Here is a 72,089-nt window from a genome sequence, read left to right as displayed (position 1 = left end):
TTCTTACTTTATGATTTCTGTCATCCTTAAGGCTTCCAGTGTGATCCATTCCACAAGGTAATTTTAGCTTAATATCCCATGGGAAGTGTGATGCTTTCCCCCTTGCACCTTAGTTTTTGCCGGGAAAGCCTAGGGAATACGGAAGTCAAGTAGGCTGCCTCGTGATCCCATCATTGGACCCTGAGTTTAACTTTTCCACTTGACTCATTTGGTATTTTTCACAATAACTATTTTTTTATGAGATGATTCCTTATTTTGTCTTATTTTCCATGCTTAAATGTGCCAATCCTTGTTCAGATGCATACACTGGAAAACAACTTAGGAAACAGCTTAGGAAAACAACATAATTTCTGCGCTGCTTGTTAGTTTCATTGTTTTTTGTAAAACATATGGATCTTGCTTATAAATATATTTGTATGCATCTAGTTCAGAGGGACAATAGAATATTTATAGTGATTTTTATGCCATTTCTTTATTTTCAACATCTAAAACTACATTTTATGATTATTTTTATCTACTTTTCTTTTTCCTCTAGCTCTTTAAGACATTACTAGTTGATTTTGCACAAGCCCTTGGCTTACTTGACTTCTTCAAGCAAGGGAGGGGCTTGTTTTCCCAATTTGGTTGACCCATGTGTAATTTCCTTTAATAGATGAGGGAATTTCAATTTCTTCGACGACATTTAAGTTGTATAGGACACCTTTTTGAATGAAACCTGATGAATTAAATAGAGTTAAATAACATTCAAGAGGAGTTTTTTCTCTGATATCTAATAGTTGTACATACTTTTGCCAATTGGGATTTTGAAGGTGAAACCAGGGGGCATGGATATAGAAAAGATTGGCTAGCTCTTCACCAAATCAGTTTCTTTTCTCTCTTGGGAATGAAGCTGGATACATTTTTCAATGCCCATTGCAGTTAATGTGTCCCTGTGACTGAGTTTTAACCAATGGAGTGTGGGTAGAGTAATGTGCACCACTTCCAGGCCTAGGCGTCAAAAGCACCCCACACTCTATTCATTCCACAAATATTTATTAAGTGTCCACCATGTTCCAGGCCCTTGTAAGTGAGTAAAGTGATGCTGTTGTCAAAAGGATGTCAACAGATAGGATTTAAGAATATAAAGTTTCTTTAATGGCAAAGAATATAAAAACTTATTTGCAAAACTCCCCTAACCCCCAATTCTAGGTGCTTGACAAATTTACAGTATGTCTTTACTTTTAACAGCTTTATAGAGGTATAATTTATGTGCAAAGAAGTACACATGTTTAATATGTTCAATCTGATGAGTTTGGACAGTTCCAAATCCTTGTGATAACCATTACCACAATGAAGTTAATAGATATATCCAACGCCTTCCCTTTTTTTGTGGTAAGGACACTTAACTTGAGAGATATCTTCTTAATAAATTTTGAAGTGTACAATATTTTGTTAACTATAGGCACTGTGTTGTACAGCAGATCTCTAGAACTTATTCAGCTAGTATGACAAATTTTATATCCACTTAACAACAACTCTCTGTTTCCATCTTCACCCCCCACCCCTGGCAACCACTATTGTATTCTTTGTTTTCATGAGTTTGATTATTATGGATACCTCATGTGGAGGAATTATGCAGTATTTGTCCTTCAGTGACTGGCTTTTCCTAAATGAGCAAAGAACTTGAACAGATGTTTCTCCAAAGAAGACATGGTATATCTTAATGAGATTAATTTAGAAAAGCTGGGAAGATGGGCTCAGGAGGAGGTAAGAGTGGTGATCTCAAACGAGGACTTAAAAGGACCCTGAGTTTATTTTCCTTTGCTTTAATGAGGCTAATATCAAAGTGGGAGGGCTCAAACCACAGCAACAAAAAAAGAGGAACCATTGGGTGGCCTTACTGCAGAGTGGGGATGCTGGGACACCCTGCAAACAACATGGTAGGGGAGCTGTGGCTCTACGAGGAGGTTGGTTAAGGTTTGGTGGTGATAAACAACACAGTTTTCTGCACTTAATAAATAAGAGCACAATGTACTGTTATATTTGGCAATTGTTTTAATGAGGTCTTGTTTTTGTTCAAGCAGTTTCACTGGCAGCTTCGTATCTTCCTGGAGTCAGGAAAACTTATTCTTCTCACAGGCTGTAGGCGTCTGTACCTCTTGCTCTGTGTAGCCATCCTTGTCCCATTTGTTTCCTCCATCAGAGGAGTTTCACTGTATCTGTTGGTGTTTTCTGTCAAACCCCATTTCCCTTGTGTCCATTCTCAGCGATGGTAAATGAAACAAACATATAGGACCTATCATTATTTGCCTGCAGTGGATTCAAATAGGTAGTCCAATAAATAAGAAAGCAATCGAATAAAGTTATAAACAAAATAATATGGACAATTCTAAGAAGGAAATAAATTAGGTGATGGACAGTGCAACTGTTGGTCCATGGTATGCCTCTTCAATGAAATTAGAATATGACACTTTCTCTGAGCATATGCCACAGAATTTGGGGAGCAGAGAGCTAGAGGTCAACTCCTACTGACCTCCCTTGGTTGGATGCCTTTGTGAAGGTACAACCTGCACAATGTTCTTTGTGTAAGTATGACCTACATAATGTCCTTTGTATAGGTAAAACTTGTACAATATCCCGTACACCCTGCAGTATGTTTGTGGCAACCATGGTGATAAAATAGAGCACAATTTTAGATAATGTGGTGGGAGAGGATGCCAAGGCTGAAGGATGAAAATGTACCAGCTTTTTAAAATTGGAGGAGAGTTTTAGAAAGAAACATCAACATATGCAAAACCCCTAAAACAGAGAAGTGCTCTGCCTATTGTAAAAATCAATAAACAAAGAAAGACCAGTGAAATGAGAGGTAGTGAGCAGAAACATTGGGTGAAGATAGAGAAGGAAGCAAATTTTCTGGCCAGGCAAGATTTAGATGCCAAGTATAGAATTTGTGTTTTATTCTGAGTGCAGTATACATTGAAGGGTTTTTAGAAGTGAAATTATATAATCTGATGGACATCATGGCTTCTGTGTATAGAATGCAGGCTGGTGGAAGAGTCCAGATGAGAGGTTATTGTGGCTTGAACTGGTTGGAAGTAGAGCTGGAATGATGAAGCAGATGGGATATACATGTACATACAGACAGGATGGACAGAATGTCTTTGCTTGCTCATCAAGACCTCAGATGAGGAAACTAAGACTCAGAAATGTTGAACTTGTCGAAGGTCAAAGAGCTAGTAAATGTCGAGGCGGGTTTCAAACTCAGGTCTGTATGACTCCATTTCCCACACTCTTAACCATCATGCCGTGCTACAGTTCTTGGTGCATAGAAGATCCTCACAGCTCCTCATCAAGTTAAATTGCCAGTATGTTAGTACTTAATAAACAAGGCTTGCCAAATGATAAAATGAATGAAATAGTTGATAAACTATACACAGAGGAATTGTATGTTAATTGTTGCCCCCTGCAGATACTGTCTGAATCGGGAATAATATGGCACAGAGGGGTAGGCTCTAGCCCTTGCACTGCCATTGTATTCTGTGTTTAGAAATCTCATCCAACTTATCCGAGCCACGATTTCCTCACCTGTTTTGTCTGGTAATTGGACTGATTGCTGAGATCCTTTCTAGGTTTAAGATTCTATCCAGTTTGTAATGTTCTCTTGGAGTCACGTGATGGGGACCAGTTGGAAGCTATAGTGATGCCTATGGTCATGCAGGCTCTGTACTTCACTACTCTAGGGGCACTATTCACTGATTGCAATGTCAACATTGTCTCCTGGAGTTGTGCATGTGGTAGGGCCATTCTTTCCTCACTGTCCTCCTGCATATGTTTCTTGGGGTGTGGTTTTGTTGGGTGAGCTGATATGGCTGTGAAACTCATGAAACATGTGGGGCCAGGCTAGAAGGGTTATTTGGAATGAGTGGGTTTTAAGAGCATGGTATCATATTAAAACTGCGTCCTAACTACCCAGGACTATATTCAAAAGGTGAAGAAGGAAGGGAACACAGAATGCTTCACTTCACAGAGCCCTGTGGCTGTTTTATTTTATCTATCTATCTATCTATCTATCTATCTATCTATCTATCTATCTATATCTATCACCTATCTATCTCTATCATCTACCTATTTGATGTGAGCATAGTGTGCTATTCAGGACTGGGTCTCTTATTGTAACAATCTTTAAGATCCTGAGATAGCCCTGGACATTAAGGATAGCTATTTTTATTTGAATGATTTACACTAAGTCACCTGGCAGCCAGCCAACTAGCTGATCATCCAACTGACCCAATAAGCAATGAATAAAATACAATAAATATCTGACTTAAATACTGAATGACAGTGTTTTTCCACCAGATGAACACTGAACACATTCATGCTGGAACATGAGCTACATAGCTCATCACAACTACTGAACAAAAAAAACCAGCTTGATTTTCTTTTCTCCTCTCAACTAATACTTTATTCAAAACTATAAATTATTCTGATTTCAAAATTGCATCTGTTATAATTTCCCCTGCTCTCCTTCTATTCCCTCCTCCAAAATGTCATTCCTGTGTAGATTTTAAAAAATGCTACTGGAGTGTGTAGAATATTGAAAGGATCTGGGTTTAGAAAACATGGGTTTAAATATCTTTCTGCTTTTTTATAACGTGTGTGATCTTGGTTATGAAGCTCAACCTGCCTTGTTTTCTCTTTCTTAAATTTGTTTAATGAGAATAATAGAGTCTGAGCTAATGCATGTGAAAGTAATTGGTGGGTACTTGGCACATAGTAAACACGTAATAAATGTTTGTTGAACCCTAACTCAGTTAAATAAAAAATAAAAGCACTGATTGGGCAAGATTTGGGAACAAACTACGGACAGCTCAAAGGGTTTTCTTCCCTTTTGCTTTGTGTCTGCTCCAAGGTGACAACTTCAGTCATGACTATAGCTCCTTTTGTCTCTTTAAATCCAACAATTTTTACCCTAATCTTCTCTGACATAGTTAGGGAATGGTCATTGGAAAGAAATTTCTCCAAATAGTATCAACACGATCAACCTTATGCTAATTTGAATCATGTTTATTTGAAATGGTGAGATTACAACAGCCCTAGGGAAATCTTGTTTAATATATACAACTAGAAATAATGTGAAACCTTTCAAATTAAAAATTCACTGAGAAGAGGAGAATTCCAAAGTTAAAGGACTCAGTAGATAGTAAAGTGTATTTACTTCCTTGCTCCCACTTAGCTGGTAAACAGAAATACTCAGCGTGCTTTGAGCAATGTGAGCTTTGCATAATATAAGTCCTTAGGTAACACATCCCTTACAAGAATGCATTATACAAGTAGTAAGCCAAGAGAAAGAAAATTATAAGAGAATAATAATGAAAATAAGAATGAGATGTTATGGTTATCTAAATATGTAAGGAGGGGAAGGATACATTACTAAGCAAAAGGTTAAAAAAAAAAGGTGAAAATATAACTCATAAGCTTCTAATCTTGATTGAAGGTCCTTTCTTTGTGTACTAGAAGCCTGGGTTTTTCTGATACTTAGAAGCATGCCAGAGGTGTGAACATACTTTGTAAGTCAGAGAATCCCTGGTAAGGTAATTCTTGTCTAGGCTGGGGAGATAGCTGTGTTTCATTAAACAGGAATGAAACTGTTTGGATGTAGCAAATATTGTGTCTATTAATGAATGCCAACATACTGACATTTATTTATATTTTGTTCTAAAATGTGCACTTCTCAAATATATGTTTTAAGATCAAGATATAAATATTTACATACATTTTTGTCCTTGTAAATAGTACTACTTTTATGTAATACATAGCCCCCTTTAATGGGACAGGAATCTCATTCATATTGCCTGCAGGTCTTTCAAAACTGCTGCAAAGTAGACATCATTATCCCCTTCCTGAAAAGGTTGAAACTGAGGCTGAGAAAAGTTAGGCAACTTGTTCAGAACCACAGAGATGGAAAGTGGCAGAGCAGAGATTTGAATCCAGGTCTGGCTTCCTAGCCATGCACCTTGTTGTCCCAGCCAAGATACCACTTTGGAGATGCTTACTCCCAACTGAAGCTCAAATAGGAGGAAGTTGGTTTTCAGCACTAGCCTCACAAACACAAACCTAAACATGAGAGACACCACAGGCCCCTAGTGCTGTTTTGTAGTGGTCTTTAAATTATTTGGAGTAGTACCTGGAGAGCATCTCTCCTCAATGTGACCCGTTTACCTTTTCCATCTTAAAGAAATAGGAAACCATCCCTTCCAGCACATCACACTCTAAGTGCTGGCCTAAACTCAGTTGGGACACCCAACTGCCAAAAGCCATCTTTCTGCTTTTTGTGTGGCTGAGATAAGCTGAAACTGAAACAGTATTAAGAGCCTTGATTTTTCCCCATGTGAGTTCTTATTTTCAAGATCTACCTTCTCTGGATTTCTTTCACTCCCTCAGTTCTTGTGTCCACCAGAGGTCATCGTACCACTGCAACTCACATGGCCATCGCTGGCCCCGTCCTTGGGTATGGTCTATACAGCATGGTTAATGAGAGAGACATACGCCCAGAAAGGGGAATTTGAAATTCCATTATTTATTTTGTAGGGAGGAGGATGGATGGTGAGGTTGAATAACACTTTAAGATGATTTGAAGGACATCTCAATGTGTAGAAGCCTACTGAAATGCTGCAATGTGTCACTATGTTTTGAGTACCAGGAGGAGTTGAACTGTGTTTGGCACTTTGCCCCATATCCTCTTCAGATAAGCCCTGGAAGCATGTTTGGAGGACCTGGGACAGTGCAGGGACATGTTGCCATGGTCTCATTTGGAGCCAAGATGCACACAGAGCATCTCCAGCAGGAAGAGCTCAATCAGAGCCAGGTGGACCTGGTGAAATTGCTACTTGTTCAAGGGAACAAAAAGAGGAAGCCCAAGTAAAACACAAGACAAAAAGTGTAGTGGACTGATGACAGACAGGTAGGAGCAGAACTTGAAGCACTGCTGTAGTTACAGTGTTAGAGAGACTCTTTATCCCAACCCTGAATAGAAACTTGTGGAAATTCTGAGACTCCTTAAAGGGTCTCCTGAAAATGGGTATCATTTAGATGAGAGATTGGAGAATGTAAGAACATATCATTTTTATATCCAAGTTTTTCACAAGAAAATGTGTCATTTCAATAGAGAGGTCTCTTTTCAGATAAGTTAAGGCTCCAGGATGAATAACAAAGCAAAGATCTGTATATGGTACTGGCTCTCACCTTTCTACCTCCCATCTTTCTTCCTGATGATACAGATGTGTCTTCCATGATAAATTCTTGGGAAGTGTGGGACATCAGGTGGATTATATGCCAAATGAATAGAACTGTAAAATGAAAATTCTGTAACTGTGACTCATAAGAAGAAGATATGTTTTATATATTTTCTGATGCTAGGACTGATAGAAGAGGAGTTTGAGGTTTGTTATAGGAAGGGCAAATGTGTGTTTGGATGTATATGTCTGTCCATTTCTCACAACATTCTAAATCCAAATGTAAATTGCTTAGAGCTACTCCTAGGCTGTCTTAGTAGAAACACAGACCCTGCACACTTTTAGAGTGTAATTTAATGTTTTATGAACCACTTGGCCTAAATCCACCATTTTAAATCAGAATTAGCAAATTAAAGTCCTATGGCCAAAGCCAGCATGCTACCTGTTTTTTAAATAAAGTTTTATTGAAACACAACCGTGCTCATTGTATTAATCTGTTCTCACGCTGCTAATAAAAACATACCTGAGACTGGGTAATTTATAAAGGAAAGAGGTTTAATTGACTTACAGTTCAGCGTGACTAGAAGGCCTCAGGTGTTGTGGGAAGTCAGGGACCCCGAAGGGAGGGAAGGGCTGAAGCCGTGGCAGAATATAAATTGTGAAGATTTCATGGACATTTATTAGTTCCCCAAATTAATACTTTTATAATTTCTTATGTTGTATTTACTGCAATCTCTGAACATAAATTGTGAAGATTTCATGGACACTTACCACTTCCCCAGTCAATATCCTTGTTATTTCCTATGCCTGTCTTTACTTTAATCTCTTAATCCCGTCAACTTTTTCGCAAGCTGAGGAGGATGAATGTCGCCTCACGACCCTGTGATTGTGTCAACTGCACAAATTATTTGTAGAGCATGTGTGTTTGAACAATATGAAATCTGGACATCTTAAAAAACAGCAGGATAACAGCGATGTTCAGGGAACAAGAGAGGTAACTTTGAACTGGCCGCCGGTGAGCTGGATGGAACAGAGCTATATTTCTCCTCTTTCAAAAGCAAATAGGAGAAATATCACTGAATTCTTTTTCTCAGCAAGGAACATCCCTAAGAAAGAGAATGCGCCCTGAGGGTAGGCCTGTGAACGGCCCCCTTAGAAGCCTGCCGTCTTTTATGATCAAAGCCGAAGGGATGAAATAAGCCCCAGCCTCCTATAGCGCTCCCAGGCTTATTAGGACTAGGAAATTCATGCCTAATAAATTTTGGTCAGACAGGTTGACTGCTCTCAAACCCTGTTTCCTGATAAGATGTTATCAATGACAATGCCTGCCCGAAACTTCATTAGCAATTTTAATTTCACCTCATCTGGTGGTCCTGTGATCTCGCCCTGCCTCCACTTGCTTTGTGATATTTTATTACCTTGTAAAGTATGTGATCTCTGTGACCCATACCCTATTCGTGCACTCCCTCCCCTTTTGAAAATTGCTAATAAAAACTTGCTGGTTTTACGGCTCAGAGAACATCACAGATCCTGCAGACATGTGATGTCTCCCCCGGACACCCAGCTTTAAATTTCTTTCCCTTGTGCTCTTTCCCTTTATTTCTCAGACCAGCCAAGACACCTAGGAAATAGAAAAGAACCCATGATAAATACCGGGGGTGGGGCTCCCCCGATACTCAAGAAACTAACAATCATGGCAAAAGTGGAACCAAGACGTCCTTCACATGATGGCAGCAAGGACTTGTGCCAAGCAAAGGGGGAAAAGCCCCTTATAAAACCATTGGATCTCGTGAAAACTCACTATTACAGGAAGAGCAGCATGGAGGTGAACGTCCCCGTGATTCAGTTGCCTCCCACTGGGTCCCTCCCACAACACATGGGGATTATGGGCTATAGAGGATATGTGGAAATATCTCATTCAAGATGAGATTTGCGTGAGGACACAAAGCCAAACCATATGACTCATTCATTTATGTATTATCTGTGGCTGCTTTTGCACTGTAATGCAATGTTGAGCACTTGTAATAGACCACATAGCCCAGAAAGCTGGACCATCACAGAAAAGGTTTGATGAACTCTGATTTAGATGAATAGTTTGGGAGTCAGGCAGGTTATACTGAAGCTGGATGTCTTAATCACTTCCATGACTGCACTTCTGGGATGTCACTTTCACTTGGGTCTAACTCACAGGTCACTACTCAATACTCTTTTTCGAAATAGACTTTATTTTTTACAAACGTTTTAGGTTCACAGCTAAAACGGAGTAGAAAGTACAAGGATTTTCCATAAACCACTTGCCCCACACATACATAGCCTCCCCCATTGTCAACATTCCTCACCAGAGTGATATACTTGTTATCAACGAACTTACACTGATACATCATCACTCGGAGTCCCATAGTCTACATTAGGGTTCATTCTTGGTATTGTACATTATATGGATTTGAACAGAATGCATGTGCCTGTCATTATGGGGTCATGCAGAGTAGTTTCACTGCCCTAAAAATCCTCTGTTGTCTGTTTTCGTTCCTCCTTCCCCTCTACTCCTGGCAATCACTGATGTTTTTATCGTCTCCATAGTTTTGCCTTTTCCTGAATTGTGATAGAGTTGGGATCATACAGTATGTAGCACTTTCAGATTGACTTCCTTCACTTGGTAATTTAAGTTGGATTTAAGTTTCATCCATGTGTCATCCTGGCTTGATAGTTCATTTCTTTTTAGTGCTGAATAATATTCCATTATCTGGCTGTACTACAATTTATTTACTTCTTCACCTATTGAATGACATATTGGTTCTTTCCAATTTTTGGCAATGATGAGTAAATGTGTGATGACTGTCTGTGTGTAGGCCTCTGTGTGGACACAGATATAGGTTTTCACGTCTTGGGTAGATAACAGGGAGTTCTTTGTTGTTGTCTTTGTATCTCCCTAGGAAAATCCTTAGACCTCTTGTCTTATTTACATTCATTTTCTAGCTGACCTTATTTTGGTCTTGACAATTTCAAATACTTAAAAAATACTAACTTCTAAACTTAGTCTTCTGCCTAAACCTCTCTTCTGGATTCCAGACTTCAATACCCAATTGCCTACTTGACTCCTCCATTAGTATGTCTAATAATTACTTCAAAATTGATGTATCAGAAACTCCAGATTTCCTCTCTCCAAACATACAACCGTCTCAGTTTTTCTGTTTTCAGTAAATAACAACTCCATGTCTCCAGTTGCTCAGGATAAAAAGTTTAGAAATTTCTCCCACATCCCACATGATTCTTTAGCAAACTGTTGGCTCTACCTTCACAGTATCTTTATAATCTGCTCCCTTCTCACCACCTCCGTGGTTGCCACCCTGATCCAAGCTACCATTATTGCTCATTGAGATTTAGCCATGCCTTTCTAACTTTATTGCATCTACACTTACCAACCTCCAGTGTATTTTCAACGCAGTAGTCAAAGTGATTCTGTAAAATTAAGAGGTTCTTGTTGACTATAATCATGCCACTGTGCAATAGGACACCAGAACTTATTCTTTCTTTCTAATTGTAACTTTTCATCTGCTGACCAACCTCTTACCATGCCCCTCTTCCCCCTCCCCTTCCCAATTACCAGTAACCACTATTCTATTCACATGTATCAAAATATCACATTTTACTTACTCCATAAATGTGTAGAAATACTATGTGTCAAAAATAAAAATAATAAAAAGAGATTCCTGTTACTAATGACAATAATTACAAGGGGCAAATTAAGACAGCTTTTGCTTCATTGTTCCATGTATATAATTGAGGGAATACATCCAGGTTACCATTTATCTATTTACTGAGTATTTCACAAATGTGTGTCAGTTTCCAATAATGGTAGTAGTAGTAGTCATAGTGATGGAAATAATTCTTTGCTAGAAAATTTCCCAGATTCCAAAAGATTATAAGTAAGAGTCTCAGTGCTAATTGTTTACAACAGTACCTCTGTAGCATTGCGGTGAGCCAGGAGAAATGTCTGCTCAGGGATACTTCAGGTTAAGTATCTCCTAAAGAGGTACTTAAGGGGTAACAGGGAAAGAGGGGATTGATAGCAAAAGTATATCAATATAGTGTCTATACGTCAGGATTGGAAGAATGGGATTAGATTAATTATCAGATACAAGTCAGGTTGTCAAAAGTATATGGAACAATTATAAATTGTAACACCAAGTCACTGTAGCACACCCATGTTCATAGCAGGGTTGTTTACAATAGCCAAAAGGTGGAAGCAACCCAAGAATTTATTGATGGGTAAATGGACAAACAAAATGCAATGTATGTACACAATGGAATATCACTCACCTTAAACAGGAAGGGAATTTTGATACATGCTGCGACATAGATGGACCTTGAAGACGTTATTGTAAGCAAAAAAAACTCACTCACAAAAGTACGAATATTGTATGATTCCATGTCTACGGAGTACCTAGAGTAATCCAACTCATAGAGAAGAGTGGTTGCCAGGGACTGGGAGAGGGAGTAACAGGGAGTTAGTGTTTAATGGGATTGGAATTTCAGTTTAGGAAGATGAAACAGTTCTAGAGATGGACGATGGTGATGGTTGTACCGCAATGTGATTATACTCAATGCAAGAGAACTTTACATTTAAAAATGATAAAAATGCTCAATCTTATGTATATTTATCATAATAAAAAAGGGAAGTCTTGTACTTTTCTGAAGAAAACCTTTTAAAAGTTCCTCATTGCACTCAGAGTAAACACCAGTGTCCATGCCTTGGACTACAAGGCCCTGTGTCATTGGCCTCCCTCCTCTACCTCTCCAGCATCATCCCCACCACTTTCCGCATGCTCCACTCTGCTGTAGGGCACTCCAAATGCATTATTCACTCAGGCCTTGGCTCTCAGCATCCCCTCTTCTGACAACAAATTTTCCCTAGATCTTTCCATGACATGCCTCTTTTCTTTCAGGTCTTTGCTCAAATGCCACCAGATCGATAAGGCCTTCCTTAATAACTTCCTCTTAAATTACAATCCTGGTATTTAGCATTCGTCTACTGCTCTTTCTGTCATAACTCTTATATTCCTGACACATTACTTGCTTAATTTAATTGTTGTCTGCAACCATCATCCCCTGCAATGGAATTTGAGCTTTATGACAGAAGTGATTTTGTCTATTTTTGGATGGCTCAATGCCCAGTGCCTAAAGCATTCAAACTTATGTTGTAAAGAATATCTAAGGCAAAAATGAATAAACGAATGAAATTATTAAATGAAATTAAATAAAAAGTCAGGTGCCTAAATTTAGCAAGGAGCCACCTGTTTTTCTCCCTTGAACTAAGACTTAGCTAATCTTAATACATTGTCAAGTGTCATCCAGATTTATCAACAACCTATGACTTGAATACAGGACTTATTTCTCTCAACCAGGGCTCTTTGCTTTTCATCATGCTGCACATCAAGGAAATAACCCTCATTATGCTCTCATCTTCCATCCCTCTGCTTTGTCATCATGATAAACAACAACTTGATAATATTTAATCCCAGTTCATCATAGGCTTCATGCTTTTGGTCTGCTCCTTAATAGTCTACAACTATTTCAGCATGGTGGCTCCATTTGACGTATCATGCACCAAACACAGGAGGCCATTGTAGATAGAGAAATCAGGGACTTATTAAAACCTGGAGTCTGAAAACCTCATTTCATTCTACCCCCTAGTTTAAAAAAAGACCACATGTAGCTAGTTGAAAGCTGCATTTTCAGGAAGGAGGTCTCTTCTCTAATCACTTCCAGGACTTGGTTGGATGTGACTGCTGTTCTGGGATTCTAGTGAGTAAGTTCCCTGAGCCTGGAGGCCAACTGGAGTTGAAGCTCTAGAGGAGGAAAGCTATTCAATTCAGAGCTGTCAGCACGTCTTTCTTTATGATTTACTCTCCCCAACCTATCAGGCTCTTTTTTTTTCTTTTGGTATAATAGAAGACTTTCTGTAAGAATGGGGCCCATTCAGAGCAGTCACCACAAACATAGATTTCCTTGTTAATACTCATTTGAGCCAAAGTATACTTCTCAGTAAATAGAATTGGGAAGAAATGGAATAGTTGAATCAGACAACATTTGTTATGTGGGAATTTTTAATACATTCATATTAACTCAGCCAAACAAAATCCCTCTTTTCTATTTTGGCACTAAACATGGGTGGCATTTTGACACGATGGCCAGAACACATGAGTTTATCATGGAAATGAGGTGAGAGCATATCTTGGGTGGGGAAGTAGAAAAAGAGTGGATTGATATTAGTCCTGGCCCCCTACATTGAAGGCCCTCCCCAGAGCCCCTGAAAGAACAGGAATAGTACATTAGGTGCAGAGATCCAGCCAGCTCTGTCTTTTGACCTTGGCTGCCACGTCAAAAATGGATTTTGTAAAGAATCAGGCTGACCCCATCATTCATCCATCATTGGCCCTGGAAGCGATGTCTACATAACAGCAAAACAATTGAGTGATTCAGGCTGCAGCTACACCAGGGAGTTCCCAATCTGCTGTTGCTTCCAATAGTTTCAAGGCATGTTACAAAATTTCACCCACTGTGTGTGTGTGTGTGTGTGTGTGTGTGTGTTTTTACAAATTAAGGTAAATGTATTTTATAAAGAACTGAAAAAGAAAAGATTCTGTTTGAAATGAAAACTTCAAAGGGAGTAAGGATAACCCATCTATATAAGGCCCATGTAGACAATGGGGATCGAAAGAATTCATTAATCCACTGGTTATTTGGACGTCAACAGACCAAATAGCCCTTTTGGTGAGCTTTTTAAAAACTGAACTATGTCCACATTTTATATTTCCATGAGAAACATTCTGTTGTATTAAATGAAAAGTGAGAGTGAATTATTATTATGAGAAAGGGATCTTTTAATCAAGCAAACAGAGCTTTTCTTTTTTCCTCCTTTCCTCCATCTCTTCCTTCATTCCTTTCACTGAGGAGAGGGAAGCTATTTACAAGTCATTTGAATACAATAGTGCTTTGTAATCTAGGGAGATAGGTGAATATTTAGGTTTATAAGAAAATTTTTGTCTATACCACTAAGACACTTGGCTAGGCTTTGAGTTTTTAGTAATAAAAAGGGAGTAGGATGAAACTTCATGTATTCAATTGTAATTCATTGTCCTCAATGTGCCTCCAATCATTTTTTGATATCTCCAAAGTCTTTCCCAATCAAGAATAAATGAACAGCATCACTATGGCAAATAATCTCTCCAGTTCTAACATCATGCATTTGGCAAGTCACATACGTCTGTGAGCCTCAAAGTTTTAAAACCTATATCCTGTATTTCCTACTTCTCTGGGAAGCTGTAAGTGTTCATTGAAAATATTTTGAGACGTAAGAGTTAAATAAAAGTGGCTTATCTCAGTGGTGAAATGGAATCCTAGAATTACAGTTTATACATTTGATTTCAGTTGCTTTCATATTAACTTTGCAATTGTAAGTAAGAATTCTTAATCTCTGTGCATGTAAAACTCCAGACAATAGCATTAGGTTATTAATGAAATTATTAATATGATAAGAAAATAAACCAATACGTGCAAACATTTAGCATAGCATCTGGTGCAAAAATAAGTCCTCAATAAAGGCTAATTGCAATTTGTATGTCTAGAGATAATTATAAAAGGATTAAAATACTTAAATAGGAGAAACATTTCTTATTTGCATTATATAATGCAAAAGTAAAGTTCTTTACCACTGATTTCCTAATTATCATGTGTTCTAAATTAATAGAGTTCAAATTAAAAAGGGAATTTGGTTTATTTGGTTTTAAAGCAAAATTCATAGTGAAAGATATGGTTACAAAAACAATTAGGGATAGAGACAATAGAAGCCATATCTGAAAAAAGTGAAAACAAGCTATTAATGTTGTTGGTCATTTAAGCTCAAAGCAGATCTCTCCTCTCTGAACTCGGTCTCCCAAGGAGATTCCATCCATTGCAAGCCTTTGTACATTACATAGGTCTCATTATCAGTCTTCAGCCTGGACCTTTCTTCAGAGCTCCGGCCCTCATGTGTTCTCATTTCCTCTTGAGTGAATAGCAGGCACCTCAAACTTAATTCCTCTGAATTGGCACCTTTGATTTCTCTTTGGAATCTTCTGCTCCTCAGTCTCTATCTCTGGTCAATGGCATCATAGACTCATGGACACAGACAGAAATCTAGATAACATCCTTGAACTTTCCCTCTCTTACACCTGTTATTTGTTCAATCATCAATTCCTTTGATTCTATCTACTTAATCTTTATTTAATCTGTATATTTATTTTTCCCATTTCTACCACAGCCACCCTCACTTCAGTCTACCTTATTCTCTTGCCCAAACTCTTGCAATAGCCTCTTGATAAGTTTCCCCAATTCCACTCTTAGCTCTCTTTAATCTACTTTCCATATAGCTCCCGAATGTTATTTTACAGAAGAAAATTGGACCATGCAACTTCCAAGCTTTGAATCATTTGACACCCAAATCATAGAATAAAATCCCCGTCCCTTAACTTCGCCTACAAGAGTGCATGGGCTGGCTCTAGCTCAGTAGGTTCTAACCACGTATACTTTTTATTAGTTTTCCAACAAGCTGAGGCCAAGTTCCTTCTCGTCTTTGAATATTTTACAAAGTTTTTTGTCTGCCTAGAATTTTCTTGCCTCTCACCTTCATATGCCTACATTCTCCTCATTTTAGGGGGAGTGGGGATAGAGCTCAAGTTGTAATGAGTTTTCCGGACTAGTCTATCTAAATAGATATCTACCTCAGTGTTCTCTGTTTCAGAACTGTGTTATGTACATAGTACTTACACAAATTGAATTATGGGGTTTGTTCTTGATTTACTTCGTATTGTCTGTCTTCTCATTATGCTTTAAGCTCTATGAGGGAATATCCTTTCTGTTCATAAATGATGCTCAATTTCTGTGACAAGCATAGGGCTTGTCCTAGAAATTCAATAAGTATACAAAAAATGACATTTTAAAACTTGGAAAGATGTGCCTGATAAAGGACTGTTATCCAAAGTATATAGAGAACTCTCAAAGCTCAACAATATGGAAATAGGCAAACTGATTAAAAATGAGCCAAAGACTTTAACGGACATCTCACCAAAAATGATACACAGATGGCAAATAAGCATATGAAAAAATACTCCACATCATCTGTCATCAAGGAAAGTGCAAATTAAAACCATAAGATACCACTATACACCTATTTGAATGGCCAAAATCCAGAACACTGATAACACCAAATGCTGATGAGGGTGTGGAGCAACAGGAACTCTCATTGATTGCTGGTGGAAATGCAAAATGGTACAGCCATTTTGGAAGGCTGTGGCAGTTTCTTACAAAACTAAAAATACTGTTAGCAAATGATATAGCAATTGTACTCCTTGGGATTTACTCAGAGGAGTTGAAAACTTATGTCCACATAAAAACCTGCACATGAGTGTTTAGAGCAACTTTATTCATAATTGTCAAAACTTGAAAGCAACAAAAATGTCCTTCAGAGGTGAATGGATGAATAAAATGTAGTCTATCCAGGCAATGAAATATCATTAAGTGCTAAAAAAAAAATGAACTATCAAGCCACGATAACACATGGAAGAAATGTAACTGCATTTTACTAAGTGAAAGAAGCTAATCTGAAAGGGCCATATACTGTATGATCCCAACTATATGACATTCAGGGAAAGGTGAAACTATGGAGACAGTAAAAAGATCAGTGGTTTCCAGGGTTTAGGGGGATGAGACAGTTGTATAGGTGAAGCACAGAGGATTTTTAGGGCAGTGAAACTGCTCTATGATAGTATAATGGTAGATACATGTCATTATATATTTTTCCAAGCCTATGGAATATACAATACTGAGAGTGACCCCACTGTAAGTTGTAGACTTAGTGATGATGATGGTCAGTGGAGGTTCATAAATTGTAACAAATGTACATCTCTGGTGGGGGATGTTGATATGAAGGGGGCTATGCTGATGGAGGGGCAGGGGATAGAGGCAATATCTCTGTACTTGCTGCTCAGTTTTTCTGTGAACTTTAAACTGCTCTTAAAAAGTAAGTGAAAAATGGCCAGGCACGCTGGCTCATGCCTGTAATCCCAGCACTTTGGGAGGCTGAGGTGGGCAGATCACAAGGTCAGGAGTTCGAGACCATCCTGGCTAACACGGTGAAACCCCGTCTCTACTAAAAACACACATAAAAAATTAACCGGGCATGGTGGTGGGTGCCTGTAGTCCCAGCTACTTGGGAGGCTGGGGCAGGAGAATGGTGTGAACCTGGGAAGTCACGCTCACTGCACTCCAGCCTGGGCGACAGAGCGATAAAAAAATTAAGTGAAAAACAAAAATTCAGTCATTCATTGTGGTCTTAAAAGGCATAGATTAATAGGATACTTGCATTCTGAATTTTAGGTTTTTCTTTAAAGACTTTTATGACCTAAATATAATAGTTTTATCTCTTTATATCTCTCATTGTATTTTTTAAGAGAATGAGTAAACAACAAAAAATAGATGCCCTATGTTGACTCTTTAATTTTTTATTTTCAGAAAGATTATTTATGTTGAGGTAAGTTGGTGAAAAAGAGCATCTACTGTTTTCATGAGTCTCATGGAAGATAACTGCATGATCCAGTGGTCCAGAGTCCCAGGTGACTTTATGTCTATTTATTTTCCCTGTGTGTCTCTCTCACACAGACAACTTCTGTCTCCTTGAATATAATTTTCATCTTTAACAATTTTCAGTTGCCAGACTCTAGTTTTTACTTTTCATCCACGTGTTTGGACTCAACAACTGTTGCTGGTTCTTTGTGCTATCTCTATGTCACCCTTTTGAAGTTTTCTTCATAGGCACATCTTTCCAGTTACCTATTTATTGTTACACTTTAAAACTTCTCCAGTTCCCATTATCTGTCTGATCCCTCCCAAAGTCCCAACTCAATAGAAAGTTAGGAGGAAGCATTTGATTTTGTAAATCTTTTCTTCATCTTTGCCAACTGAGACTATTTGATCAATTATAATAATAGCATACATTTCTGACCTTCTGTTAATTTCAAAGAGTACTTCTCTAGAGATGCTGCTATCCATTCTCTAGATAGGACTCCTCATAACCCAGGTAGTGGCTCTCATATAAGACTAGGATGAAGCTGGAAACCATCATTCTGAGCAAACTATCACAAGGACAGAAAACCAAACAGCGCATGTTCTCACTCATAGGTGGGAATTGAACAATGAGAACACTTGGACACAGGGTGGGGAACATCACACACAGGGGCCTGTCGTGGGATGGGGAGAGGGGGAAGGGATAGCATTAGGAGATATACCTAATGTAAATGATGAGTTAATGGGTGCACCACACCAACATGGCACATGTACACATATGTAACAAACCTGTTGTGCACATGTACCCTAGAGCTTAAAATATATATATGACTAGACATTCTTGCTTTAGTGTTGTAACAAGCGTACCTCTTGGACTCCATAGGAATCAGAACAGCTGTGTGAGCAGTACTTGTTATTTAATCCGTTCATTAGGGGATAACTCACCCTTCTTCTTTACAAAACTTTGGCAAGAAAGACTTCATTAATATCTAGATACGGTGAATAATTCTGGAATTGACAAAACAAAGGCAGGATAACAGGATATAAACTTTTTCTTATCATATTATGTTATAAACTAATAAGCATTATTATGCATTTGATAGTGTATAGTATCCTTTAATTAGTTTCATATGCAGATGACATTCAGGTATACTGTTTCTGTTTAAAATACTTTATAGAATGAATCATTTTGCTTTATTATGTACTTTGTTATTCTATTTTTAAAGAAATGTGATATATTTTAAAGTATTTTTGAACTAATAGTTTTATTATAAATAAGTATAGTATGTATCATGTATAATTAAATTTTCATAGTATGTTTAGTATGTATAATTAAATCAACAAACATTTACTGGCCACCAACTTTGTGTTGGATATGGGACTACAAGGTCTAATGAAGAACTTAAGGTTTAGTAAGAGAAACAACAACTATAAAGGAACACTCATTTTGGTCTGTGTGATGATTTATAAGATGATCAAAGATTTCCATTCAGTGCACAGTACTCAGATAGATTATTAGTTTCAAATTTAAAAATTGTCAGAAAAAAAATTAGGAAGCTTATGAAGAAGAGAAGAATATCGGCAGGGAACTCTAATTAGATTAATGATTAGAGCTGAAGATGCCAGGTTCAGCTCCAGGTGGCTTGTATTATACTGTAATTCATTTAATTTTTGCAACAACTACATGACATGAGTACTGTTATTACCCATGACTTACAGGTTAGAAAACTAAGTAACAGAGAGGTAAGTCATTTTCCCAGGGTCACAAGGTTTGGGGGGCTGAGTTTTAACCCAGGCAGCCTACCTCTGGAGCCTATGAGTTTAGCCATGATGCAAAACTGGCTTCCAGGTTAGTTACAGGATTGACCTTGCTTCCTCATGCTTATTCTCTGCACACCATTCCCTCTCCTGCTCATGCTCTCCCATTCTATCTCTCCCCTCTCTTTCCATTGTAAAATGTAATAGAATATAAAGGGGATGAAGACATATCACATTTCATAGATCATGAGAAGACGAGAAAGTGAACTCAGGTCTTTCCTTAACTAACTCTGATGGGCCAAGCCACAAGTACACACCAGTTTAGTGCAAGCTGAGAAAAACCCTGAGCAGAGTTGAAGTGAATTTGTTATACTAAGCACAAGATCCTGGACCATACATGTTTATGGTAAGAGAGTAGAAGTTGGGGACATCCATTGGCAGAAAACTCTCTCTCTCTTTCTAATGTGAGAATATTCAGAAAAAAGGCATACGAAAGGCAGTTTTTTAAAGCAATGACTTCTCCTAAGTTTTCACTTTTGGCAATAGTGTTTTTATGATACGAGCATTAGTCATAAATATAGTTTAAGCTTAGTTTTAATAAATTTTAAATGACAGCTAATATTTAAAGCAATTAGTGTGTGCCAGGCATTGTTATACATTATTTTACTATATTAATCCGTTTGGTCTTTTTAACAACTAAGAAAATTATGTACAACTGTTTCACAGATGAGAAAACAGAAGAGTCGTGAGAGGCCAGGTCACTTGCCCAAATTCACACCGTCACACAACTGGGACAAAGTGCTGCTTTGAAGCCAAATTGACCGACTGCAGAGCCCATTCTCTTAACCCTTTCTATAACCAGAGTACCTGTATCTGTTTCCCTGGCATATGGTAGGCACTTAATAAACATTAGTTTATTTATGGAATTACATAAATTCTTGTTGGGATTGTTTCTCATTACAGATCCCATCTTTTTAAAAGATTAGGATAACTATTACATTAAAATGAAAAATTCAAGTCAGAATTGGGAAGTAGAGCAGAAATAAGAGCCACAGAAACTTTCACAATAAGAGCATCAGCTTTTTCACAGCCCATAAGTCATTTCAAGCCATTTTCCAAGTATGCCTCTCTCATGCCTCTGTGGTGGTTCTATGGACATTTAGTGCTTGAAGTATCTTTTATTATTCGATGAGTGCAATTCACATTTATCTTTCAAAAGTTCCCGCTTAATAGCCTCTGATACGAAGTTTGTATACTTCCTCTTCAGTTACCAAGGACTCAGTTCTCCTTCTCCAAGCTGACAAGAAAACTGCACTAGGTAAGGAAGACTTCATTTAAGACTTTTGCAATAGAGGATGAAGATTGAACTCAATTCTGCTCAAACCAAAGCAGGCTGATTTTTGAGCATTGGGTGAGCTAGTGGAAAAGTCCTGGAAGACTTTAGCAGGGTGGTTAGTCAATTTGATTAGGCCATCTGTGTTTACTAACTTTTGCTTGTCTAAGTTAAGCTCCTACTCTCTCGGTAGAAACTGGGAGATGGGGTCTCTATCTTTCTTGATAATTACATTTCAAAGGGACAGCTCCCAGGTCCTTGAGAAAGACATTCTTGGGTTGTAAAACTGGCAGGAGGTTGGGAGAAGATTTGCATCTCAGAGAGTCAAGAAAGAATTTACAATGAAAAATTTCCTATCATAAATGCTCTAAGAAAAGGAGGCCAGGGGCCTCTAGTCAGGAAGCAGTCTTTCTAAAGTTGAGTCAAGCTGGGGAGAACTTTAGTGGTGTTTTGGTCATAGCACAAGCATCTTTAATAGTGGCTTTCCTTGTATTATAACCAAGTCTTTTGCCTCATAAAACACAAGCCTCTTAAATATTAAGTCTTGGCCTGACTGCATGAAGCTCAGTGCCACGCTCATTGAAATACCCAGTAACTGTTTATTAAATGAATATATAAAGACCCCAAACACACATAATAAAAAGCCCTGGGGTACCTGGCTTTTTACTTATATTTCCGTCCTGAAATACCTTTTGCTGTAGACTTTAACAGATATGAAACTGAAAGGAGAGCTTTCTCTTGTGTAATTTTCCTTTCAAGTAAATCGAATTGAAAGAGTCTTGCTGAGAGAAAATGTTAGGTGTTAATCTTATTGCTGATGATAATCATGTCTAAAATGTCTTCTTCTCTAAGCACGTATTTTCTCTCTGCTTGTTGATAGATCTCTCTTGTTAGGTCCCTCTGCCATCTAGCTGCCCTATCGGTATCCTATATGTACCCTATATACACATGTAATATAGTCTTTATCCAGGAGAGTGTTGTAAGAAGACTACACCAAATAGGCAGAAGGCTTGGGTCTGAGGTGCCTGAGTCTGTTCCAACTTACTTCGTGTTGTTGTTGCTGTTGTTTGAGACGGGTCCTCATTCTGTTGCCAAGCTGGACTGCAGTGGCGTGATCATAGCTCACTACAGCATTGACCTCCTGGGCTCAGGCGATCCTCCTGCCTCAGCTTCCTGAGTAGCTGGGACCACAGGCACATGCCACCATGCCCAGCTAATTTTTAATTTTCTTTTTTTTGTAAAGACAGAGTCAAACTATGTTGCCCAGGCTGGTCTTAATTCCGGGACTCAAGTAATCCTCCCACCTGGGCCTCTTACTGTGCTGAGATTATACAGGCACGAGCCACTGTGCCCAGCCTCTAACTTACTTTTTGAAGGCAAATATTCTACACTGAGTGGCCGCATTGGCTTATGGACAAAGAATACACGTTAGGCTATTTCACATTAAAACTGCAGTTTCCAGAATATATTGGAAAGTTCGAAGCCCTGTTCTGTTGAAAGACTGTCCATCTCCTGCAACAATAGTTCTCGTCATTCCTCCACACTCTGCCTACTCCCGTCATATATATCACCTGCCTGGTGCATGGTCAGCCCAATTTCTTCCTCTTCCCAGGACTCACTTTCTTCATTTATTAAGTGGAGTAAGTCTATTAAGAGGAGGACGAACAATACTTTGTAGGAAATTTAGGAGAATAAATAGAATTTTATTAATGGTCCATATTACTTACACATTTCATATCCAGGTTTTATTTTTATTGCTGGTATAGAATAAATATATTGCTTGGCTCTGCTTGTCAGACAAATTTGATGGTAGCTAAAATATGTTGATTTTCTGCTGACATTGACCAGTTAACTCATTCAAAACACTCACAAAATGTACATTAAGGCACTCTTTAAGGCATTTCTTAGTTGAGTAAACATAATATGTCAGTCATCCAACTTTCCATTCTTCCACCTACCATGTGTTTCCTTTGTGGATTAAACATTATATCAAGTGTTAAAGGCACATCATCATTATACAATATCTAAGTTGACTGACCATTAACTATGCAACGATTACATTAGTTCATTATTTCACTTAATCTTTACAACAGTCATATAATTTAAATAATATTTCCATTTTAGAATGAGGAAACTCAGGTTCAGAGAAATTAGACAACGTTCTCAAGGTCCCAGGATTGTTAGGTGGCAAAAATTAGAATATTAACAATACATAGTATTCACCTTCAAGAAATTCATGGTTTTATAGGGGAAGACTAAAGAGTATTCTTCAAATTTTTACTGATTTTAGCAGATTATAAACTTTAACAAATTTCCTCTAATCTAAACTTCAACTAATCTAGCTAGGTTGACATATCTCTTTTGCCAATTCTGTAGTAACTAAAATAAAGCAGAGAAATAGTTACTATAGCTCCATTGTATAAAGTTAATATTGAGAAATTATTAGCAACATTAATTTTCTTTTTGGTCTCTGAAGCTGGAAGTGTTTTCATTTCTCCTTTTCTTTCTCCAAAATGCACACAAATTTTGGACCCTATGTGTGCCTTTCAGTGATGTTGGGGTATGTAAAATGTGAAGACCTTTGCTACTTAGACTTCATCTAGAGCTCACCTTTTGAGCAAGCCATTACCATACATAGAAGATATTAAGACTCAGGCACTTTCCTACCCTGGCTGACATAATTGGGCTATTATTCAGGCTTTTCCTTTCTCCCCCCACTTCTAAAATATTTTCTGCTTCTCCAGAAGTTGATTATTCAGCTTCGTGTAATACCATATTGCTTATGTTCACCTTGTATTTTACCATGTGGAACCTGGAATGATTTCCTAGAAGAAAGACTCTTTTTTCTATTCTCTGGTAGTTTCCATTATGTTCTCTTCAGACTTATTGTTCTACTTTTTCTTCATTTTCTTTCTTCAGTAATGTTTAAGACAAAAAAGTCCCCTTTTCTTCCTGAAAGGTTGCCATCAGTAGCATCAAACCACAAAAGTCCTCAATGGCAGACCTGTATCTCTTGGTACAATTTTTCTTGGGTTACATCTAATTGTGGAACTCCTCTAATAAAAATCTTTCAACGGAGATTCTCGATGCCCATTAAGATAAATTCCAAGCTCTTCATTTCAAGATCACGATAAGCTCTTTATAATTTGTCCCTGCTTTCTGGGGTTTTATATTTTACCACTTTCTCCCTTGAGCATGTAGCTCAATTTTCATTCTGAATCTTCAGTTCTTCAAAAGCAGAAGCTACCACTGGCCTTTGAAATCTTTTGTGCCTGTTTTAATGTCTTTTTGTGGGCTTTTAATACCTATTTATTTAGAGCTGATTCTTGTTATTTAAGGTATTTATATTTTATAAAGTTGCTGCAACACTACATTAGTACATATTAAACCATTGCTTCTAGAGGATATGTATGTAAGGATTATAATCTTAAATCCTAAAAATAACTTATCTTGTTGGATTCTGTTTTCTTTATTTTACGAAAGAGTAAACAAGGTCCAGAAATGTTAAGTGACTTGCCTGAAGCTGCCCTACTAACAGGGGCTGGAGTTGAGATTGAAACTCAATTAAGCTGGAGCAGTGTTGGAGCTCCTTGCACGAGGGGGTGCAGTCCTTACATCTCCATCCTCTACTCATGTCTGTATAAGAGCTGAAACAAAGAGGAAGGGTTCCACCTAGTTCAGGCTCACCTGCAAACATGTCAGTTGAGGCAGTCAAAATGCATGCCATTCTGAGCATGTCTGTAAATGATGGGAAAGTGCTGTAAGTATTAATTCTGGGGTTCCAAGCACATTTTAGTGATAGATGATTTTGCAAATACAGAACCTGCTAATAATCGGAATTTACTGTGCGAGCTTCAATTGCTACTCCTAGACAGGGTTACATATTCCTGCTGGTTGCTCTTGAACCTCCTCTATTATAACCTTTATCATACAGTATTGGAATCGCCTATTTCATTATCCTCCTACCCCGTGAGAGTATATAATATACGAGAATAGGGAGTTTCCTTTATTATTCTTCTTGTTCTCTGGGTCCTGTCCCAGCACTTGACGTATAGCAAATCCAAAAAGTGCTTGTTGACCATACAATCTAATGAAAACACTACAAAGCATAATATAAACAAGTGGTAGGAAGTGGTACCCCTCGATTGCACCACCAAGATTGTACTACTCATGCTATATGGGTTTCACGCTGCTGTGCTTATACAACCACCTTAGTATTGGGGGCTAGCAAATCTTTGGTTAGAAACTTACCAACAAAGACAAATGGACAAGTGCTTTGAGGATGTTTTGATCAACTTTCCCACAGTTCTTGTGAAAGGCAATGATAATGCAGCAACTTTGAGGCTCTAGGTGTTTGCTCAGTTGTTTTCTTATATCTGGAAAGCCTTTAACAGATGTAAGTGGAGTCATTATTTCAAAGGGCTCTTGTATTAGCTTTAATTAGAAGAGATTTCTTCTTTTACCCAACACACCCATAAAATAATAGCTGTGTAAGAAGCTTAAAAGGGAGGCTGACAAGTCTAATTTCTACATCTTATCTTTGGATATAGAGAAATTGTCCAAGTGGCACTTATTTTGAAATGCTAGTCACTGAAGTAGTTTCACAAGGTCAAAGTCAATCTGCTTTGTCCTGTGACTAATTTTAACCATGCCCTTCTACTAGTGGAGGGACAATTATCTTGTAGAAAGAACAAATATATTGCAATATGAGTAGTAAACTTTTATTTCAATGGGAAAATTTCTCATTTTGATACAATAAAATTCATTAAAAACCTATCATGTCACATCTGATAGAAAATGAACCTGCTCGTGATTGATATGATTATGACTAACATTGAATAAGTCTAAGAGGCATTTCTCTTGGACCTCCACTCCATTGATGATGTCCAAGCTGCCATGAAGAAATTTGCTCTGACCACATACCAAGTCATCATAGGAACCATGGACTGAACTCCAGTTCTCTGGCTCTTAGGCAAGTGCCTTATACATCACATTGCCCTTCTAATCTCAGCCATGTTTATCTTGAGAATAAAGCTTGGCAAGATGTAATGAAAATATGGTCATTCCAAAACTTTTATGAAAATAAATGATTTTCTCATTTCAATATTGAATTTCTTTCTGGGTTCTCACTTTTTTAAATTACCCATCAGATGGTTGTCTCAAAAAATAGATTTTTTGGAGTTAATTTGAGTAACTTGCTTACAAAATTAAAGTAGAACACTTGTTATAACGATTGATTTAATCCTTCTAAGCAAGATTGCTCTTGTATAGGTTCAAGATTGTTTGGGAAGGAAGTGCTGACCACTTGCCAATGATAACTGCCAGTGATAGACAGTAAAATTGCCCCTGGTGACAAGTCTTCAAGGTGAACTTAGTTGGAAATAATTTGCATTGATCTTATTTTCCTCTCCCATGATGAGCTATGCTGTAAGAATGTAAATGTGAATTGTTCTTACTTAGAATTGGTTATTTCTAACTCATTAAGTTGGGTTTTTAATTTTTGTGTCCGAAGGAGTAAGGTCAAGTTAGAATGTACAGAATGTTAGCAGTTTAGAAACCTAATAATTTGGCAAGTTTGTTTTTTAGCACCAATGATAATTTCACTGATGCCTTTAAATGTACGTTGTTCCCAAGTTTTTCTTTTTAAACATTTTATTTATTCTTAGGTGTAATTGGTATCGAAGCCACTGTTCTTTTTTGTCAAATATTTACGGGGTAGTCCTAGACAACCACATCCCTCAAATACTTTGTCCTTTCTTCTTTTCTTTCTTTTTGTCTCCCTGCCATACAAAATTTCTGTATAGTTTTGTTAATTTTCTTTCACCTCCACGTTCTATCATCTTCCCATTTTTTGTCTCTCCTTTTATACCCCATGCTTGTCATCTGTGACACAAGCAACTAAATGAAAAGAAACTGATAAATCAGAGCTACTTCTTAGATATTTTTTAAACAATTGAGACCCTCAGGTTAACTTTTGTAATAAATCTAAATTTAAAATGACTTGACAATAATACCCAGAGGGTGTGTATTGTCAATGGTCATCATTTTTTTTCCCACATTTTTATTGATCGAATTAACAGAGAAAAGGCAAAAATGACTCTGAAGAGAAATATAATCTTAATATATTAGTTTAAAAATAAATTAATTAAAAAGAAAGAAAACAGGCAGTCAAACTGATGGAGATTCTGATTCTTTTGAACCTTTAATGCTGGTCTCTTTGTGTTAGGTTTCTTGCTTTATTTACAGTAATAGTCAGAGAGTTCAAAGACCTGTTTAAGTACTAATTAAAAATTTTGAGGTTTCTAAACACTATTGATAAGATTTGGAATTTTGTAGAAAAAACACTATTTATGATGCTTTTCCATAGTTAATCATTGGAATAAATTGCCAAAACAGTTACAAGAATTTAGAGGTTGATTTTCTTTTTGGCATAACCATAAGTGTAAATTTGTTTATGCTGGCTTCTGTTGACGTCAAATCTTCTACTAATAAAATATTTTAAAATATGGTTTGCTATTTGCCCACTAAGAAGAGATATTTTGGAAGTTGTTATGGTATTCAAACAGATATTTAGGTCTAGAAGAAAGACTTTATAATGAGTTTAATGTTCAAACATTGTCTAGTGTTGCTTGCATAATAATCAGTGTTACATACATTTATCAAAATAAACCCCAACACAAAAGGATTCTTGATTTTTAAAGGATAAACATAAATACAAATTCAAAGGTGAAGATTCTCAAGGATGTCATTAAAATTGTGATCCAGAGAATGAACGTGCAAAGTTTAAAGAACGACACAAGATTTATTGAGGAGAATATTTTAATTTATGTTTGCCCTTGAATGCATATTTTAGTTACGTTTTCCTAAACTTGCATGGTTGAGTGTGTGTGTGTGTGTGTAAAACAGTTTCTGTATGTATGCAGTTGACTCAGTTGTGAAACATAGTCATTATGATGTGCCAGAAAACTGGAAACTAAAGATGTTAATCCTGAGACATGCATGTCTGAATCTCTGGTGAGTATAATGAATAAGCCATTCAGTTGTATCCAGTGTAACTACTCATTGTTGCCCTGGAACATACACAAAACGTCTGCTAATAAGGGCACATGTGACTGTTGTAAATTCCCATTTATTCTGAGTGTGGAATTCAAAGGAAAGAATATGGCAATAGTCCACCCCTCCCCAATTCTCATGGGGTAACTGAACGTAGAGAGGAAATGGTGTTTTTGCCCATAGAACCAAAAGGAATTTTAACTCCTTTATTTATTCAACAGTTTTTGAACACGCACATTGATGTAGACATGAGCTACCCATGGGTTTATGTTTCTGTCAGTTCCTTTTTCATTTGGAGCTCAGGCCTGACTGTTTTTTAGTTAATGATGGGAATACGTGTTAAGCTCGCTGTTTCTACTGAGTTTCAGTCAAATTTGCTCTCTGGTAACAGAATTATTTTCTTATTCTAACAACTCACTCTCTGCAGAAGAGTGAGAGTGATTTTCAAAAACATAAATCTAGTTGCAAAATGGTTACAGTCTCAAAATGTTATCAACTGCACTTAGAATTAAAAAAACAAAAAACCTTCCTCATCTTGTTCTACAAAACCCAACATCATCTATCCAACATCATTTTAATGCTAATTCCTTCCCAGACTACTCAGCTCCAATCAGCTCCTCAAACACCCCAGGCTTCTTCTTGATGCAGAAACTTGGACAGACTGTTTTTCTGCCTGAACACTGCCCCATATTCTCATCTCAGCCTAGGTCTTTGCATGAAAATTTTTGTTTCCTCTTTTATTATTTTGGTGTTTTGTTTTGTTTTGTTTTGTTTTTACATATTTTTAAAACTTTAGCTTTTAAGATCAGGGGTACATGTACAGGTTTGTTATACAGATTATTTCATCACCCTGGTGTTATACCTCGTACCCATTAGTTATTTTTCCTGATCATCTCCCTCCTCCCACCCTCCTTTCTCCAAGAGGCCCCAGTGTGTGTTGTTCCCCTCTATGTGTCCATGTGTTCTCTTTTCCTCCTTTAAAGTCAACTGAGGTCATTCTGATTGACCTACTAAGAAACTTCCATCATTTTCTCATAGTGCATTAATCAGGGTTCTCTAAAGGGACACAATAAGATAGATGAATACATGAAGGGGAGTTTATTAGGAAAATTGACCCACACGATCATAAGGTGATCCCACAATAGGCCATCTGCAAGCTGAGGATCCGGGAAGCCAGTCTGAGTCCTAAAACCTCAAAAGTAGGGAAGCTGATAGTGTACCCTTCAGTCTGTGGCTGAAGGCTTGAGAGCCCCTGGCAAATCACTGGTGTAAGTCCAAGAGTCCAAAAGCTGAAGAACTTGGAGTCTGATGTTCGAGAGCAGGAAGTATATAACATGAGAGAAAAATGAAGGTTGGAAGACTCAACAAGTCTGTTCTTTCCATTCCTGCTTTCATGGTAGCAGCTAATTAGATGGTGCCCAGACTGAGGGTGGGTCTGCCTCTCCCACTCCACTGACTCATATATTAATCTCCTTTGCAACACCCTCAAAGACACACCCAGGAACAACACTGCATCCTTCAATCCAATCAGGTTGACACTCAATATTAACCATCACACATAGTATGCCCTTTATTCTTTATAAGATTTATTACAATTCTAAATTATATATTTACTTTTTTACTTTTTTATTTGTTCCCAAGACTAAATTTAAAAATATTTCCTTTGTCATGGATTTTATACCTAAAACATATTCAATAAACAACGAGAATAACTAAATGAGTGGATGAACAGATGAGCAGAATTAAATAATATAGGTTTCTACAAAGTGGCAAAAAGAAGCTAGAGATTCTTCCCAAGAACTTTCTCATCTCAACCGTGAGGCATTTGAGGGACAAGCTCTGAATGAATAGATGTATTATTTAAGGCAGGATAGATCCACTTCTTGTAGGGATGGTGGTAACTGCTTAGATAGCCCAAATGAAACTCTTGATAGGTTACCAAGTCTCATGGTTAATATTAGGTGTTGACTAGATTGAAGGATGCCTAGATAGCTGGTAAAATGTTGTTTCTGGGTGTGTCTGTGAGGGTGTTGCCAGAGGAGATTGACATTTGAGTCAGTGACTGGGAGAGGAAGACCCACCCTCAATGTGGGTGGGCAGCGTCTAATCAGCTGCCAGTGTGACTAGAACAAAGCAGGTGAAAGAAGGTGGAATGAGCTGGCTTGCTGAGTCTTCAGACTTTTATCTTTTTCCCATGCTGGATGTTTCCATCTGTTCCTCCCACACTCCTGCCCTTGGATGTCAGACTCCAGGTTCTTCGGCCTTTAGACTCTTGAACTTACACCGGTGGTTTGTTTGCCTGGGGTCCTCAGGCCTAAGGCCACAGACTGAAGGCTGTGCTGTCAGCTTCCCTATTCCCTGCTTTTGAGGCTTTTGGACTCAGACTGAGCCAGTCCTGGCTTCTTTCGTCCCCAGCTTGCAGGTGGCTTATTGTAGGACTTCACCCTGTGATTGTGTGAGCCAATTCTCCGCTTTCATATATATATGTATATATTCTATTAGTTCTGTCTCCCTGGAGAACCCTGATTAATACCCCAAGTGAACAAGAATTTTTTCCACCACAACCTGAAGAGGTGCCATACATAGACTTAGGCTATAGACATATGTGGAAGGATGGTCTTGAATTCAAATATGAAAGCAGCACCTGAGAAACTGATTCTTAAGAAAGAAAGGGAGTTTGAAACCAGCCCATTTCAGATAGAGAGACTTGGAGTTGTACAGACCTGAAGCATTGGACTAATTATAAACCATGCTTCTCTCCTACTGTGAAGAGATGATTTCATTCTACTGTTTGATTAAACACATGATAGTAAAGGATGATAGGTGTAAGGAAAGGGAATTTGGTGATATTAAGTATCATAGCATGGAAACTGTATCAGTCTGCTTGGGCTCCCATTAAAAAGTACCATGGACTTGATGGCTCACACAACAGAACTTTATTTCTCACAATGTTAGGGGCTGGGAAGTCCAAGGTCAAAGTGCCTACTGATTCAGTTTCTAGTGAGGGCTCTCCTCCTGGCTTATAGAAAACTGCCTTCCTGCTGTGTCCTCATCTGGAAGATAGAAGGAGAGAGATCTCTGTCTTGCCACAGTCCTATAGGATCAGGGCCTCACCTTTAAGCCTTCATTTAACCTTAATTATCTCCGAAAGACCTGTCTCCAAATACAGTCACATGGGTGTTAAGGCGTCAACATACGAATTTGAGGGGGGTGCGACAATTCAGTCCATACTAGGAACACACCCTAGTTGCTGAGCTAACATAGTAATAGAACATTAAGTCCCTGGTGTGTATCACACACTGACATAGAGCACTTTACATATCCATGTCATTTAATCATTTTAATAGCCTATAAGGAGAGTCCTATTTACAGTGGCAAACTGAGACTTTGTGTTGTGTTTTAAAGCTAGCTTTTACAGTCACTTAATTTTACTTGTAAACAAAATTTTTGCAAAAAGGTGTATCTTTAATACTATTCCTAATTTTAGGAATGTATGCATACTAATTGAAATAAGGTTATGACTAGTGGCTTGAATGTAAGGTCAACTTTCTATGATAGTACTTTCATCTTTGGGTGGACCAATATGATTTTCTACAACAAATAATTTAATAAATGTGGTTTCCTATAATTTTTTAAAAACTCTCAAGGTTACAAGTCCTTGTAATTACTAAACCAAATCTCTCTAAGTTTTAGAAGATTTGTTCACCTCTCTGATGATGTAATATAGAATAACTATAGATAGAATTTATTTTTTTGTATGTAAATATTTGCTCACCCATTCCTTATCTACTGAGAAATTTTAACAACCAGCTCAGGGTTTTGTCCCCTTCAGTACCTAAGCTATTAGGTATTGGATGTGACTGTTGTTTCAGTGGCTTAGGGCTTCTAGTTTCATTTATAAATTCATCCAGAGATGAGTTAAAGAATATGAGACTGATTATATATTTTGTTCTATACTTACAATAGGGAAACTGAGATCCAGTGATTATAAAACTGTCTCACAACACTCCCAGCAAGAAAAGTAACTTGAAGCTCAAGCTCATTCCTGTAAGATGCATAGCCTTAACCACCCCCTCTCTCTCTCTCTTTTCTTTTTTTTTTTTTTGTATGTTGCTGTGGATGCCCTCCTTTCCTTAATCTGTAGAAGAAATTTCTGAGTTAATAAGTTTTTTTCCAGAAAGTTTTCAAGTATTCTCCTAATGATTCTTATCATATATGGGCTCTCTTTCTCTTCCCCTCATTTTCTTTAACAATTTATTCTAAACAAAGCACAAAGAAAGTTTGACTACCAAATTCTCCTCTGCCAATGTACAGTTGTATGCAGTCTTTTCTGGTATCTGGTTTTTTGTGATGACATATTTTTAATCATGAATATACTCTTGTGAAATGGTTTGTCTGTGTCCCCACCCAAATCTCAACTTGAATTGTATCTCCCAGAATTCCTACATGTTGTGGGAATGACCCAGGGGGAGGTAACTGAATCATGGGGGCTGGTCTTACCCATGCTATTCTCGTGATAGTGAATAAGTCTCACGAGATCTGATGGGTTTATCAGGGGTTTCCACTTTTTCTTCTTTCTCATTTTTCTCTTGCTTCTGCCATGTAAGAAGTTCCTTTCACCTCTCGCCATGATTCTGAGCCCTCCCCAGCCATGAGGAACTGTAAGTCCAATTAAACCTCTTTCTGTTCCCAGTTTCGAGTATGTCTTTATCAGCAGTGTGAAAACAAACTAATACATCTTGTTAAAATTGATAAATTCCAGGATTTCTTGCTTTGTGGTTGGACTGTAAAACATATGTGATCATAGTGGTTCAGGATCTTGGCTGAATTCTGAATTAAAGGGATGTCTACATGAATGATCCCTTTGGTGACTCCTTGGCAAATTTGAACTTCATGAATGCAGTTCCAGGTTCCATTTCTAGATACTAAAAGCTTGTAAATTCATCTTCAAGACTAATAGGTTTGTGTCTCTTGGGAGACTCCCGAGGACCATAACTCTTAAATTTGCTCTTGATTTCGCAGTTTCAAATGCTCTTAATGATTTTTTCTTTTTAAAGATTTTCCTTTGTGGTAATGATGTTTGCAAGTATTAGAAAAGAATTATTCTCCCTCTTAGTTTTTTCCATATAATCTTTAATTCAAACTCCTGGATATGATCTGTATAGTTAAATGTGTTTCCAATACAGGAAAGTATGCTCCTTAAGTGTCTGTATTAGTCAGGGTTCTTTAGACATACAGAATTAATAGGATATATACATACATATACATATGTATATATATAAAGGGGAGTTTATACACAATCACACGGTAAGGTCTCACAATAGGCCATCTGCAAGCTGAGGAACAAGAAAGCCAGTCTGAGTCCCAAAGCTGAAGAACTTGGAGTCCAATGTTTGAGGGCAGGAAGCATCCAGCACAGGAGACAGATACAGGCGTGGAGGCTAGGCCAGTCTAACTTCTCCATGTTCTTCTGCTTGCTTTTTTTCTGGCCATGCTATCAGCTGATTTGATGGTGCCCACCTGGATTGAGGGTGGGTCTGCCTCTCCCAGTCCATTGACTCAAATGTTAATTTCCTTTGGCAATACCCTCACAGACACACCCAGGAACAATACTTTGCATCCTTCAATCCAATCAAGTTGACACACAGCATTAACCATAACAGGGTCTCTTCTGTGATGCTCCATGTTTTGAAGAAAGATGCTTAGATGATTTTTGCCATAGCATATCAAACCAGGGTATAGGAACTATTGAGAACAAACAGAGACTTTCAGAAGACTGGCTGCATTTAAGCATTTGCACAGTGCACAGGCAGCAAAGCTTTCCTTGGCTATCCTACCATGTAGGACATGAATTTTGCCCACCTGCTGAGTGTAACTCACATGCTTCCCATCTTTAATGTAAGCTTCAGGTTCAATAGGTCAATATTCATCTCAGTGGATAGTTTTTCTGATTTTTCTCCAATGTTCCACTATAAGCACATGAAGGTAGTGCAGCACTGTGTAAGCATAGTATCACCTAGAATGTTTTGTTTGAGGTATGAGTTTTAATTTACCAGAAACTGTGGCACAGTCCCTAAAAGTCTCTAATTTCACAGGGAATTATGAAGCACTGCACATGTTCTATTGGAATACTAAGTAGTAAAGACTGACCTATCAAACTCTGAATTGCGAGTAACCTTCCCCTGGGCAAGAGGCACTTTTTCCATCTTTTTATCCCTGGAGTCTATCTTGGTACCTAGTACACAGTAATTGGTTAATGAATATACACTAAGTGAATATATAAATGTTCAAATATTCCTAATATAGCCCAGGTGGGAAAATTCTCCCATCTACACAATTGCATCTTCCAAACCTGGTTTAATGCCACACTCAATAAAAAGGAAAGAAGATTTTACTGAAGTTTTCTGGGGGAATGAGCAAGCAGAACCAGATTTTACAATCAATATATCCGATTTTCCTTCACAAGGTTCCTTTCCCATGACTGTTACTCATCTCCATTCTTTCTCATAGCTTTTATCTTGCTTTTACTTGATGCCTCTCCTTCTAGAAATTCCAGTTTTGTTGTGGGTGAATCAATCAGCTTTGAATTCAACTTATGAACCTCACTCAGTAAAACATAAATGTAGTCATTAGCCAAACTGTGACTCCTTGTTTTTTCTTAAGTATGCTCTTTGGTAGCAGGGCAGGAGGTGAGAATCTCGTTTTTTTGTAACCCATGGTCCCCAGTTTCGGGTATACACTGTGAAAAAGTACCTATTTGTAACTATTGCACCTTGAGTTCTTGTTGTTTCAAAAAATTCCAGGAAGAAGCTCAGCCCTAGAAATACAAAAGTACCTCATTTGGATCCAAAAATAACTGAATAGGAAATTAACTTTGGTGAACTTCCCTCATTACCATACTAAAAACCCTGCCCAGGGAGGAGCTTATTCTTCATTCTCTGTATATGTAATATATGTAGAAGCATGATCTGTGCCTGTGCCTGTACCAACTTTACTGTGCCTCTTTGTGCAATGATGCAGCCAAGCAGCCCAATAAAAGCCCTGTTTTCACCATTGTTCGGGAGGGCACTGCTTTGAGAGGTCTATCCTGATGTCCTTACTTTTGAAAGTAATAACATCCCCTTGTTAAATCCTCCTTGGTTGTGGTCATTGGACTGTCACCCAGCAAGCAATAAAGCTTACTCATTGTGTGGGTAACATTTTCACTTCAAGCATACAATTTATATATGTTCAGTAAATTCTCTTCCAAAGGAGAAATTCTACTGCTAGAACAATAAGGTTCAACATTCCTCCAATTATTTTCATTTTCTTTCTGTGGCTTCTTAATTTACCTCTGGGACAAATTGTAGTTTGGCATGGAAGGGGTTTTGAATCTTAATTATTTAATCTGAATTACAGTAATTTTAGTTGTTAATAGAACTTCTTTATTACTGTAGAAGATTAGGGATTATGTTCCAACTCTGTTACGAAATATCTGTGTGACCTCAATCATTCTAAAACTCTATGTTCTTCAGTAAAATCAAGCTCTTTAGAATTAAACCAGTCAGCGGTTTTCAATCTCAGTTGCACATTGGACTCATCTGGGAGTTTCACAAAATATGATGCCTGATTTAATTTGTGTGAAGTAATTCTCAAACATCTAGATTTTTAAAAGCTCCCCAAGTGATTTTAATGCACAGTTGAGGCTGAGGATTACTAACCCAAGGGCTATGGTGATAATTAAATTAATGTGTATGGAAACACTGATAAACTGGAAAGGATTATATGAATATAATTTACTTCTAGAGTTTTTATTAAAATAAAACTGATAAGGCATTCTAAAGTCTTTCTTTCATGCCCGTAGGTAGAAGAACCAAGCTGTCTCAGTTTGCCTGGAACTTTCTTGGTTTTAATACTAAAAATCCCATATCTTGGGAAATCCCTCTGTCCTATGCAAAATTTGATAGTTTATCACCCTAACTGCAGCTGTTATTGCACAAGTGAGATTTCAGGTTTACAGAGTTCAAGAAGAATGTGTTTATCTCTTTTCTATTTCTTACAGTGCTAGGATATTCAATGGAGCTATAAGTTAAAAGAACAGAACTCCTATCTGAATTGAATTGAATGTATTTAAATGTTTCACTATCTTCTCTCTGCCTCCAAAAAACTCTTTCTATATTCTTTTCCTTGTTTTCCATATTTTTATTTACGATAGTTTCTCAACCTGAAATGTCTTTCTTCTCCATCTTTACCCAACTTTTAAGGTTTTTGGGATTTTGGTGATTATCTAATCTTGAAAGAAAAAAGTAAGGCAAGTAATAGCATTTGTGTTGAAAATTATCTTGGTGATGATTTTTCCCCCTTAAAAAACAAAAAATTTACACTAACAGTTAGAATCAAATAGTTAGAATGTATATGCTTAAAACATGTCCTGAATAAAAAATGGCTTTCTATAGGTCACTTCTTCCCAGCTGGCATAACGGCTTGATTTAGTAAATTTGCTCTGATAAGTCAAGTAGATCAATTGATTCAGTAATAATTAGGACCCTACTTTGCTGCCTGACCCTGTTAGGAGAAGTCAAGCCAGTGAAAGCCTTCCCCTTAAGTGATGGGATGATGTGTATGTGTTTGTTTCTGTTTTGTGTGCATGTTTGTGTGTGCTGGTGTGTGTGCTTGTGTATGTTCTTGTGTGGTAGTAGTGCTGGGTGATAGGGTTGAAGTTTTCTTCTGTGCCACTGATACAGTTTGGCTGTGTCCCCACCCAAATCTCATCTTGAATTGTATCTCCCATGATTCCCATTGCTGTGGGACTCAGTGGGAGATAATCGAATCATGGTGGTGGTTTCCCTCATACTGTTGTCATGGTAGTGAACAAGTCTCATGGGATCTGATGGCTTTATAAGGGGAAACCCTGTTCGCTTGGCTCTCACTCTTCTCTTTGTCTGCCACCATGTGAGATGTGCCTTTCACCTTCTGCCATGATTGTGAGGCCTCCCCAGCCACGTGGAACTATGCGTCCATTAAATCTCTTTATTTTGTAAATTGCCCAGTCTTGGGTATGTATTTATCAACAGCATGAAAATGGACTCATACAAGAGACTCTCTGTCATTGTCTGAATCTAGCTCCCTGTTGGAGGAGAAGTCTGAGTTATGCATTTTCTTTTTTTTTTTTTTTTTTTTTTTTTTGAGACGGAGTCTGGCTCTGTCGCCCAGGCTGGAGTGCAGTGGCCGGATCTCAGCTCACTGCAAGCTCCGCCTCCCGAGTTCATGCCATTCTCCTGCCTCAGCCTCCCGAGTAGCTGGGACTACAGGCGCCCGCCACCTCGCCCGGCTAGTTTTTTTGTAGTTTTAGTAGAGACGGGGTTTCACCGTGTTAGCCAGGATGGTCTCGATCTTCTGACCTCGTGATCCGCCCGTCTCGGCCTCCCAAAGTGCTGGGATTACAGGCTTGAGCCACCGCGCCCGGCCGAGTTATGCATTTTCAATGCTTTCAGATCCCATGGTATAATAGCAACCATAGAAGGGTGGGGAAGACACTGAATATTAGTAGACAACATCTAGCAAATTACCACATTGACTTTATAACTAGGGAAGACAACTGACTCCATGTAAGAAAATTACTTTCTGATAGAATTTTATTTTAATGTTAATAATTTGAAGTCACAAATGGTACACTTCTTGGCTCCTATTATTGTTCAGGGAACAGACTGAAGGAAGGTCACCACCCATCTCACTGCCTGGAGCATGCCATGCACTCAATAAATGGTGGTTGTCATTACTGTCAGAGCAGCATGAAAGGCAATTAGCTCTTGGCAGCATATTCAGGCCACAAGCCTGAGTCACTCAGGAAACTTGGGCATTGGCCACAGAAATCAGTGTCTCTACCACATAAAAAATGGACAGCTGATTGGAAAAACAACATGTTGGGCTTTGATCTTTTCACATCACACTCTACACCTCATTGCCCAGCATTGCCAACATTTTTGAATTTATCCTTGAAGATTCTTTCTCTCTCTCTCGATGTTCTCAGTTTATTCAACAAATGCTTATTGAGCACCTGCTGTATGAAAAGCACTGTCCTGGGAACCAATGAAATAGAAATTTGACAGTTAATGGCTACCTTTATGGGTTGATAATGAAGCAGGTAGAGAAGGAAGTGTATGTGTGTGTATTTGGGCACCTGGTGCGTATTATGCCATAGGTACTGGTGATAAAGCTGAAATAATAATTTTCTCCTTTGTAGGAATGTGTTGGTGTAGTAGAAGGGCTACGACAGGTATGAAAGAGAGTTTGGGAGGATTTAGATATTAAAGAGTTCATAAAAAGAAGAAATGCATTCCTGCTGGATTTGCTGCTAAACATTTTAAAGAAAGTCAAAAGGTGAAGAAATTGAAAAAAATTAATAATACTGGGGCATATCCCAAGGACACAGGTGCTAACTTAAAGGGATTCCTACTCGCAAAATCTGGGACAATTTGAGTGCAAAATAATCAACAGTAGTAAATGGTCAACCATCAAAAAATCAGTAATTATACTAATTTATCTTAATAATAAATAGATAGATGGATAGATGGGGGTGAATGGAGTTATTGCTCACAGTTCTTGCTAATTGGTAAATGTAGAGAGATTGTGGGGTATAGAAAATCATCATTTTACAATCATTAAATAAAGAGTGTTTCAGGCAAAACTTATCAGTTAAATGTTTAATCGAAGCAGCAATTCTTATAAGAAGCAGCATGTTTACATTCTTATAAAGTGTTTCTCCCAATTGCAAATTAGTTGTGGAGGAAAAATAAAAAGTAACCATACAATAGTTTTAACAATGTATATTACCATTAGCAATGTATGAGTTGGTCTACATTCTTGTCTGTTTGAATTTTAGCTATTTTCATGAGCTTGAACTCTGGCAACTCAAAAAGCCAGAGTGTCTTCTTACCTCCAAACAATTGCACTAGTTTTCCTGCAATGGTTCTTAACCAGGGTAAAATGGCTGAAATGACAGAAATAGAACGGTTCTTAACCAGGGTAAAATGGCTGAAATGACAGAAGTAGAATTCAGAATATGGATAGGAATGAAGATGGAGATTCAGGTGAAAATAAAATACTCAATCTGAGGAATCTAAGGAATGCAATAAAATGATACAGGAGATGAAAGATAAAATGGTCCTTTTAAGAAAGGACCAAACTGATCTGATAGAGATGAAAAATTCACTTCAAGAATTTCAGAAGCAGAATAGACCAAGCTGAGGAAAGAATCTCAGAGTTTGAGGACTAGTTCTCCAAAATAACTCAGTCACATAAAAATAAAAAACAGTAAAGAATGTGAGAAACCTCTGAGAAAAATGGGATTATATGAAGAGACAAAATCTGTTACTCATTGGCATTGCTAAAAGAGAAGGAGAGAGAGCAAACAACTTGGAAAACATATCTGAGGATATCATTCATGAAAATTTCCCCAACTTCAATGGGGAGGACAGCATTAAAATTCAGGAAATGCAGGGAACCCCGTTGAAGTACTATACAAGACAACCATCCTTAAGACACATAGTCATCAGATTCTCCAAGGACAAAATTAAAGAAAAATTGTTAAAAGCAGCTAGAGAGAAGAGGTAGGGCACTTACAAAGCGACCCCATCAAGCTAACAGCAGACCTTTCAGCAGAAAACCTACAAGCCAGAGGAGATTGGAGGCCTATATTCAGTAATTATAAAGAAAATGCATTCCAACCAAGAATTCCATGTGCAGCCAAACTAAGCTTCATAAACAGAGGAGAAATAAGATCCTTTTCAGACAAATAAATGCTAAGATAATTCACTACCACCAGGCCTGTCTTAAGAGATATTAAAGGAGTGCTGTGTATGGAAAGGAAAGACCGTTACAAGTCACCACAAAAACACACTTAAGTACATAGACCATCAACACTGTAAAGCAACCATACAATCAAGTCTGCAAAGTAACCATCTAAGAACACAATGGCAGGATAAAACATGCATATATCAATATTAACCTTGAATGTAAATGGGCCAATTAAAAGGCACAACATGGCAAGTTGGAAGCAAGAAACTGTATGCTGTTTACAAGAGACCCATTACACATGGAATAAAAACCATAGGCTCAAAGTAAAGAAATGAAGAAAAATCTACCAAGCAATCAGGAAAAAAAAGCATGGGTTGCTATTCTAATTTCAGAGAAAAAAGACTTTAAACCAAAAATGATAAAAAATGACAAAGAAGGGCAGTACATGATGGTAAAGAGCTCAATTCAACAAGAAGACTCAAGTACATAATGGTAAAGAGCTCAATTCAACAAGAAGACCCAACTATCCTAATTATCTATGCACTCAACAGTGGAGAACCCAGGTTCATAAAGTTAGTTCTTAGATGCCTATGAAGAAACTTAGCCACACAATAATAGTGGGAAACTTCAACACCCCACTTACAGTATTAGACAGATCATCAAGGCAGAAAACAAACATATTTAGGACCTGCACTCGATATTTGATCAAATGGACCAAACAGATATCTACAGAATTTTCAACCAAGAAGCAACAAAACATGCACTCTTCCCATCTGTATATGAGACATACTCTAAAATTGACCACATGATCAGCCATAAAACAATTCTCAGCACATTAAAAAAAAAAAACCCAAAACAGAAATTATAGCAACCACACTCTTGAACTACAGTGCAATAAAAATAGAAATCAATACTAAGAAAATTGTTCAAAACCAAACAATTACATGGAAATTAAACAGCCTCCTCCTGAATGACTTTTGGGTAAACAATGAAATTAAGGCAGAAATTAAGAAATTCTTTGGAACTAATGAGAACAAAGATACAACATACCAGAATCTCTGGGACACAGCTAAAGCAGTGTTAAGAGGAAAGTTTATAGCACTAAACACCCATATAAAAAAGTTAGAAATGTCTCAGTTGAACAACCTAGCATTGCAATTAAAAAAACTAGAAAAACAAGAGCAAACCAACCCCAAAGCTAGCAGAAAAGAATCAAATTTAGAGCTTAACTGAAGGAAATTAAGATGTGAAAAGCCATAAAAAAGATCTGTGAGTCCAGTTTTTAAAAAAAAAAAAAAAAATAGGTAAGATTGATAGACCACTAGCTCTACTAATAAAGAAAAACAATAAATACGATCAGAAATGACCAAAAGGACGTTACCATCAACCTGAAAGAAATACCAAAAATCTCTCAGAGTACTATGAACACCTCTATGCATACACAGAGACTAGAAAACCTAGAATAAATAAATACATTCCTGGAAACATACAACCTCCCGAGATTGAACCAGAAAGAAATTGAGTCCCTGAAGAGACCAACTGACTTCTGAGATTGAGTCTGTATTAAAGGGCCTATTAACAAAACAAAAGAAAAGTCCAGGACCAGATGGATCAACAGCTGAATTTTATCACATATATAAAGAAGAGCTGGTAAAACAATGAACTGGTAAAGCTATTCCAAAAGTAATGAGGAGGAGGGTCTCCTTCCTAACTCATTCTATGAGGCCAGCATCATTCTGATACCAAAACTTGGCAGAGACACAACAAAAAAAGAAAACTTCAGGCCAAAATCCCTTATGAACATTGATGCAAAAATCCTCAACAAAATACTAGCAAATGGAATGCAGCAACATTGTCAAAATGCTAATCCACCACCATCAAGTAGGCTTTATCCCTGGGATGCAAGGTTGGTTCAACATATGCAAATCAGTAAATGTGATTCATCACATAAATCAAAACCAAAAACCACATGATCATCTCAATAGATGCAGAAAGGCTTTTGAAAAAATTCGACACACTTCATATTAAAAACCCTAAACAAACTAGGCAATAAAGCAACATACCTCAAAATAATAAAGAGTCATCTATGAGAAACCCACAGCAAACATCATATTGAATGGGCAAAACCTGTAAGCATTCCCCTTCAGAACTGGAACAAGACAAGGTTGCCCACTCTCACCCCTCCTATTCAACATAGTACTGGAAGTCATAGTCAGAGCAATTAGGCAAGAGAAAGAAATAAAAGGCATCCAAATAGGAAGAGAGGAAGCCAAACTATCTTTGTTTGCAGATGAAATGATTCTATACCTGGAAAATGCAAAAGTCTCTGCCCTAAAACCCCTAAATCTGATAAATAGCTTCAGCAAAGTTTCAGGATACAAAGTCAACGTACAAAAATCAGTAGCATTTCTATAAACCGAGAACATCCAAGCTGAGAGCCAAAGCAAGAATGCAGTCTCATTCACAATAGCCACAAAAGAGTTAAATGACTAGAAATACAGCTGATCAGATAGGTGAAAGATCTGTACCATAAGAATTACAAAACATTGCCAAAAGAAATTAGAGATACACAAGCAAATGGAAATACATGCTATGCTTTGTAAACGAAGAATTAATATTGTTATAATGGCCATACTTGTCAAAGCAATTTATAGATTCAATGCTATTCCTATCAAATTATCAATGACATTCTTTACAGAATTAGAAAAGTCTATTGTAAAATTCATATGTAACTAAAAAAGAGTAGTACAAATAGCCAACACAATCCCAAGCAAAAAGGACAAAGCATGAAGCATCACATTACCTGACCTCAAACTACATTACAAGGCTAGTGTAACAAAACCAGTATGGTACTGGTATGAAAATAGACAGACCAATGGAACAGAATAAAGAGCCCAGAAATAATGCTGCAAACCTACAACCATCTGATCTTTGACAAAGTTGATAAAAACAAGCAATAGGGAAAGACTCCCTATTCAACAAATGGTGCCAGGGTAACTGGATAGCCATATGCAAAAGACTGAAACTGAACCTCTTCCTTTCACCATATACAAAAATCTGCTGAAGATGAATTAAGGACTTACATGTAAAATCTAAAACTATACAAACTCTAGAAGATAACCTAGGAAATGCCATTTTGGACATTGACCCTGGCAAAGATTTCTTAATGAAGATACCGAAAGCAATTGTAACAAAACCCAAAATTGACAAATGGGATCTAATTAAACTAAAGAGCCTCTGCACAGCAAAAGAAATTATCAACAGAGTAAACAGACAATCTAGACTGGGAGAAAATCTTTGTAATCTATACATGTGACGAAGGTCTAATATCCAGAATTTATAAGTAACTTAAATCAGGCAAAAAATAAACATCCCCATTAAAAAGTGGGCAAAAGACATGAACAGACACTTTTCAAAAAAAGATACACACACGGCCAACAGACATATGAAGAAATGCTCAACATCATTAATCATTAGAGAAATGTAGATGAAAACCACAATGAGATACCATCTCATACCAGTCAGAGTGGCTATTAATAGAAAGTCAAAAAATAACAGATCTGGAGAAGTTGTAAAGAAAAGGGAATGCTTATATGTTGCTTGTGGGACTGTAAATTAGATCAGCCATTGTGGAAAACTGGTTGGAGATTTCTCAAATAATTTTAAAAAGAGCTATCACTCAACCCAGTAATCGCATTACTGGTTATATACCCAAATGAGTATAAATCATTCTACTATAAAGACGTATGCAAGTGTATGCTCATTGCAGTGCTATTCACAATAGCAAAGACATGGAATCAACTTAAGTGCCCATTAATATTGGACTGGATAAAGAATATGTGATACATATATACCATGAAATACTACATAGCCGTAAAATGAATGAGATCATGTCTTTTCCAGCAATGTGGATAAATCTGGAGGCCATTATCCTAAGCATGTTAACCCAGGAACGGAAAACCAAATGCTACATGTTCTCACTTATGAGTGAGAGCTAAACATTGAGTACACGTGGACACAAAGAAGGGAACAACAGACACTAGGGCCTTTTTGAGGGTGGAGGGTGCAAGGAGGGTGAGGATCAAAAAACTACCTATCAGGTACTATGCTTATGATACTAGGGTGATGAAAGAATATGCCCAAACCCTTGTGACATGCAATTTCCCTGTATAACAAACCTGCATGTGTACCCATGAACCTAAAATAAAAGTTAATAAAAACAAAAAAATGCCTAAATCTGGGATATAATGGAAAATTATTCTTTTCCTTGTAGTTTTGGGTTTCTTTCTTCTTTTCTGAAATCACAGACAAAAAGCTCTCTAGCAAAATAGGAAGAAATACCTATGTATGGACAATAGTCCATTCCAAGAGGTTTATCAACAAAGAGCTAAAATGGTGAAGAATTTAAAGCCTTTCATTCTATTTTATTTTGATCGCTTTTAGGTCTGAGCCAACTGTGTTAGATGTAAAGGAGTTTTACATCTGTCTCTAGCTTCAAAGGCATCTACTTTTTCAACCTTCCTAAATGAGAAAAACACAGTCTTTTAGAGGTGCACTAAAAGATCAAGGTTGCCAAGGCTATAAGTACCCCACTGACACAATATGATTTTCTGTGTCTATATTTTTTACTTGCATCTGCAGGGAGTGGATAAGTGTCTGAAAAGTAATCCAGTCTCAATCTAGGCATACAATTGTGTTCATGGGAATATCTATCCCCCTTTTAGGCAGAAATGGAGAGATTCAGAAATACACATGAATTAACCTGGTAAGTCCTCAGGCAACTTGGTGATTGAAAATATTGCAAAAAAGACTTTAAGTCATTAGGCTTTTCTGATTCATTTAAAAACCTTATCCTCCTGATATGCAAAAGGTCATATGGAAGGATTTGATGGAGTACTGATGAGGAAGGTAAGTGACTAGAATACCTGCCCAGATGTGAGAAACCATCTTTACACAAGGGCTCAAGAGGACATTCGGAAAGAGAGACCCTGAGACAGCCAATCTTGGGGCCATGAAGTGAGACCAAAAGGTGTATCTAAGAAACATTCTGTCTGTTGGTTTTACAGGCCTGGGCAGAACTAGCCAGTGGAGTTGGGTGGAGGCAGAAATGTGGTATGATAAGGTGATGGTCTCTATTCTTTTTCAAGGCAGTGGTTTCTGTAGGTCACCAAAATAACAAACAAAAACCACCCAGCTTTGTGTGTAGTAGATAAAATGACTCTATCCTTTCTTTGCCAAGGATCTAAAAATAATTTGTTTCTGTCTGAAGTTATCTTTGATACTTTTAAAGTATTAAAACAAAAGTATTTAATACTTTTAAAGTATTGGAAGTATTGTTTTTAATACTTTTAAAGTATTAAAAGCAATTAAACATAGTTTCAAAAGCAATTGTTCTTAGTATGTTCTCTTATAGAAAGAAGATTGGGGGTAGGTGTTCAGTGTGTCACCTTCTCATAACAAATATTTTCAAGCCGAGAAAGATATTACCTGTGTTGGGATTCAGTCAGCCATTATTCATTAATTTCATGGGTAAATTAATTGATAAATTAATTCATTAATTACCCTGCAAACAGACAGGGTAACATTCCACTTCCTCTCCACTTATGTTAAATGCTCTTGATTCCTTGCTTATGATGGCCGTGGGCTTGAGACAAGGCAACCATTGGACTCAGATCAGAGTTCAGACTCTATTTTCAGAAATACCTAGTTTTTAGATCCCAGCTTCATTGTGCAATAGCTGTGAGACCAGTTTCTGCACGTGTAAAACAGAGGGCATAATGGTATGTACTAATACAGTGGCTGTGAGATTTAGGATATTGCATAAAATATAACAATGCGGATGGCACACAGGGAAGCACTCAAGAATGTTAGCATTTATTTATATTCATTATCACTTTCATTATTATTGTCTGTAAGTATCGTATCTAACCATACCCTAAATATACTTCTAATGATATTCTCATATAATTTTTGGAATTTAAACTTTCTGTTACATCAGAGAGAGGTGGGTAATAAAGAAAGTATATGACAAAGAAAATGGGGAAAGGAAGAAAACAGGGGTTCTGTTTTAAATAATCTTATACCTTTAAGTTGGAAAGCAGAATTAACAACCTTCCCCCCAGGAAACACTGAAAACTTTGTGTGATTATATATAATTGTTTTAAGATTGTAAGTTTTGGATCATTACTTTGTAAACTTCAGTATAGTTAGGCAGAAATGCCTAACCGTTTTCTGATACTTCTGCATAAAGAAGTGCTTTAAAATTGTATCTTTAGGTTATAATACTCTTATCAGGATTTCTCATAATTTATTCAATGCTGAGTTTCACAGCCTCATACATAGAGTTATTAAATATGGAAATGTACAACTACAAATGATCATTGTGCTACTAATGTAAATCTTATAGTTTATAGATGAGGAGAAGGAAGACAAAGGAGGTGAAATAACATGCTTTCCTTTATACAGTGAATTAGTGCAAAAACATAGGTTTATTAACTTCCTAGGCTAGGGTTTTGTTTTTCCCCCAATTCACCTTCTATCTAAAATAAATAAATAAATAAATAAATAAATTTTAAAAGCTGTGCACATTTGAGAATGAAAAGTACTGTATACGTTTGGCTTATTTTCTAATTTTCCTGAATGTAAATGATTACTGTAGATCAATAATTCTTCTTTCTTTTAGTTTTTTTATTGTGAAATATACATAACAATGTTTATAATTTTAAACATTTTTAAGTGTGTAATTCAGTGGCATTAAATACATTCTCAATGTTATGTATTCATCAGCATTATTATACTTCCCAATTTTTTTTCATCCCAAGCATAACATGTACCTACTAAATGATAATTCCTGCCCTCCTCCCTGTAGCCTCTGTTGACCTCTATTCCACCTTCTGCCTCTATGAATTTGGCTATTCTAGATACTTCATATAGGTGAGATCACACAATATCATCCTTCTGGCTTATTTAACTAAACATAATGTTTTCAAGGTCCACCCATGTTATAGCATATATCCAAATTGCATTTCTTTTTATGATTGAATTATATTCCATTGTATGTACATACCACATTTTGTTTATTCGTTCTTCTGTTGATAGACAATTGGGTGTTTCCATCCTTTTGCTATTGTGAATAAAGTTGCTTTGAACGTTGGTCTACAGATATTTGTTTGAGTCCCTTCTTTCAATTATTTTGTATATAATCCATAAGTGGATTGCTGGGTCATATGGTAGTTCTATTTTAACTTTTTGAGAAACTGCCAAACTATTTTCCACAATGGCAGCACAATTTTGCATTTCCGCCAGCAATGCGTAAAGGTTCAAATCTCCCTGCATCCTTGTCAACACTTATTATTTTCGTTTTTTTAAAAAATGCTAGAAATCCTGGTATGTGTGACTGGATCAATAGTTCTTAAACAGGAGAATGATTTTGTCCACCCAGAGAAAGTCTGACAATATCTGGAAACATTTCTGGTTACAATTTGGGGAGAAGGAATTTTGCTACTGGCATCTGATGGATAAAGGCCAGAGATGCTGTTAATTATCTTACAACTCACAAGACACCCCATTCTCTGACTACAAAGAATTGTCTGGCCCACAATACCAATAGTGCTGAAGTTGAGATAACTTTCTCTAGATACAAGTCCCGTAGTTGGAGCTAGGTTTCTGATACTCATTCTTTTTTAAATTTTTGCCATTAAAAGGGCATTATGATATGAAACAGATTCCTTAACACTAGATGGCACAGAGATGAGTTTTTGTGAAATAATGAAATGTAGTACACTGGGAGATACAAGACTTTACTTGGAAATTCATACAGAGCAATTAGCAGGCTTATCTGATGAACTCTGTATTAGTCTGTTTTCATGCCGCTGATAAAGACATACCCGAGACTGGGCAATTTACAAAAGAAAGAGGTTTAATTGGACTCACAGTTCCACGTGGCTGGGGAAGACTCACAGTCATGGCGGAAGGCAAGGAGAAGCAAGTCACATTTTACATGGATGGCAGCAGGCAAAGAGAGAATGAGGAAGAGGCAAAAGAGGAAACCCCGGATAAAACCATCAGCTCTCATAAGACTTATTCACTACCATGAGAAAAGCTTGGGGGATGCCTCTTACAATATGTGAGAATTATGGGAGTACTATTCAAGATCAGATTTGGGTGGGGACACACAGCCAAACCATATTTAACTTTATCTAGAATTAATCACCCAAATTATAGTGATACCACTGCCACTTGTGATATTACCTCAAAGCATCTCTTTGTATTGAACTTATACCAAGTCAGAAGTTCCCTGGGAATTACCACAATATCCCAAACCTTCTTGAAACATGAAACCTATAAGAAAGAAAAATTCACCTATATCAAAGAAAAATACAGTCTGTCATTGAATCTTTTTGAAATTACTCATTATATGTAGATTGAAGACCTTTAGTTAACATAACTCTTTATGAGAGAAAATTTAATTAAATATTTATACAGTGACCAGACAACCTGTTTTCAGTACAAGGAATATTACTGAAGGCATCTACTATGTGCTCAGCACTGTTCTGTTCTTAGGGAAAATATGACAATGCTTAAATAATGTCTCAGTTTTGTGGAGTACACATGCATGTTTCTCTTAAATCAAAAGTATGTACTTGATATAACTTATGATGTAATGCCATGTAATAATAAAATCACATTTTGCCTATTTAATGCAGGTGGAAATGTTGATTGTTTATTATTGAAACAAAAGTGTAAATTGTATAAATTGAATTCTACCTTCAGGACTGAATTTGTGTATTTACTATTTACTATTTCAATATATATTATGCATATGCCTGAAGGAAAGACAATGATAGTATCGCTAACTGGTAACTGCTTAGCTGGGAAGTTACGAGGGTTTTTCCAAATATTTTCTCAATTTTTAAAGATTTTCCACATGCATTAATTATAATTCAAAATATATAGTACTTATTAAGAACATAAGATTAACCTATCTTAGATGATTGTTGACTATCCCTGCACCCAAGGGGAACAATGTCTACTCAAACCCTTCTCAGTTTGGGGATGGGGAAAGAAGAACATGGAGGAAGATTCAAAAATGAATCCCATGAGTCTATATCGTCTGGACAATTCATGGAAGTCTACTAGGAAAGAACGATGAAGTGTGAGACTGAAGTAAGGGCTGTGCTTCGCAAGTTTCATGTGCATAGAAATCACCGGGAGGCCCACTTTATTCCTAAGGAATAAAAACTTTATTTATGCCACTTTATTCCTAAGGATTATTTGCCCACATGTAAAATCTTGTGTGTGTGTGTGTGTGTGTGTGTGTGTGTGTGTGTGTGTGTGTGTTGTGGGGCAAGTAGCTGGGATAGGGTAGGAAGGAGTCACCAGAGAACCAAGTAGGTGCATCTTTCTAGGCCTCACAGGGGGAAAGAGAGAGAGAAACAGTGGTAGGGAAGATCTGCTTATTTAATGAATGCACAACACTTCTCAATGGGAAGCCTTTTTACTTCCAGGATTATTCCATAGATTGGCCCTGAGGATTGATTTATTAATATCTGTAATTCTATGCATTTGACAGGCTAATAATAATACTATTTTCTTTATGCCTGTGGCACTAGAGCTGCATTTTAAGGACTTTTCCAGGAAGCTCTATGGAGGAGAATAGCTGGAAGACCACTCAGAAATGGAATGAAGGCTCGTATTTCATTAATCCAGTTGGGAGTCACTTACGAATGCAAGGTCAGGGAATCAAAACCTAATCACAGAGTTTCCCTTACTGCCTAAAACACCAGTTAAAATCAAGAGGATTGCGAATTACAGATTAGCTTTGCTATACAATATTGCTTTCCCATTATTACTATTACTATTTTGTCTGTGATTATCTTGTACTCATTAGGAATCAATGAAATCTAGGTCAGAGCAGGGATGGGGCTTCGTGCCCACTGGGCTAAAGGAATATATTAGTTATCTATTGTGGCATAAAAATTACTCCAAAATTTAGTAGCTTAAAACAATACATATTTATTATGTCATAGGTTTTGTGAGCCAGGGATCTGGACACAGTAAACTGTGCCATCTGCTTTTCCCACAGGGTGCAATCAAGGTGTTGTTAACTGTGGCTGCAATCATCTAAAGATTTGACTGGGGAAAGATCCATTTCCAAACTCATTCACGTTGTTGTTAGCAGGATTCAGTTCCTCAAGAGTTGTTGGATTTAGGGCTTCAGTACCACTCGCTATTGTTTGGAAGTAACTCTCCTTTGCCACATGAGATTCCCTACAGAGTGTAGTTTACAACATGGCAACTTTGTAAGAGCAAGCAAGCAAGAAGAATCTGTGTGTGTGTGTGTGTGCGTGTGCGTGTGTGTGTGTGTGTGTAGGGAAGGGGAAAGAGAGAGAAGGGTGGGGGGCAGGCAATGTTAGCAAGATGGAAGTCAGCAATTTGTAAGCTAATCTCAGCTGTAACATCCTATCACCTTGTAGGATTCTATTCATTAGAAACGAATAAATGGACACAGCTTACACTCAATGGTAAGGGGATTACACAAGGCTGTGAATACCAGGAAGCAGGGGTCATTGGAAACCCTTTTAGAAACTGCCCACTCTAAGGCCCCTACAATCTTATAGCATTGCCTACATGGCATCAAATTTTGAGAAAAATCAGAGAATCTCACACTGAGCTTTCCAAATTTTGAGGATGGCCCAAGGGACTTAGCCTTGAGTCCATTTGGACCTCAGGGACTGAATAAGGCCAGGGTATCCTAGAGGCCTGAATGCAGTTGAGCAAGTATTTATTGAGTGCCTACTAATTCTAGAGGCTTGTGCTAGCCATTGTGAAGATTACAGAAGGAAGCAAGAAAATGAACTTAATACATGCCTGGCCCCATGCTAGCTGCTTTCCTGTTCATCATTTAGTCTAGAGAGTGAGAAAGCTGAGATTCAGCAGCGTGAAAAGGTTGCTTAGGACCACAACGTTGTTTAGCAGTGGGGATGATATTTAAATACAGAACTGCCTCACTGTTAGACTCTTCTTTTCCCCATTAAATGTCATTATACAGTCTTTAAAAGAATTAGCCAAGTGTGACAAAATCTCAACACAAATGGAAGTGTTATTCCTATATCCACAGTTATCCCAGAATTGATTTTATTGACTTAATTTCAGCATGATACATCAAGCTACTCTGAAGAGTGTAGGAAAGAATTTCCATCATGTGTCTCTTAAGGATGTAGATCATTATTTCTCACAGTGTCCTCTCTAGCAAGATTTTCATGGAAGTAAGAGCTGCTATTCTTCTAGTAAGTAAATGTTTAGTTGTCATTTTATGGACAGCTTTCCCATTTTGGAAAACGGTGAGCCATGTATTTGGTTGTCAGAAAGCTCAGAGCCAAAAGCGTGAGGGCTCTGATGATATTAACTTTTAATCTCACTCCTGAATCTGATGTGTTCGTACTCTTGATTTAATTTCTACTCTCAGGACATTATTTCTAAGTTTACACTTTCATTTATTATATATGCCTTTTTAAGCAATATTGAAATACTTATGAAACAAGATGGAATATAATCAATGAATAAAAGTTAACTGTATGTAATCTACTTGAAGCTAGAAAAAAAAAGGTTTTAAGTGCTACACTTCAGCTATAGCTATAGCTGAAGTAGGACTTCAGATGAGAGAGAATGAAAACAATGTGGATTGATGCAGTATTACAGTTGATCAAAGTGTAAAATTAACCCTTCTACTTCAGGGAAAGGCTCTTCTGGGGCCAATAGGGCCCAAAAAGTTTGTCACCTCAGAATGGTAAATAAGAGGAGAATGAATGGCTTGTAAATCCTAGTGAGTTATCTTATTTCTCATTGGTTCCACACTTGCCACTTCAACTAATACTTTCTGAAACCCTCTCTAGGAGATATGGCTATAAAGGTTGTGCTGCCAAGGCTCACTGAAGTTGTGGCTTGCCTGAGGTCACAGACTTTGGAGTAAAATATAGGGATCCTAACACCCATTCAATTTACTTTATTGGATCATTTTTTGATCTCCTTCAAGAGAAGATTCTATTAATGTTTAACGCAGAAACTTCTCCTATCAGTAGGTGGAGCTTTGTGACTTGCAGACAGTCACATTCTTCTCTTTACCATTATTTCTGAATCTTCTCTTCATCCATTCTTTTTCAAACTCCTCTTCTTCCTCCTTTCTTCTTTCTCTTCTGTCCTTTCACCCTTCTTTCTTGATTCACATTGACTTTATTGCCATGTTGCCTGTATTCTACAATTGTAAAGGTTTAGACTTTAAAGTCCTGTCATCTGTCTATTGGATTGCCTGGCTCTTTAAGGCAAATGTCCTAAGACTCACTCGTGACGAGCACCTTCAGGATGAAGAAGATACCTACCTGGTCCTTCTCCACTGCTTCCGTGTCTGGGCTTCTCATGCATGTGCAAGACTGACTGACCTTCCCATCATGAGAATCACAATTGGCTTGCTCACTTTGTTCCTTCTCTAAGACCCAGGCATCATTGCATGTATGCATCAAATTTAGTGACTGATTAAACCTGCATCCCTGATCAACCTACCAACCTCTTGCCTTAGAACACTTTTCACTACCTGATACACCCATTTATTTATTTGTTGATGGTCTCTCACTGATGTTATGTAAGCTTGATGAAAACCCACACCTTGCCTTGAGTTTACCATTCTAGCACTAACCCAGAATAGAACTTGGCATAGAGTGAACTATACAGAATTGATCTTAGAGCCTTAATGCTCAAAGTCAGCAGCATTGCATCACCTGGGAGCTTGTTTATCTCAGGCTCTACCTCAGACTAACTGAATCAGAATCTGATTTTAGTAAAATCCCTAGTGATTTGTGTGCACTGCATTAAAACATGAGAGCCACTGCTCCAGAGGAACCCTTATAAGGTGCAGCTAGAGATATACAGCCAACCTGCCACTACCAGAACCTGGAGAATGAACACTCAGAGGTTCAATTCAGTAATAGGTGCTCAGCACAAGTAGCCTCTACCATTGTCAATGCTTAAAAAAATGTAAAAAACACATATATAAAATTTACCATCATTTTTAAGTGTACAGCTGAGTAGTGTTTACTATATGCATACTTCTATACATCAGATTTATTTTTCACCTTGCAAAACTGAAACTTTATACCCACTGAACAACAACTCCCTCTTTTCTCTCCTCCCAGCCCCAGGCAAAAACCATCCTACTTTCTGTTTCTAAGAGTTTGATTATTTAGATACCTCTTATAAGTGAAATAATGCAGTATTTGCCTTTTTGCAACTGGCTTATTTATTTCACTTAGAATGTCATCAACATTCGCCCATGTTGTAGCCGGTGAAAGGATTTTCCTTCTTTTTTTAAGGCAAAGTAATATTCTATTGTATTATAAACCACATTTTATTTATCCATTGATCTGTGGATAGACATTTAGATTACTCCACCTCTTGGCTGTTATGAATAATACTACCATGAACATGGGAGTACAGATATCTGTTTGAGACCTCGTATTCAATTCTTTTGGGTCCATACCCTGAAGTGGGAATGCCGGATCACATGGTACTTCCATTTTCATTTTTGGATAAATCTCCATGCTGTTTTCCATAGTGGCTGCACCATTTTATATTCCCATTAACAGTGCACAAGCGTTCCAATTTCTTCACATCCTAACCGACACTTGTTATTTTTTAATTTTTTAAAAATTTTTGCTAGAACATGTTAATAGGTGTGAGGTAACATCCCATTGTAGCTTTGATTTGTGATGATTAGTGATGTTGAGCATCTTCCCACATACTTGTTGCTCATTTGTATATTTCTTTGTAGAAATGTCTATTCAAATCCTCTGCCCATTTTTAATTGATTTTTTTTGTTATTAGGTGGTAGGAGTTATTCAATATTCTGGGTATCAATTCCCTATGAGATATATGGCTTACACATATTTTCTTCCATTTGGTAAGTTGCCTTTTAACGCTGTTGTTTCTTTTGCTGTGTAGAAGTTTTAAAGTTTGATGTAGTCCTATTCGTCTATTTTTGCTTTTGTTACCTGTGCTTTTGGTGTCATATTCAAGAAATCTTTACTAAATTCAATGCCACAGAGCTTTTCCTCTATGTTTTCTTCTAGAATTTTTATAGTTTCAGGTCTTACATTGAGGTCTTTAATCCATTTTGAGTTAATCTTTGCATATGGTGCAGTGTAAGAGTTCAACTTCATCCTTTTGCATGTGGAGATCTAGTTTTTCTAGCACCATTTGTTGAAGAGACTAATCTTTCACCCTTGTGTAGTCTTGGTATGCTTGATCATTTGACCATATATGTGAGAATTGATTTCTGGGATCTTTATTTTGTTTCATTGGTCTATATGTCTATCTTTATGCCACTATCAGGCTGTTTGATTACTCTAGCTTTGTAATATGATTTGAAATCAGGAAATTTGATACCTTCAGTTATGCTGGTTCTTTGAAAATTGTTTTGGCTATTTAGGGACCTTTAAAATTCCATATAAATTTTATGATTTTTTTTCTATTCTGCAAAAACTGCTGTTGGGATTGCTTTAAATCTTTGGATTACTTTGAGTAATATGAACATTTTAACAAGATTAAGTCTTCCAATCCACAAATATGGAATGTTTTTTGACTTATTTGTGTCTTTAATTTCTTTTAAAAATATTTTATCATTATCAGTGTAAAAGTCTTTTGCCTCCTTGGTTAAGTTTATTCCTAAGTATTTTATTATTTCTGGTGCTCCATCACTGCTTTTTGACCTGCACAGTCCTGGAGAATGCACATCATAACACTACTCAGGAATACTCATATTTTTTATGACCTTGCTAGATGGCAATAGTAGCCAAAATCTGCAGGAAGTTTTCTCCACATCATTTCCCTTTCCACATCTCATAGAACCTGTATCTGATACAGAACCTTAGCAGCAAGGAAATCAGCAAAATTAAGTTTTCGACTTTCCGCCTTCTCTAATAGAATGAGGGTAGAAGAGAGGCTGAGTGAGCCACTCCAAAGTAACTGTTCCAGAGCATGAGCAGTGCTCGTGCTCTCTCTAGATCCTCTCTCATCCCTTATACTGGTTTTATGACCCATCACCCTAATTCTGTGCTTCACTGCTAAACTAGAACCTTCAACTTTCATTAGAGGGTTACTCTTGAGCTATTGGAGCCACTCCCTCCCACCAGGAATTCTCCCCCAGCCTCCATCTGGGAATTTACCTACTGACTGCCTGACTGCCCATCAGGCAGTGGCCTGTACCAATGATTGGCTGGTATAAGAGTAAAGCAGGCCAGGTGAGGCTGGGAGTCAGCCTGCAATCCTGTCTTTTCTTGGCTTTTCCCCTTTCCCTGTTCTGCTTACATTATTCCCATTACCAGCTCCCTGGGGAGCACTTCCTTAAATACTTGGCAAAGATACTCTTGCCTTAGGCTCTGCTGCCAAAAAACTAGGCCTAAGACAGTATGGACAGCATGTATGATGTAGCTAAGAAATATTTATGCTCAGATTTGTAACTGTTTCCTCACATACTGCTTTGTTAAAACTGTTAATCTGCAATCCATATAACCTTTTCCTTCAGGCATAAAGTTAGTGTTTCAATTAAAAGAATGGACATTGTTTTCTCTAGTCAGACATATTTTGTGAATTAATGCTTGCTGATTACAAATTTATTATTCCCTGGATGCTTAAAGAAAAAAATCCTTCAAAATTGTTCCATTACTTCAGAATTTTCTTCCTTTAAAAGAACTCTCGCATAGTAGGCATAAGATAATCTGAAACAGTTTTAATTAATTGTGACAGAATTAGCATTTTCAATTGATTTATTCACATGGTTATTTCAATCCCATAGCCAGCCACTCTGCTCCATTCAGAGTTAGGTGATGTGGAAAATTCAAATAATTAGAAGAAATTATCTCTATCTTCAAGAAGAATAGTCTATTTGAAATCATGAATTATCAGAACAGTCCAGAGGCTGTGTCAGTGTTTCAGTTTTTAACTCAGTTGCATGACGTATAAGAAATGAGATTAATATGGTAGTGGGTCAATTTCCATCAGTTCATTAATTTTTTTAAAAAATTCCTTTTAACTCAGTCTTCTTTCCCATCTGCAGATGTTCAAAAAATAGTCAGTAATCACTACCTCTACTTCCTTCTCTCTCCATTATTTTTTCCATTGGATCTAGTTCTGCCTCCCTAACTGTGCTGAAAATGCCCTAGCATAGATCACCATTCCAGTGGACATTTTCCCATCTTCATCTCTCTCTGTTTGATGTAACTTTTGAAACACTTGCAAGTCGTCTTCTTTAGTTTGTATAACGCTAGGTTTCTACATTTCAAATGCTCTTCACAGTTCTCTCTCTACTCTTGAGGTAATCAAATTTTTTCTTAGTGTTTTTCTAGTTTTATAGCCCAAGCTTTTCTTTCCTGATCTTGTTCATTTCTATACTTTACAATACATTAGAATTCTAACATAAACCCATTCACAGTCTAGAAATGGAGAGGGCCGTGGCATTCTGCAAATCAAAAGTCATCTGAAAAATTCCAGTGATCTGTCATCAGTGATTTACTTGCTGTTTGCAAACATTGCTGGTGAATTTCCATAGCATAATTGGGAGAACTGCTGCTGTTTGGAAATAGTTATACGTTAAAGGCTTAGTAGAAGTTGAAATAACTGTGACCTGTGAATAAAAAAAGATAACTAAGTAGACACAATGTTGTTTTAGTCATCTTGAATCAGAAATAGTAATATTTGTAAAATTTGATGGTAATAGATACAAATTCTTTTTGAGTGAAGATGATGGGTGATAAAATACCTAGTTTGAGGAAAACAAAGCTAGCACTTAAAAGATACATCGCTTCCATTTCCATTACTTAATTCACTCTTTAGACAGCTACCTGATAGCTAAGATCCTTTTATTAGCCTTTTCCGGTTGCGAATGAAAGAAAAATCAACATGGACTAGCTTTTCAAATTAAGAAAATATATTCACTCATGTAATGTAACAAAATCTGGGATAGTTCTGGGCATGGGTGGATCCAGATGCTTAAGCAATACAGTCAGAAAGGTTTCCCTCATTTTTCCTTGTTTCTGTGTTTATTTCTGTTGACATCATTCTGAGGTAGGTTCTTATTCACATAGTGGCAAATATGCCTGCAAACAGCTTCAGATCATCTACATTTTATTGATTCAGCAACCCCGGAAAAGCAGCACTTTGCTGACAGCTCCTAGACATGATTTTTCTAGCTTCAGCCTGTGTCTTGTGTCACTTTTGGAATCAGGGGATGGAATCAACCTTATCTGAACCTATCATGTTGATGATGGGGAAGGAATGGACCTAAGATGCACCCAGACACACACACATATGTCTCTTTCCTTCTGTATATTACAGTCACGTTTATTATCCTATTGTATGAAAAAAGCAGCTCAGAGACATTAAGTTACCTGCCAAGGTCATATGGCTGGTAAGAGGACTTTATGAGAAACAGATGTTACCCTAGTGTCAATGAATTATAGATATTTAGAGCTGAAAGTAACTTACAACTATAATGTACAATCTTTTTCCATGGTTTTCAAAATCTTACTTGGGCTGGGTGTGGTGGCTCATGCCTGTAACCCTAGCACTTTGGGAGGCTGAAGGATCACTTGAGGCCAGGAGTTCAAGACCAGCTTGAGCAACATAGTGAGACCCTGTCTCTACAAAAAATTAAAAGAAAACAAAAAACTAGGTGGGCATGATGGGACTCCATGTGTCTGTAGTCCCAGCTACTTAGGAGGCTGAGGTGGGAGGATCACTTGGGCCCAGGAGGTTTGAGGTTGCAGTTAACTATGATTATGCCACTGCACTCTAGCCTGGGAGACAGACTGAGACTCAATCTCTAAACAAACAAACAAAAACAAAAAACAAAAACTTATTTGTTGTGTCCTAAGAGCTGTGCACTTGTTCCAAAAGAGTGTGAAATCCCTCCTCATTGCAGCAGCATTGAGTTTATCTGCTTTACATTTTAGATTATATAAGATTCTGTAGGAGAAAAGATTTCCTATGTTAGAAAAGTTTCAAACAACCACCCTAAGTCACCCTCTTATTTCATGGAAGTGATTTGATCTGTTATAATCAGGCCAAAAGATGCTTCATAATCAGTTTAACTAACTTTGATCAGTGTAAACCAGTAGTGCAAACTGAACTCTATTCAATAATCCCTGAGGCAAATGTCAAATATATAATAGAATAGGCATTCACATTTTCCCATTTGTCAGTTGCTTTGAGTATCTAAAGATGTTCTCAGCTTCTTCACATAAACCCAAAGGAGGTTGAAGAGCAGTTGTTATTTTTTTTTTTTTTGAGACAGGATCTCATTTTGTCTGTCACCCAGGCTGGAGGCAAGACCATGGCTCACTGAAGCCTCGACCTCCTGGGCTCAGTTGATCCTGCCACCTCAGCCTCTGGAGTAGCTGGGACTACAGGTGCATGGCACCATGCCTGGCTAATTTTGTATGTTTTTGTAGAGACGGAGTTTTCGCTGTGTTGTCCAGGTTGGTCTTGAACTCCTGGGCTCAAGTGGTCGATCCTTTCTCCTCATCCGCCCAAAATGTTGGGATTACGGGGGTGAGCCACTGTGCCCAGCCTATGAAGCAGTTGTTCTTTATGGAAGTATTCTAACATAGAAGGGAGTTAATATGACAAGGGTAAAGATGGGAAGAAACTATGTTATGGTGTAAAATCTCAACTTATTTTAAAGTTTTAAGGATTTCTCTTTTCTTCTCAGAGCATAATTTAATAAAAATCTGTCAACATTTTGGCATCAGTGGGTGAGATCTCAAGTTCTTTAGGGCCTGGCAGATAATGTACATTATTTAAATGGAGTATGCGCAACCTGTCTACTGGGACCAGCCTCTATTCCGCTGCAGCTGACTGTCGCTATGCATAAATTATCATTTGAGAAGTTGTTTTAAAAACTCCAAATTGGATTTTTACATGAATGTTTAAATATTAGAAAATCAGATATTTGAAAATAATATTGTTCCTGCTAAAATGTGTCTCTAGATTAAACAAGCCTGTACGTTGCACATTTGTGGTCTCTGTTTTACATAATTAGTGCATGGTGAATTGTTACACTATTATTGACTTTGTTGGGGAAGGTTTTTTTTTTGTTTTTCCTTTAATACTTGATCCAAGCTCAGAATATGGAGGCACAATCAGATTCTATACAACAGATTATTTCAAAGAAAAGATATTTAAAGTTCATACAAATTGAAGTAGGGAACCATATTTTTAAATTTATTTTTCACTGAAGCTCTATTGAGTGCTTATTTGGCTGAACCTATATGATCTTTTGTGACCAGCTTACCTGTCTTTGACTATGTTCACCCTACACCATTAATCAAATCATCCTCTGTGGAAAAGTGAGCTTATTTCCTGAAAGATATTTAAGAAAAGAGGAGACATTTACTGTCTTCTACATACTCCACTCCCAACATAAAAAATTGTTCTTGCACTCAAAATGTGTTGCGTATGTGGCTAATTCACAGTTTGCATCTTTGATCCTAGGCTTGGCAAGTTCCTGTCTAAGTGAGTAATAAATCACTGCTCATCCTCCTTATTCTCTACCACCCAAAAGAAAGACTTAAAATCTAAAAAGCAACGAAGGGCATTCTGTAAGGACAAGATGGGATTGGAACTTGGCAAATAGAATCCATGTATAGGTTAATACCAGGGACGGAAAAAATGAAAATGATGTGAAGCATTCTTGAGACTTGTTTACCTGAAGCCTAGTCCAATTACTTTTATTCTCCTGGATTTTGAATTTGTATATGCCTCTGAGAATCTTCTATTTTCCTCAGAAATGTTCTGAAGTAGGATGGGAGTGAAGGTACTTTGTGCAGAAGAGTGGGTATAAGTGATCATTCTCTTGTCAGCTTTCTAATGAAAAAAATGGGAAGCTTGTGGACTAAGAGGCTGCTCTGAGTAGTAGTTAGTGCTTAGAGTTACGAGTCAAACAGAAATGGGGTTTGGTCTTAGTTTGGTCTTTTCTGCATGACCTTGGCCAATTTACTTATCTTTTAAGACTTGATTGCCTGTCTATAAAACAAGAATCATGTTAGCACTTCTCTCAGAGGGAAAATGAGCTACTCACACAAAGGAGGTGTTCAATAGCTCCTGGAAATTTACAATAATAAGAATTTCTGTAAAATAAAGAGTCATAAGAATATGGATACTACAACTTCTGAATATTCAGCTTGGACAACAAAAACCCTTTTGTTGAAAAGTCACTTATTCACTGATTAAATTAAATCTTTCATTTAGACATTTATTAAACACCTGCTGCATGCAAGAAAATGAGCTATGTGTACATTAGTAATAAAATGTATTATCTGTTTTTATGTGTATACTAGCAAAGTAGACGTTTGACAAGTGTTTGTTGGATGAATGGCAAGAATATTTAAGGTCAATAATGGCCTGGTATCTCTTTCCAGAAGGAATAAAAAGTAGGTAGCCCCTACTCCTGTCAACAGCTATTGAATAGAAAGTTTAATTTGAGTCCAGGACTCTGATTTTAGAGGAGGAAACAAATCTCAAGCTGTCCTTGGTGTTTGTTTTTATTCAACAGGTAGAGATATAAATAGGAGTTGAGGATTTGTGCAATAATTATCTCCTAAAATATTTGCAATATAAGCAAACTGGTAAACCTAAAACTATCATGGGTATTTTCCTGCTGTAAACCGCATAGGGCCAGAATAATTAGTCTCAAGTTTTGTTTGAATTAGAATGGAAAGGACTGAAAACCACTGAAGACCTCAAGTCTGATATGTGCTCTTTCCTAGTCCCTAAACCTTTTAAGAAAATGGTCTATCTCCTTTTAAACCCCCAGGAGCTCAAGACATGCCCATACTTGTCAAACTTTCATTTTCATGAGCTTCATATTTTCTCCAGATATATTTATTTTTGAAAAGTGACTTGTCAATAATATTTATTTAGACATTTTGTTTTTTTCCCAAGAGAATTTGGGATTAAAGACTGAATTCTCATTCTTTCTAACCAGTGGCCCTTTTCGAACTGTTAAATCCTTGATGCCAAAAGCTTCTGATTGTGAAGCTAATGAACCAATGCCTAGTGTGGTTACCTCCCACTGCTAAATTTAATCCAAAGAATATGCCTGATTGCAAACAATCTTGCCAAGCACAGACAAAGGAAGACCATTCATTAAAACTACTTGTTTTCGAACAGATTCCAGTCCAGATTTTCTTCAGCTGCCTGACCAAAGAAGACTGCTTTCACTTTCTGCAAACTAGGCAATACAAGCCACAGAGGCCAGTGGCCTCCTATAGATTTTTCTGGAACAGGAGTTGGCAAACTATAGTCCATCAGACACATCTGACCTGCTTTCCTTTTTTGTAAAGGCCATGAGCTAAGAATTTTTTTTTTTTTTTTTTTTTTTTTTTTTTTTTTTTGAGACAGAGTCTCGCTTTGTCGCCCAGGCTGGAGTGCAGTGGCGCGATCTCGGCTCACTGCAAGCTCCGCCTCCCGGGTTCACGCCATTCTCCTGCCTCAGCCTCCGAGTAGCTGGGACTACAGGCGCCCGCCACCTCGCCCGGCTAATTTTTTGTATTTTTAGTAGAGACGGGGTTTCACCGTGTTAGCCAGGATGGTCTCGATCTTCTGACCTCGTGATCCGCCCGTCTCGGCCTCCCAAAGTGCTGGGATTACAGGCTTGAGCCACCGCGCCCAGCGAGCTAAGAATATTTTGTACATTTTTAGATGGTTGGGGAAAAATCAAAAGAAGATTACTATTTTGTTATGCCTGAGAATGAAATAAAATTCACATTTCAGTGTCCATAAGTAAAGTTTTATTGGGACACAGCCATGCTTATTCATTTATGGTATGTATGACTGTTTACGTGCAACAATGGCAGCACAGTTGTGACAGAGACCATATGACATGCAAAACATAAAATACTTACCCTCTGATCCTTACAGAGAATGTTCGCTGCTTCTGTACTGAAATAATCTTAAGTATGAGTTTAGAAAATTTGAGTTGTTTACCGTGTTACCAGTCACTTGGAGGCAGGACTGCATTCAGTAAAATCAGCTCAAACAGACCTGCAGGTAGGGACAGAGTAAAGGGCAGAGAAACTGCCATCAGAGAGCCCTAAACTGGAGTCTTGGATCCTTCATTGTATAGTAGTGTGACTTTAGGCAAAATTCTAAATAACTCTGATTCTTAGTTTTCTCTAGTGTAAAATGGGATGGATAATTCTTCATTCTCAAATGATTGTTCGGAAATCATTGTGTCTTCTTCTCTAGCTATATATTTATCTTCTATCTATCCATGCCCCCATCTTACGTAGCAAGCCTATATCTACACACTTATCTTACTTGCCACATAATAAATAGGTGCTCAAGGAAAAGTAGTTCTCCCTTTTCTTCTCTTATTCCCCAAAGTCTTCAGAGAAAGAAGCTTCATGACCTTTGTTGGTAACATTGCTTACACTCACTTTTCCACTGGAGAATTTATGCTTAGTGCCTTATGAAAATCCCTGCCATGTGCATTCTTAAATGAAACCCAAAACCTGTTTTATATCAACCACCAGTTTTCTGTGGGGTGGATACTTTTTATTAAATATATCATATTCTATGATGAATCTTCTTCTTTTCCTAGGATAAGCAACAAAATTCTTTGATGTTTTTCATGGCAGTCATTTTTCCTAATTTTAATAGTTTTAATTTTCTTTGGGCTTTATCCCAGTTGTCTGTTTCAACCTAGTTCACTGTCTCGAGTGGTTACTAACTCACTTGGAACTCAGTCTGGTTACCAGATCCAAAATTAAATTCTGTACTCTAAGGTAGAAACCCCTGCCACCACCACCCCAACCCCACCCCCCACCCCCGGCCGGCCATCATCAAAGGAGGACCAAGTTTTATTTGCTGCAGATCTTAAGATCTCTAAGAAAGAGAGGACAGGCACTGGGTGTGCATTTTTTTTCACTGGACATGGACATCAACCTAGTGAAGAACTCCAGTGTTGGCTATTAGAGTTCAGGCCCTGTGTGTCTTAAGAGTTTAGTATTAACCTCGTGGCCAGCCAGTTGGAGCACCCAGAGGTTCTTTCAGTAGACCCAACCCAAAATTGCGTAAGTGTATCATAATTACACTGTGTGTGCAAATTCTACATGTCACAAATACCGCACTTGGTAGACAAGCAATTACACGTTTTAATGTCATAGAGCTAATGTTGCATTCACTTATTTTCAAATCTGATGTGGCTCTAAGATCTATTTCAGAAATTCAGAAGAGGGAAAATTCCTCTTTCATCCCACATGCATGATGAACCTCTGATTCAGATTCAACTAACATCTATTAAACACCTGATATATGACTGAAATGCAATTGTCACTTGTAAAAACAACATTTACATGCATTATATTATTTAATCTTCATGCAGTGTGTGAAATATTGTTAGTTCCAATTTACTATTTCTTTTCTACCTTTTCTGTTTATTTTATATTTATCTCTTCCCTTCTTTCTGTCTGTGTTGTTCAAATTTCTAATTTATTTCTCTTCTATTCCTTCCATTTTTGGGAATGTACATGCTCTCTCTATATTATTTTATTGCTTACCCTAGCTTTTTTAACTTACATATATACTTAAGGTAATTGATATCTTTATTTTTCTTCTGTACAATAAAATATATTGGAATAATTTATTTCTGATCACAACTCTTCCAATCTAATGAATTTTTCCCCAGTGTTTAAATTCTATCCTGTTCGTTCACATTTTACATTTTAATAAAGTCATTTAGAAAGATATACCCACATATTTACAATATTTTTTCTCCTCTTTCCTTCTTGCAACTCAGATCTCCCATTTGGTTTTATTTTCTTTCGACTAGAGGCACAGTCCTTTAGAATTACTCTTCTTAATGACTGTTGGTGGTAAACACTCTCAAGTTTTGTTGGTCTGAAAATTGTTGTATTTATTACAAAAGTAATACATGTTAATTGCAGGAAATGTAGTTGAATCATACAGATTATCACGTGTAAGCATCCCCACTTTGCATGTTTCTGATATGCACAAATTTCAGTTACCATGGTTTATTTAAATATACAAATCTTACATCAACACAGCCCAAATTTCAGTAACCATGCTGTAACTGTAACTGCATAAATACAAGCTTTGCTCCTAATTCTGCATTCTACAAATGAATGTGAAAATAACCAATGCTAGTCTGATCAGTGACCAATCACATCATTTCTTCAAAGTCTGACAGTGATTGGTCACTGGATACCTGTTGTTCAGCTTATTTATAAATGGCAAAGCATGTTAGTATTTACCCTAGTCTTCCACTAATAAACTAGTGCAGCATTTTACAAAAATGGAAATCATGAGAGAATTGGCCAAGAAAGGTGAAAGTACAGCAAAAAAAAAAAAAAAACAGAAAATAATGAAAAAAATGATGCCAATGAAATTTGAATCACATGTAAATGGAGTTATAGAAGAAATAGCTGCCTGTGAGAATTTTGATTTACTGTTGTTTGAGAGACTACAGATACACAGTAGAGAAACATAGTGAAAATGAACTTGTCAACATAAATGAGGAAAGTGGGAGTGACAAAACATACCCCAGAGTGGGTGGTGCTGGCAAAAAAATATATTAAACCAATTCTTGATGACACTGAAAGCACAAAAGATATAATGCTGGAAGCTGATACAAACTTAGAATTGAGCATTAAAATTTGGCAAGGCATGAAAAAGATGTTTGCTCTGTATTCTAATTTATACAATGAGAAAAAGGCAAGCACTGTTCAGACCACTCTTGATAAGTTTTTACAAAGAATTAAGACTCTTTTATTCACAAAGTTTCTAATGTTTTCAATAACAGTGGTATTTAATAAATGTTAGTTTTATTATTTTCTTCATTTTGGTGTATATTTATAGCTGACAGAAAGAAATTATTGAATGTTTTGACAAAAACTTTTAAAGGTCATGGAACAAATTTAATTTTCTCCATTGATTATTAAGGTCACTTTGTAAGATTTCAGCTTGCATGGCAGTTTTGTGATCCTGCATTATTGTGCAAAGCCACAGCCAACTATGTCTTACCATAAACACTTATGTATAAATATAATATTGTGACAATCACAATGCCCCAAAATAACCACTGTTATTATTTTATGCACCTAATTTTGATATTTCTATCTTTCCTAGATATATCTTTATTTTGAGATGGTTCTTAAAAGTAAGTTTTGCCAAGTATGAATTTCTTGGTTTGGATGTTTTTCCTTCATCTCGTTAAAGAAGGTATTCCATTGTCCTCTGAATTCCATTGTTGCTCAGGAGAAATCAGCTGTAAATATGATAATCAATAGATTTTTCGGTGATTTGATTTTACTCTGGCTATTTTATTATCTCTTTTCTTTCTTTATTGTTCTCCAGTTTTACTATAATGTATGTAGAGATGGGTGTGTTTTATTTAATCTTGTTTATCTATTTAATCTTATCCTAATGGATAAGTGTACAAATGTATGCATATACATATGTATCTATTTCCTTCATTTTTTGGCCATTTGAATGATGCATATTTAAGTGTCTGAGAGTAGCTATATTGCCAAACCCAGAAGATATTCACCCCAATTTTCAATTAGAACTATCTTAATTTGATAATTTATTGTTTTGGAGATGTGAGATTAAGTATTATATATTCTCTACTCTAACATCTGTTATGTTTTATAATTCCAAGTTTAAGTAAAATTTTACTTGTATTCCCAATTCTCTCAATAACCACATACTTAAGACAAAAGAACATTCAAACATACACTTAAAAGGATTGTAAAAAAATACAAAAACTCTAGTCCATGTATGACCACAGATATATTTTGAGAAATATCTAACCTGTGGCATTAGAATATGCAGAATAAAAGCAATAAATATTGAACTGAAGAAAAATGTAGTTATAAATCCCCTAGAGTTAAAATGTTTGGCTTTATGCACCTTTATGGTTTTCTACCATAAATCTGAAATAACTATGAAATTGAAGACTATTATGGTGATAACCAATGAAGGATAAAAGTGACTGAAAATTTTCAAACAATTTCAGTATAACTCCGGAGTATCTTTTCTAGACAAGATCATACCCTTGAAGTTAGTGAGGCTGAGTATTAGTGAAACAGATCATTTTTTTCTATGGATTAATTTATATTTCTAAGGAAGAAATGAACAATCAGATAGAATGAAATGCATGTGACTTATCTGAGATGAATCTCCTAATCAAATGTAAGCCATGTCAAGAATACACACTGTATAAAAACTTACCTGTCAAGACAATCTCAAAGTCAGACAAGTTATGTCATAGAGTAAAATGAGCATGGATTTTAATGCCAAATCAACCTTGGTTTGAATATGCATGAAGTTGCACTTGCTAGATCGTCAACTTGAATCAATTAAGTAACCTATACATAGTATCATAAATCTCTGAATTCCATTTTCCTGATAACTTATATGGAGATATTAAGACATCTTATAAGCTTTTTATTTTTATTTATTTTTTATTTTTTAAGTCAGAGTCTGTTGTTGCCCAGGCTGGAGTGCAATGGTACAATTTCAGCTCACTGCAACCTCCTCCTTCTGAGTTCAAGTGATTCGCCTGCCTCAGCTTCCCGAGTAGCTGGGATTACAGGTACCTGCCACCACGGCCAGCTAATTTTTGTATTTTTAGTAGAGACGGGGTTTCAACATGTTGTCCAGGCTGGTCTCGAACTCCTGACCTCAAGTGATCCACCCGCCTTGACTTTGCAAAGTGCTGCAATTACAGGCAGGAACCACTGTTTATTGTGATGTATCAAATTTAAAAATGTGTGAAAGATCTATCAAAATACCCACAAAATAATAAGCATAAAATAAATGGTAGTTCTCTTTCTGAAATAATGGTAAAACATGTTTTTTTCCCTGTCTGATATTTCTGCAAGCAAAATAGTGAAGCAGAAATAATATTCTTCTCATATGCTTTTTATTTTAAAAATCTTTGGCTAGAATTACTTATTGCATAACATTCTCTTTTGAAACAAATCTGTCATCTCCCAATGCCAAAGTTAGATTTTATGATCCGTAGGTAATCTTTGAGGTCTCTTCCAAATCTCATTCCATGAGTCTATAAATCAAACATGCCATTTTAATTTTAACCTTTGCTCATGTGTCATTCAAACTAAGTTTACCACTGAATTATGGCATATTAGAACTGTAAGACGCCTTTCTGAATTTCTTTAACTTCTCATTTTACACATGAGTAATCCCAATGCTTAAGGAGGTAAATGGGCTTACGCAAGGCAGATATTGGTTAGGGGTGAAACCCAGACCTAAATCACTAAAACTCAGCCTTTCTTCATTGTTTCTGAGTTCTAGGTCCAGATAGCATTTTGGTTTTTTGGTTTGTTTATTGTTTTTTGTTTTTTCCTCTTTTTCCTGATGATGAGACCAGATAGCTTTTGAAAAATTAGAATTTCTTTATATAAAACATTTCTAGATTCAGAGGATTGGTTATAAGACTATTATTAAAAATTGACAGGCCTTGGCTTATAACTGTAATCTCAGTACTTTGGGAGGCTGAGGCAGGAGGATTGCTTGATGCCAGGAGTTCAGGACCAGCCTAAGCAACATAGTAAGACCCATTATCTACCAAAAATAATAAAAAATAATAGCAGGGTAGGACATGTTCCTGTAGTCCTAGCTACTTGGGAGGCTGAGGTGGGAGGATTTCTTGAGACTGGAAAGCTGCAGTGAGCCATGATTGCACCATTGCACTCCAGCCTAGGTCGTGGAGCAAAACCCTGTAAGAAAGAAGGGCAAAAAGAAAGAGAAGGGGGGGGGGGGAGAGAGAGAGAGAGAGAGAGAGAGAGAGAGAGAGAGAGAGAGAGAAGAAAGAAGAAAGAAGAAAGAAGAAAGAAGAAAGAAGAAAGAAAGGAGAAAGAAGAAAGAAAGAAGAAAGAGGAGAGAGAGAAAGAGAGAGAGAGGGAGGGAGGGAGGGAGGGAGGGAAATAAAGAGAAAGGAAGGAAGAAAATTTGCATATATCTTGCACATATCTAGAAATAATGTGAGAGAAGATTTGGCATCTGATATTTCTCAGTCTCATTAACAATCTCTTTCCTGTGCCCTTCACCTAATTCTGCTGTGATTTGTCATCTCACTGAAGGTGCTTCATTCAAGCAGGAAAGTGACCCAACAAATCCATTTACCAGAAAGTTTTAATTACTTAACATGTTTTTCCTAGAGAGTTTCTGAATAGGAAAATGCTCAACCCCCTCGCTCCTCTGGCAGGTATTCTGATATTAGGGGTGGATATATTACACCCTCCTTTGCCTGTTTATAAATATAAACCTGAAATTTTTTTGCCACTACTATCAATAGAAAAATTTCTAGATTCCTGTCAGTTTAGCAGAAAGCTTGAGGTTATATCCAAGTATAGGATTATTTGAGTTAAAAGCAGAATTTACAAGCATTGATGTTTGAATGTTAGGGCAGGATTGTGTATACACATAGGACACTGGAAGAAAGCAGCAACCATTGTCAATTTGGTCAATCTGATGCATGTGGCCAAATTAAGTACGCATGTTTCGAGTAAAATGAGAATTCTCTGCCACGTACTTAGGAAACGAATACAGGAAGGTGATCATAGCTGGGCAGAGGAACAGAGAAAGAATAGAACTAGGATAGCAAAATATGCCTAGCTCCTCTATGAAAAAACAGGAAAATATGCAGTAGAGTTTTATCATGTGAGAAAAACAGAAAAAAAGAGCCAGAAGATTAGTATATAAATTTTCTTATCCCTCCATAGTTTAGACAGTGTGTTCTTGGTAGTAGTTTTGAGTTTTTAATTATATTTTTAAATTGGAAAATAAAAATATGTACTATAGAAAACTTTAAAATATTGTAAATTATAAAAAAAGATCCCCATTCCACAATGTCACCACCATCCAGAGATCACATAACTATTTACCTACATTTTTTCTATTTTTTATAATTGGAAGTTTTATATATATATATATATTTTATGTGTATTCATATTTATTTATTTATTTATTTATTTTAATTTTTTTATTATTATACTTTGAGTTCTAGGGTACATGTGCATAAACATGCAGGTTTGTTACATATGTATACTTGTGCCATGTTGGTGTGCTGCAGCCATCAACTCGTCAGTACCCATCAACTCGTCATTTACATCAGGTATAACTCCCAGTGCAATCCCTCCCCTCTCCCCATGATAGGCCCCGGTGTGTGATGTTCCCCTTCCCGAGTCCAAATGATCTCATTGTTCAGTTCCCGCCTATGAGTGAGAACATGCGGTGTTTGGTTTTCTGTTCTTGTGATAGTTTGCTAAGAATGATGGTTTCCAGCTGCATCCATGTCCCTACAAAGGACACAAACTCATCCTTTTTTATGGCTGCATAGTATTCCATGGTGTATATGTGCCACATTTTCTTAATCCAGTCTGTCACTGATGGACATTTGGGTTGATTCCAAGTCTTTGCTATTGTGAATAGTGCCGCAATAAACATACGTGTGCATGTGTCCTTATAGCAGCATGATTTATAATCCTTTGGGTATATACCCAGTAATGGGATGGCTGGGTCATATGGTACATCTAGTTCTAGATCCTTGAGGAATCGCCATACTGTTTTCCATAATGGTTGAACTAGTTTACAATCCCACCAACAGTGTGAAAGTGTTCCTATTTCTCCACATCCTCTCGAGCACCTGTTGTTTCCTGACTTTTTAATGATCGCCATTCTAACTGGTGTGAGATGGTATCTCATTGTGGTTTTGATTTGCATTTCTCTGATGGCCAGTGATGATGAGCATTTTTTCATGTGTCTGTTGGCTGTATGAATGTCTTCTTTTGAGAAATGTCTGTTCATATCCTTTGCCCACTTTTGGATGGGGTTGTTTGTTTTTTTCTTGTAAATTTGTTTGAGTTCTTTGTAGGCTCTGGATATTAGCCCTTTGTCAGATGAGTAGACTGCAAAAATTTTCTCCCATTCTGTAGGTTGCCTGTTCACTCTGATGGTAGTTTCTTTTGCTGTGCAGAAGCTCTTTAGTTTAATGAGATCCCATTTGTCAATTTTGGCTTTTGTTGCCGTTGCTTTTGGTGTTTTAGACATGAAGTCCTTGCCCATGCCTATGTCCTGAATGGTACTACCTAGGTTTTCTTCTAGGATTTTTATGGTATTAGGTCTAACATTTAAGTCTCTAATCCATCTTGAATTAATTTTCGTATAAGGAGTAAGGAAAGGATCCAGTTTCAGCTTTCTGCTTCTGGCTAGCCAATTTTCCCAGCACCATTTATTAAATAGGGAATCCTTTCCCAATTTCTTGTTTCTCTCAGGTTTGTCAAAGATCAGATGGTTGTAGATATGTGGTATTATTTCTGAGGACTCTGTTCTGTTCCATTGGCCTATATCTCTGTTTTGGTACCAGTACCATGCTGTTTTGGTTACTGTAGCCTTGTAGTATAGTTTGAAGTCAGGTAGCGTGATGCCTCCAGCTTTGTTCTTTTGACTTAGGATTGTCTTGGAGATGCGGGCTCTTTTTTGGTTCCATATGAACTTTAAAGCAGTTTTTTCCAATTCTGTGAAGAAACTCATTGGTAGCTTGATGGGGATGGCATTGAATCTATAAATAACCTTGGGTAGTATGGCCATTTTCACAATATTGATTCTTCCTATCCATGAGCATGGTATGTTCTTCCATTTGTTTGTGTCCTCTTTTATTTCACTGAGCAGTGGTTTGTAGTTCTCCTTGAAGAGGTCCTTTACATCCCTTGTAAGTTGGATTCCTAGGTATTTAATTCTCTTTGAAGCAATTGTGAATGGAAGTGCATTCATGATTTGGCTCTCTGTTTGTCTGTTACTGGTGTATAAGAATGCTTGTGATTTTTGCACATTAATTTTGCATCCTGAGACTTTGCTGAAGTTGCTTATCAGCTTAAGGAGATTTTGGGCTGAGACAATGGGGTTTTCTAAATATACAATCATGTCATCTGCAAAGAGGGACAATTTGACTTCTTCTTTTCCTAACTGAATCCCCTTGATTTCTTTCTCTTGCCTGATTGCCCTAGCCAGAACTTCCAACACTATGTTGAATAGGAGTGGTGCGAGACGGCATCCCTGTCTTGTGCCAGTTTTCAAAGGGAATTTTTCCAGTTTTTGCCCATTCAGTATGATATTGGCTGTGGGTTTGTCATAAATAGCTCTTATTATTTTGAGGTACGTTCCATCAATACCGAATTTATTGAGCGTTTTTGGCATGAAGGGCTGTTGAATTTTGTCAAAAGCCTTTTCTGCATCTATTGAGATAATGATGTGGTTCTTGTCTTTGGTTCTGTTTATATGCTGGATTATGTTTATTGATTTGCGAATGTTGAACCAGCCTTGCATCCCAGGGATGAAGCCCACTTAATCATGGTGGATAAGCTTTTTGATGTGTTGCTGAATCCGGTTTGCCAGTATTTTATTGAGGATTTTTGCATCGATGTTCATCAGGGATATTGGTCTAAAATTCTCTTTTTTTTGTTGTGTCTCTGCCAGGCTTTGGTATCAGGATGATGTTGGCCTCATAAAATGAGTTAGGGAGGATTCCCTCTTTTTCTATTGTTTGGAATAATTTAAGAAGGAATGGTACCAGCTCCTCCTTGTACCTCTGGTAGAATTCGGCTGTGAATCCATCTGGTCCTGGACTTTTTTGATTGGTAGGCTTTTAATTATTGCCCCAATTTCAGAGCCTGCTATTGGTCAATTCAGGGATTCAACTTCTTCCTGGTTTAGTCTTGGAAGAGTATAAGTGTCCAGGAAATTATCCATTTCTTCTAGATTTTCCAGTTTATTTGCATAGAGGTGTTTATAGTATTCTCTGATGGTAGTTTGTATTTCTGTGGGTTCGGTGGTGATATCCCCTTTATCATTTTTTATTGCGTCAATTTGATTCTTCTCTCTTTTCTTCTTTATTAGTCTTGCTAGCGGTCTGTCAATTTTGTTGATCTTTTCAAAAAACCAACTCCTGGATTCATTGATTTTTTGGAGGGTTTTTTGTGTTTCTATCTCCTTCAGTTCTGCTCTGATCTTAGTTATTTCTTGCCTTCTGCTAGCTTTTGAATGTGTTTGCTCTTGCTTCTCTAGTTCTTTTAACTGCGATGTTAGAGTGTCAATTTTAGACCTTTCCTGCTTTCTCTTGTGGGCATTTAGTGCTATAAATTTCCCTGTACACACTGCTTTAAATGTGTCCCAGAGATTCTGGTATGTTGTATCTTTGTTCTCATTGGTTTCAAAGAACATCTTTATTTCTGCCTTCATTTCGTTATGTACCCAGTAGTCATTCAGGA

Source organism: Chlorocebus sabaeus, chromosome 8, assembly GCF_047675955.1.
Source record: "Chlorocebus sabaeus isolate Y175 chromosome 8, mChlSab1.0.hap1, whole genome shotgun sequence".
Classification (NCBI taxonomy): Eukaryota; Metazoa; Chordata; class Mammalia; order Primates; family Cercopithecidae; genus Chlorocebus; species Chlorocebus sabaeus.
This window is presented reverse-complemented; position numbering follows the sequence as displayed.